At 35.2% G+C, this 72,089-nt stretch overlaps 3 protein-coding genes and 1 non-coding gene across 4 annotated transcripts; 2 read left to right on the top strand and 2 right to left on the bottom strand.

Annotated features, from left to right (window-relative positions):
* Nucleotides 1-20,349: 20,349 nt before the first annotated feature.
* Nucleotides 20,350-21,304, top strand: LOC146921530 (E3 ubiquitin-protein ligase MPSR1-like). Its single transcript, XM_085714920.1, has one exon. It carries the CDS (start codon nucleotides 20,429-20,431, stop codon nucleotides 21,110-21,112), a length of 684 nt encoding a protein of 227 aa, XP_085571046.1. The 5' UTR covers nucleotides 20,350-20,428; the 3' UTR covers nucleotides 21,113-21,304.
* Nucleotides 21,305-21,619: 315 nt separating this feature from the next.
* LOC146921531 (Glucose-methanol-choline (GMC) oxidoreductase family protein) lies at nucleotides 21,620-24,598 on the bottom strand. Its single transcript, XM_085714919.1, has 3 exons — nucleotides 24,418-24,598; nucleotides 23,379-24,029; nucleotides 21,620-22,695 (listed from the first exon to the last, which is right to left on the bottom strand). Exons 1-3 carry the CDS (start codon nucleotides 24,521-24,523, stop codon nucleotides 21,821-21,823), a joined length of 1,632 nt encoding a protein of 543 aa, XP_085571045.1. The 5' UTR covers nucleotides 24,524-24,598; the 3' UTR covers nucleotides 21,620-21,820.
* A 3,405-nt stretch (nucleotides 24,599-28,003) lies between these two features.
* Nucleotides 28,004-31,267, bottom strand: LOC146921532 (myb family transcription factor PHL8-like). Its single transcript, XM_085714921.1, has 6 exons — nucleotides 29,875-31,267; nucleotides 29,682-29,758; nucleotides 29,532-29,589; nucleotides 29,214-29,289; nucleotides 29,033-29,102; nucleotides 28,004-28,779 (listed from the first exon to the last, which is right to left on the bottom strand). The coding sequence occupies exons 1-6, from the start codon at nucleotides 29,990-29,992 to the stop codon at nucleotides 28,120-28,122; spliced, it is 1,059 nt and encodes a 352-aa protein (XP_085571047.1). The 5' UTR covers nucleotides 29,993-31,267; the 3' UTR covers nucleotides 28,004-28,119.
* A 5,125-nt stretch (nucleotides 31,268-36,392) lies between these two features.
* Nucleotides 36,393-36,466, top strand: TRNAN-GUU (transfer RNA asparagine (anticodon GUU)). The gene has a single exon. It is a non-coding gene; the product is annotated as a tRNA-Asn (tRNA).
* Nucleotides 36,467-72,089: the final 35,623 nt, after the last annotated feature.

Genomic DNA, 72,089 nt, shown 5'->3' on the forward strand with positions numbered 1-72,089 from the left:
TGAGTTCAATCTCTTCCTGGTGAGGCTGAATGGCTCTTCTTTCTTGCTCAAGCAGTCGAGTGATCTCATATGGTATCTCTTCATCATCATCCTCATCTTCAGCTTCATATACAGGGAATTCAAAATTTGGATGAACCATAGGGTCACTGTGTTCAACGGGTTTATTATGGTTCAATCTGCATAATATGATTGGGATGATTTTAGAAAAAGTTTTTCATGCAGATTTTTGAAATTAATAAGAAAAATACAGATGTTTTGGTTTTTTCTGGCATTACCATTATTTCCAAGAAAAAGGCACTAAAAAGTAAAAAGCAAAGAGTCGTGAGAAAGACGACAACTTTTATTGAAAACGGCAATGCCGAAACAAACAGCCCTTACAATGATATCACTTTCGCCTTGGGCAGAGCGAAAGGATTGTTATTTTGAAAACAAAAAACATGAGCAACAAGACACATTACATGGAAGCATGCATGACTAAGGGAACATCAATGGCTTCCCAATTTCTCACAGTGCCTCCTGGTATAACAAATGTAGGCACATAACTACTCTCAGCAGCATCTTCAGTAATAGCATTGATGAACCCAGCACTGTAGAAAGTTCCTTTTGAAACACCAGAGGTTGGGGAGAATCCAAGGCCCTCTTTACGCTTGTTTTCCAGAATCTGAATCACCTTGCCCCAGCCAGCAGCTTGCCCTGCTTGAACAGCCTTCTGGGCGTCTTTCAGTGAAGCCATGCTAGTACCAGCCCTCCGGGGCTCTGCTCCCTCAACAGTCAAGCCTTGAAATGACGTCCCTTCAGCGGAGCCTGCTTCAACACAAGAGAAAGATGATACTTGGCTAACCAGAAATGCTTCTTCACCATGCACAGTGACAATCTTACCGTTCCTTATGAATTTGAGCTTCTGATGCAAAGTAGAAGTAACTGCTCCAGCGTCATGAATCCATGGTCTTCCGAGGAGACAACTGTAAGAAGCGTTGATGTCCATGACTTGGAAAGTGATTTGGAACGTCTCTGGACCAATGGTAATTGGCAAGTCTACTTCCCCAAGAACATCCTTGCGGGACCCATCGAAAGCCTTAACCAGATAGCTGCTACCCCTTAGGGAAATTCCATGATGACTTAATTGCCTTAGTGTGGACTCAGGCATTACATTCAACGATGATCCAGTGTCCACCAACACGTTGGATACCATATCAGATCCATAGTGTACTGAGATATGTAGAGCCAAGTTGTGGTGCTTCCCTGCTTCGGGGAGTTCATCATCACCGAATCCCAAGTTGTTGCAGGCAGTAATATTACTCACTATCCCATCGAACTGATCCACAGAGACCTCGTGGTCAACATAAGCTTGCTCTAGTATCTTCATTAACACTTTCCTATGAGCCTCTGAGCTCATGAGCAGAGACAGGATGGATATCTTTGAAGGAGTTTGTAGCAGCTGGTCAACGATCTTGTAGTCACTTTTCTTGATAAGCCTCAGAATTTCGTCCAGATTGGACTCTTCAATAGATTGGCCTGCTGGACCGGTGTTCTTGTCAACAGGAGGAACAACTGGTGGAGTTACCGTGGCAATGGGTGTAACTACCTTCTTTTGAAACAAGGGTGGACGGACCTTTCCGCTTCTCAGAGTTGTAACTTCACTGGCAACATTGTCAACTGTAGCTGGGGATACCAGAGGCACTTCAACTCCATTCTCAATCATGGTTGCACTGTACTTGTAAGGAATTGCTCTGGTAGAGGTATAAGACACCGGACCAGGTAACCTGATCACCAAAGGCTCAACATTTCTCATCTGAGATACACTCTCAACAGGGGAGTCATGGAACACTGGCACAATCACACATACATCACTGGCAATCAAGTGCTTGTCATCCATCAGGCTCTGGATATCACCTTGCACCACACAACAGCCCATGGGATTTTGTAGACATTCTGAACAAGAATCATGATCATGTTTGAACAAAGAGGCCTGGCAGAGCTTGACATGTAATGGCACCAAGGGAGTAACGACATTGCGGACATCCAACATGGGATTCTCTTGAGGAACGGGAATCCTTTCAAAAGCCTCAATCATATTGACAGCAGCATGGTCTGGAAGTGGATTGCCGAGGACATGAGGAGCATTATTCTCAAAAGTCAATCGTCCCTTTTCTATTAAGTCTTTCACAATATACTTCAGAGCAAGGCAACCCTCAACATCATGGCCTTGAGCACCCTGATGAAATTCACAGGTTAGATCCTGTCGGAACCTGGGAGGCAATGGATTAGGCGGAGGCCTGCCTGGTCTAGTGACACAGTGTCCCTTGGCCAGTAGAGTTGGGAGCAGCTCACCATACCGCATTGGTATTGGTGGAAAGGAAGGTTTGGGTCGGGGACCCTGTTGTTGCTGCTGTTGAGCAGGAGGCTGTTGTTGCACTTGCTGGGCGATGGCATTGACAGGCACTGGTGGTTGGCCCGGTGGCAGAGGATATTGCTGGTAGAATGGCGGGAAGAAAGGATGCTGAGAGTACTGCATGTAATGATAAGGCATAGGTAATTGTGTGGCAGCTGCAGATGGGTTACCAGACACCATCCCCACATCAGATTCTTTCTTCTTATGATGACCATTACCATACTTCTTTGATGCACTGTTTGAAGATTCACCTTTCTCTAGGACAATAATACCATCTCGGACGGCCTCCTCTAGACGCGTTCCCATTGTAACCATATCAGAGAAGTTGTTTGGGGCAGAGACTATCATTCTCTCCTTATATTCCTTCTTCAGAGTCTTCAGGAATGTCTGTGTTAACTCTTCCTCATCAAGTCGAGGAGAAACCCGGGCAGCTGCCCCTCTCCACCTCTGAGCATATTCTCGGAAGGTTTCATCTGATTTCTGAGACAAGGCTTTAAGAGAGTCTCTATTTGGCCTCAGACGGGTATTGAATTCATATTGACTCTCAAAAGCAGCAGCCAGATCCTCAAAAGTATGGATGTTGTCTTTGCTCAAACTAGTGTACCAATCTGCTGCATCATCTGTCAAGCTACTCTGGAAGCAATGGATCATTAGTGCATCATTGTCGGCGTAGTTAGCCATCTTTCGGACATACCGGATAACATGGTTGTGTGGACAAGAAGTCCCATTGTATTTGTCAAATTCTGGCTCTTTGAATTTCTTAGGAACCTCAAATCGGGACACCAAGCATAGATCACGAGCTTTAGCAGGAGCACCATTGTTTCCTCGGCTAGCCTTGACCTCACGGAGTTCTCCAGCCAACTCCATCAACTGTCTTCTCATAGCTTCCATTGCGGGATCTTGTCCACGCGGAGTATCGACATCAATTACCTGTTGCACAGTGTGTACAACAGGGTCGGTAACAACAGTAGTCACCTGAGGCATAGCAGTAGATACAGGAATCTGTCCTTGTCCAGCAAAACCAGAGACACCAGCAGCAGTATTAGGAGAATAGTAAGCTGAGAGACCATAAGGACGCCCATTGGGCATAACAAAACGAGCATCAGTAGCCACAGTAGATAGTGGGATAGACGGAATTGCTTCAGTAGAAACTGGGACAGATGTGGCTGGTTGTTCTTGTGCAGCCAGCAAAGCAGACATAGTGTCATGAGCTTTAGCCAAGTCTTCTTTCATAGCAGCCAATTCGGCACGGAGCCGAGCATTTTCTTCTTCAAAGTTAGCCATAATCCTTCTCTTGTGAAATCTTGTTTGATGCACTCTATCTGGTTGGTAAATCTTGCGACCACGAGCCACTTTTCAGACTGCGGCGGACAAAACCAGGAGGCAATGAGCACGAGAGAAGCTTTTTGTGACCAATGAATGCATATGATGCATGAAATGTGCAAATGCATATGCAAAAAGATTCTTTTTACGTGTTATCGAAGGGTTTTTAGACAAATTAGAAACTTGTAAACATTACTAAACAATGATTAACATGAACGGGAAACAAATAACCAACATATAGTTTTTACAAGACGATTCCCTTTGAAATGCTAAGCCAAGGGATAGACTTTGAAATGTAAATCAACACAAAATGGAAATAACAACAGGAAATGGAGATCCTCAAGCATAGGAAGTGGAAGCATCATCCTCAGACTCAGACTCATAGCTGCAGTATCGTGCGTAGAAGTCACGGGCACCCCTAGCCCTCTTGGAGTCTCTCATAAGCAACCTATCTTTCTCTTCAATCTCCCTCTTAGCCTTAGCTAACTCTTGCTTCAGTGTCAAGACCTCATGAGTCTTCTGCTCATCCTTTCCATCCAAAGTCATGATCAAGTTCTCAGCCTCATAGTATCTAGCCCTCCACTGATGCTTCTCCCGACTCTCCATAGCTAGATGCTCCTGATACATCTCCTGGGTAGGTGGGAGTAGAGGCAAAGGCATGGTAGGAACAGATGCAGACACATATCTCATAGGGGGGTAAGGCATACCAATCTCCTCAGCTTGGTCTATCACCCACTGTGTATAGGCCTCATGAGCAATACCAGACCTCACACCCATATGCTTTACCTCTTTCTTTCGAAGTTTAGACCAAGCTTCTATGAAATCCTCTCTTATGCCTGTGGGAGCATTGGAATAGTGAAAGAAGTAAGGAGCTATAGCAAGATTGAGGGGCTTATCTTTCATCGGAAAACCAAATTGTCGCAAAGCAAGCTCCGGGTTATAGTTAATTCCACCCCGAGTACCAAGAAGAGGTACATTAAGAAACTTTCCACCACCAAAGATAATTTCCTTAACCCAAGAAGCGGGAGTGAGCCAAACCACTTCATTAGGAGTGAGAGCCATAATCCTCTGTGAAATAGACCAATTCTCCGGATTGTCGTGGAAAGACTCCGGAAGGTGCGAAATAAACCACCTATAGAGGAGAGGCACACAACAAAGGATATAGCCACGACCCTTGCCAGAACGATCATGGATAGCATGATATGTGTCAGCTAGCAAAGTAGGAACCGGATTCTTGGAGTGGAAGATCATAATAGCATTCATGTCCACGAAGCCATCAAGATTCGGAAAGAGAATAAGCCCATAGATGAGAAGTGCAAGAATAGCCTCGAGAGTGTCCTGGCAAGTGGTATTGAGATTGGCTTTCCCAAGAAGATACTCTGAAGTGAACCCTCGGATGCGTGCCTTAGTGACAAGATTCTTGGAGACATCGGTGGTCTTGAGATAGAGATCCTTAGCAATAACCAATGGAGTAAGAGGAGGCTCAAGTCCTGAGAAAGGTACCCCCTTAGCAATAGATAAACCCATCAAGGAAGAATAAGCCTCTAGAGTAGGCACCAACTGAAAGTCTGGAAAAGTAAAGCACCGATACTTCGGATCATAGAATTGCACTAGAGTGTGCACAAGCTTCTCATCCACATTAGTATGAAGAATAGGAAGTAAAGCCCCGTAACGATGTCGGAAACCGGTCGGATCCTTAACCTTGAGTGCCAAATCTCTCAAACTAGCCAAATCCACTTCCTTGAACTTGTAGGACTTAGTCATCTTCATCCCTACAATGTTTACAAATTCAACTTGTCTAACCCCTTCGATAACAATGCATGGAAAAAGTTTATGCATGTATGCATGTATGCATGAATGCATGATTATGTTCAAGTTCGGAGAAAACATGGTGGGTTTGAAGTTCAAAGTCGAGGAGTCATGGGTGGACACGGTGTCCGGTGAAACTAGGGCTTTAGGAAATAGTAACCGGGTTCTAAAAAGTTCCCAAGTTGCAACCTCTCCGACGTATATCACGGTGTCACGAGACAACACTCGCTCCATGATTATACGTGGAAGGTCTAACTTGAGTGTAGTGTCGCGTGACGACTAAAACTCGAGACAACACTCGGTTTAGCCTCCGCACTACATCCTAGAAAATGGCCATGGATGGGTTTGGTTATCTACGGTTCATAGCGTCATAGAACAATTAGAGGCAAAGTGCCTAAACGCGACAACACGCGCCGACAACATCACCCCCAAAATGCCTCAGCTATGTGGGATTGATCGCATAATCCAAAACACGAGGCAACCCCCGGAATGAATTGTCGATTATATCCCTCCTAAATCCTAAGTTCACTCAGCCCGGGTGCAGGACTTTTGATATTCTCACCCCACACGTTTGCAAGAATTTAAACATTTATTCACATAGGAAAGCAAGTAACAGAAACAAGTAAAAATACAAGCGCAAGCGTGGAAATAAAGACTAGGCGTAACTCTCGAATCTCCCCAGTGAAGTCGCCAGCTGTTTTATCTTGGTTTTCGGGTGTCAAACATTGATTATGTTTGAACCTTTTAAACCGGTGATATCTTATTTTTTCTTGGGAAGGGAAAAAGTAAGCAAAACCCTTGAGAATCGAGGTCCGGGAGTTGTTTTCGCTACGGGAAGGTGTTAGGCACCCGTAACGACTATAGTAACCTATAGGAACCGTCTTTAATTTCTACGCGCGCGCTTTATTTTTAAATGCTATTTTGAAAGATGTTATTTAACCTAAGAATATTCTAAGTGAAGAATTGGAGGGAGAAGGATGTTTTTGGATTTTTATTTTAGTTGAATTGAAGGAATTTTGTTCCCTGCCTACGTACCCGATTAAGGGATCAAATCCACCGTAGTTCTCTTCCAAAAATGTTTTTGTTTTTGTTGGTTGATTTTAAATTTGAAAATGGGATTTTGAAGAATAGAAAGAGGCCTTAAAGGCATGAGAATTTATGAAAAGAGTGAGGTGGAATTAGTCATTTGCAAAAAGGTCTAAGCATGGTTATGATTCATTAAAGTTTGATTAAGAAAATGAAATGGAAAATTACAATGGGATTTTGATCCCAAGGTTTATTATGAAAAAAGGTTTGAGTGAAGTTTGTTCAAGTTTTTTTGGAAAATGATTTTTCTAAGTATAAAGCCTAAACATTCATCTAAACATACAATCCTAAACATACATCTAAACATGCATATTCTAACTATATAGTGATGTGTGTGCATGTGTCGGTGCTTGTGTCGGTGTACATCTTTAGAGTCCATTGTCCTTTACATCATACCCTAGATACATTCTATGGCCTCTTTGCCAAGAAATTAAAAGCATGAAAGTAAAGTACAAGAATTCCTAGGTTTTTTTTTTTACATTCTAAGCTTTGGTAAAAATTAAATTGCAAGAAATGAAAGTGCAAGAAATAAGAGATGAAAATATGATATGAAATGCTATGGAAATGAGACATGAAACAAGAAAAGGTTAGTAGCATGAGTGAAATAGAACCAATATACTAAAGGCATAGTAAAGTAAATGTAACTTGAAAATGAAGTAACAAGCAACATTAACTAAAAGTGGTAAAAGAAACTTGACTTTTGATGCTATTCTAAGGTAAGGTTAAAGGCCTAAATCCTCATGGTATTAGAGAAATTTTAAATGACTTAGTTCAAGAGGATAAAACATGAGAATTAAGGTCATTAACTATACCAAAGAATATAGAGGTCGCAAGTTCTTTCTTTATCCGCTTCAATCCACAAGTATGCTTCACATTATTTAACAAACACAAAATTCATAAAAGACTATATCAAAACAGCATGCAAACCCTAATTTTCATGATGCAAATCATCACAAAAAATCACGTGCACAACATCACAATTATAGGCCCATTCGTCAAGTTCAAGATACGTCACAACTTCGCAAAATTTTAACAACAAAGTAGCAAAATAACAAAAGGAAACAAACACACATATTTGCGAACGCAGTTATTTTTCCAAAAGTCAAGCATCAAGTGTCAAAATTATCACAAGAAAGGAAAAAAACAATCACAACATTTTAAAGGTTCAAGATTTCTAGAAGTTTTAACAAGATTTTTTTTAGAAATGGAAAAAAATTGAATTGACAAAAGAACAAATTATTTCCTCATTTTTCGATCAATACTTAACATATAAATACGTCAAGATTTATCAAAAAATATCAAGAAAATAATTTGCACATTTTTTAGGGATTTCATCACGAATTTTGAAGCGAGCAGGGGGGTACAGAGACAACAACTGGAGGCTTAAATAGTGACCAAGGAACAAATATCAAGGAGCAGAAAGCATTGAGCAGATCAGGCCCAAGAGATGGGCCGGTTCAGGAGCAGATTGGCTCAACTGAACCGGTTCAAAATATATAAGCACCTGTTCGGTTTTTTCTTTCAATCATTCCGCCTATTTCCTTCTTCCTTTTGCTTGTCACTAACAAGCTCCTATGTTTCAAACACCAGTAACAATATAAGAACAACATTTTCCAGATTTCAGTGAGCTTCATAGCTCCGGCACGGCGGTTTCCGGCCAAAGGTGGCGGCGCCACCGTGCCGGAGAGCAAAAACATCTCCGTTTCCAAATCTTTTCGCATCTTTTACACATCTTTTCGAGGTAAACGCAGATCCGGCCTAGGATTTTACAGAAAATGATGAAGGCAGCATGTGTCTACGTTTGAGAAACAGAACTTACATCTACTTTCTTTCCAAAACAAACATATTCGAAACAGAACGAAAAGATCAAGTGTGAGCAAACGAGTAGGGAATGACGAAAATTACCTCAAATTAAATTGGAGAAAGTGCTGAATTGACGAAAAACTTCCAAGTCCAAGCTAATCCACGTCGTCACAGCTTCAGGTACGTATGAGTTTCAGTTCCTTCGCCGCTTGCGATTTGCGATTCCGGTGTTCGTTCCGCTTGCGATTCTGGTGCGTGATTCTTTTGCGATTTGCGATTCTTTGTTTGTTCTGCTTGCGTCTCTCTGCTTGCCGTTCTTGCCACAGCTTGCGTTTCAGTTCTGAATTTGGTTGAGAATTGGAGGTTTTTGTGATGAAGATGATGGTTGTATGATGATGATGATGACGGCCGTAGTTTATGGAGGTTTGTGGTGGAGTTGTGGTGATTAGAGGTGGTTAGAGGTGGTGAGAGGTAGTTAGTTAGGGAGGAGGAGTGGTGGAGAAAAGGTTGTTATGGTGGTGGAGTGGTGGTTGGAAAAGTTGGTTAGGGTAGTGAAAGAAAATAGCCACGTGAGGAAAAAGAAAAGAGGGAAAGAAAATGAATTTTTTTATGATTTTTTGTGTAAAATGATTGAATGTGTGAATGAATTGACCCTTTGACCAATTTATAGACTAAGTCATTAGCCTTGGACCAATAGGATAGAGACATGTGGCACTTGACTTGTAACAAACTTTTAAAGACCAATAACATTTGGACACGTGGCACTTGGACTCTAACAAACTTAAAAGGGATTAAAATGTAACTAACGAAAGTGCGCGGACTAAAATGAAAATTAAAACTAAAATTGAATTAAAAAAAGTAAAAATGAAAATTAACGTAAAGCGAGACGATTAAAAACAACAAAGCAGATTAAAACGAATCAGGAATATTATGTGAAATGACCAAAATGCCCCTAGGGACTAAAACGACTAAAAATGACTCAGATGCAATTTTAAAATGGATTTTTAACAGGGAATTAAAGCAAGAACTTATACAAGCAAAATAAAAGACTCAGAGACAATTTTTAGAATTTAAACAGGGTTTTAATACGTGAAAAGACTAAAATGCCCCTAGGGGCAACATTGACTCGAAATGACTTTAAATGCAATTTTTAAAATGGATTCTGACATAGAATTGAAATGAAGACTTATTCACACTATTTGAAAGGACTCAAACAAATTTTTAAAAGACTGAAAGAAATTTTAACATGGGAAATGACTAAAATGCCCCTAGGGGCTATACTGACTAAAAAATGACTTAACTGATATTTTTTCGAAATGAATTTTGACATGAGATTGAAACAAGGGCTTATACAGACCAATTTAAAAGACTCAAACAATTTCAAGGATTAAAATGAGTTGAATGCAAGAAATGACTAAAATACCCTTTTATGTGAATTTTGCAAGTAATATTGAAATAAAATGCAGAGAAAGATGCAATTGATCAGAGACATATCAAATGACTTATAATGCAAGAAAAGAAGAATTAAACAAGTATTTTTAGGTCCAAAATTAGGGTATAACAGCTGCCCCTATTTAAGTTTCTTTGTCCGGGGAGTCAAGAGACGAAGTCTTAGAGTTGACGGGACGAAGATACTTAAATATTAACATTTGCACTGCTTTTGGACATAAAAATACGTTTTCAGATTTTCAAAAACATGAATGCCATGCAACATTTCATTTATGAATGCAAGACAATCAAACCGGAATCTACGGGCTGTGTCACACAACCAAGGGATTTATAGACATCAAGGTAGAAAGAACGGGCAACAAATAGACAGGTACAAGCTGTTCTTTGGATCGAACTTGCCACTTGACCGAAAGATACAACAAATAGACAGGTACAAGCTGTTCTTTGGATCGAACTTGCCACTTGACCGAGAGATACAAACAAGAGACGGGTACAAGCTGTTCTTTGGATCGAACTTGCCACTTGACCGAGGAAATACAAACAAGACACAGGTACAAGCTGTTCTTTGGATCGAACTTGCCACTTGACCGAGGAAATACAAACAAGAAACGGGTACAAGCTGTTCTTTGGATCGAACTTGCCACTTGACCGGAAATATAGACAAAAGGTAGATACAAGCTGTTCTTTGGATCGAACTTGCCACTTGATCAATACCACAACATGTAAGTTGGTGCAAACTGTTCTTTGGATCGAACTTGCCGTTTGACCGATAACAAAACATAAGCAAAGGGTACAAACTGTTCTTTGGATCGAACTTGCCGTTTGACCGGAAACATAGACATATAAGCAGGTACAAGTGGTTCTTTTTGGATTGAACCTTGCACTTGACCAGTAACAAGATACAAATTGAAAGTCTGGTTTAACAAGATACCAATTGAGGGTAAATTGTCATTGACTTGATTTGAAAAATAGACATGACCATTTTTGTTGGCCCAAAAGTAAATTGACATTGATTTGAACTGAATTGACAGTTGAAATTGACATCAACATTGACATTGACATTGACATTGGCATTGACATTGACATTGACATTGACATTGGATATTGACATTGACATTTGACATTGACATTGGCATTTGACATTAACATTGACATTTGACATTTGACATTGGCATTGACATTGACATTGACATTGGCATTTGACATTGACATTGATATTTGACATTTGACATTGGCATTGACATTGACATTGACATTGGCATTTGACATTAACATTGACATTGACATTGGCATTTGACATTAACATTGACATTGGCATTTGACATTAACATTGACATTGACATTGGCATTTGACATTAACATTGACATTGACATTGGCATTTGACATTAACATTGACATTGGCATTTGACATTAACATTGACATTGACATTGGCATTTGACATTAACATTGACATTGGCATTTGACATTAACATTGACATTGACATTGAATTTGACAGTTGACAGTTGGATATGCAACATGTATGTATGGTATAGCAAGATTATTGGATGTATGAGCACATAAAATGCATGATTATGCATGTATGAATGCTTGAAATGCATGATTGGTTGACAATTTGGCAGAGAAATTTCACAAAGGCAGACAAGACATTGGAAGATTGGGCACGTAGTGGCTCGTGCTGCGACATATTCACAGGGGAAAAACCTCTTTGGGGAGACCGTCGTTGCGAGACGTATTAAAACCATGGCTGAGGGCAATAAAACTTGTAAAGGAGGACCCTTGGAAGGTTCTTGGATACAGGTCGCCGTTGCTAGGCGTGTCAGTGCTGGGTAAACATTGGATGTTCGCATCTGTGGTCAATGCTTCTTCAATATTTCATTCTTTCATTTTTCATTTTTAAACCCCATTTTTGCATGAACCGCCCTTTCGGGTTTTCGATTCACCGGGGAATAAAGATTCTTTTCATTGCCCCATTTTTGCCTGAATTGCCTTCATAGGTTGTCAATCAGCGGGGTGCTCATTTTTTGCCTAAGCCGCCCTTTCGGGTTTTCAACTTAGCGAGCTTTTCATTTTCATTTTTTTCAAAATTTTTTTCATTTTCATTCTGTTTTTTCATTCTTGCCATTGACCGCAGATCATCCTGGGGAGTAACCTGCTTGTAACATGTATTGAAATAGACATTGACATTCATTTATTCATGCATGTTTCATTGAAATGTACCCTATTGCTCAGGTTTGTTTTCAAAATAGACAGGAAAAGAGTTTTCAATTTTCAAAAATGTTTGTTTCAGACATTGATATTATCAATATAGAAAGAAAAGTATTTCGTACATAGCATTGAAAGTGGAAAGAAAAATAGAGTTTCAAACAATAGCACAGGCTCAAATTGATGTAAAGGAGTGAGAGTCAGCCAAAGGCATGACTTCACGGATTTACAAAGCTTGGAAAATGGTAATTTTATTGGTTGGTGATACATTGAACACGATGACCGCTACATTTCATAGAAATTTTGAATTCACAAGTATAGAAGCCTCTGATGAAGAAGATCATTGACAGTTGCAGATGCCCCAAGGGGTGATGGTGATTTGCCAGATATAGTTACTTGTCTTTTATCAACCTCATTTTTGCATGAACCGTCCTTTCGGGTTTTCGGCTCATCGAGGCGCTCATTCTTGCCTGAGTTGCGTACAATCTCAGCGAGCTTTTTCATATATTTGTTTTTTTTGTCCCTAACTTTTGCCTGGATCACCCTTTCGGGTTTTCGATCCACCGGGAAGCGCATTTTTGCCTAGGCCGCCCTTTCGGGTTTTCGACCTACCACGCTGTTCTTTTCTTTTTAGACAAAGTATTTCTTGACTATATCGGCATTAACAGGATTTGGGAGTTCAACACCATCCATGTGTGTAAGAATCAAAGCACCACCAGAGAAAGCCTTCTTGACAACATAAGGACCTTCGTAGTTAGGTGTCCACTTGCCCCTTGGGTCGGGTTGCTGACTTATCCTTCTTTTCAATACAAGTTCGCCTTCCTTGAATTCTCGAGGTCGGACTTTCTTGTCAAAAGCATTCTTCATTCGTACTTGATACAACTGTCCATGAGCCATAGCATCCATACGTTTCTCTTCAATTAGATTCAATTGATCGTACCGACTTTGACACCATTCAGCCTCAGTTAACTTTGCTTCCATAATCACTCGAAGAGATGGAATCTCCACTTCTAGAGGGAGAACTGCTTCCATACCGTACACAAGAGAGAAAGGAGTTGCCCCGGTTGAACTGCGCACTGTAGTACGGTAACCATGCAGGGCGAAAGGTAACATTTCATGCCAGTCTTTGTAAGTAGTGACCATCTTCTGAACAATCTTCTTGATGTTCTTGTTAGCGGCCTCAACTGCACCATTCATCTGAGGTCTATAAGGAGAAGAGTTGTGATGTTCAATTTTGAATTCTTCACATAAAGCTTGCATCATGCTATTGTTCAGATTGGAACCATTGTCAGTGATGATCTTGTTGGGAACACCATATCGACAGATGATGTTATTCTTGATAAACTTGACAACCACTTGCTTGGTCACATTTGCATAGGAAGCAGCTTCAACCCACTTGGTGAAATAGTCAATTGCCACTAGAATGAAACGATTTCCATTGGAAGCCTTCGGTTCAATTCTTCCGATCATGTCAATGCCCCACATAGAGAAGGGCCATGGGGAAGATATAACATTGAGAGCGTGTGGAGGCACATGAATCTTGTCAGCATAAATTTGACATTTGTGGCATCTCTTAGCATGTTTGTGGCAGTCACGCTCCATAGTTATCCAGTAATAGCCGGCTCTTAACAGTTTTCTTGACATGGCGTGACCCGAAGCATGGGTCCCAAAGGTACCGTCATGTACATCATGCATCAGTTTCTCAGCTTCTTATTTGTCAACACATCTCAACAAGACCATGTCATAGTTCCTCTTGTATAGGATTTCTCCGTCCAGAAGGAACTTGCTAGCCCATCGTCTCAAAGTCCTTTTATCCCTGTTGGAAGCACCAGGTGGATATTCACGATTCTGCAAGAATTGTTTGATGTTATAATACCAAGGCTTTTTACCATTCACATCTCCATCAGCTTGATCTGGCATATTTTCAATGGTAAACACATGAGCGGGTCTATCAAGACGCTGCACCTTGATCACAGGCACATCATTCCAGTGGTTCACACGAAACATGGAAGACAAAGTAGCGAGAGCATCAGCCATCTGGTTTTCATCTCGAGGGATGTGGTGCAGTTCAACCTTTGTAAAGTATGTCAACAGACGTCTTGCATAGTCACGGTATGGGATCAGCTTCTCATGATGAGTCTCCCATTCACCCTTTATCTGATTAATAACAAGTGCAGAATCTCCATAGATGTCAAGGTGTTTGATTCTCAGGTCAAGGGCTTCTTCAATGCCCAAGATGCATGCTTCATACTCAGCTATGTTATTCGTGCATTCAAAAGTTATTCGAGCGGTGAAAGGAATGTGGTGCCCCTGCGGAGTTACAATGATGGCCCCAATTCCTTTACCATAAACATTAACAGCACCATCAAACACCAATCCCCATTTGCTATTGGGATCTGGCCCTTCATTGATCAGTGGCTCTTCACAGTCTTTTGCTTTCAGATACATAACTTCTTCATCAGGGAAATCAAACTTAATCGGCTGATAATCATCAAGAGGTTGACAAGCAAGGTGCTCAGCAAGGACACTTCCTTTGATTGCTTTCTGAGCTTTGTACACAATATCATATTCGGACAATAACATTTGCCAACGTGCGATCTTTCCAGTAACAGCAGGCTTCTCAAAGATGTACTTGATTGGATCCATTCGGGATATCAACCAAGTGGTATGATTCACCATATAATGACGCAGGCGTTTGGCAGCCCAAGCTAAAGCACAACAAGTTTTTTCAAGCATTGTGTACCGAGTCTCACAGTCGGTGAACTTCTTGCTCAGATAGTAGATAGCATGCTCTTTCTTACCAGTCTCATCTTGTTGACCGAGAACACAACCCACTGAATCATCTAACACTGACAGATACATAATCAAAGGCCTTCCTTCCACTGGCGGGACAAGGATAGGTGGTTCCAACAGGTATTCTTTAATGCTACCAAAAGCTTTCTGACATTCATCATTCCATACAACAGGCTGATTCTTTCTGAGCAATTTGAAAATGGGACCACAAGTAGTAGTCATGTGAGATATGAATCTTGAAATATAATTCAGACGTCCGAGGAAACCTCTGACTTGCTTCTCAGTTTGAGGGGCCGGCATCTCTCTGATGGCTCGGACTTTGTCAGGATCAACTTCAATGCCTCTCTGGCTGACAATGAAGCCTAGCAACTTTCCAGATCTTACACCAAATGTGCACTTGTTAGGATTCAGCCGCAGCTTGTACTTTCTCAATCTTTCAAACATCTTTTTCAAATACACAACATGCTGCTCTTCATCACTTGACTTCACAATCATATCGTCAACATATACTTCAATCTCTTTGTGAATCATATCATGAAACAGAGTTGTCATTCCTCTTTGATAGGTAGCACCAGCATTTATCAAGCCAAACGGCATCACTTTATAACAGAACGTTCCCCACGGAGTGATGAAGGACGTCATTTCTCTATCTTCAGGAGACATTCGTATTTGATTATAGCCAGAGAAACCATCCATGAAGGAGAACACTTTGGATTGAGCAGTACTGTCAACAAGCACATCAATATGAGGCAATGGGAAGTTATCTTTTGGACTGGCTTTATTCAAATCTCTGTAATCAACACACATTCGAAGTTTCCCATCTTTCTTTGGTACTGGTACGATGTTGGTATCTCTTCATCATCATCCTCATCTTCAGCTTCATATACAGGGAATTCAAAATTTGGATGAACCATAGGGTCACTGTGTTCAGCGGGTTTATTATGGTTCAATCTGCATAATATGATTGGGATGATTTTAGAAAAAGTTTTTCATGCAGATTTTTGAAATTAATAAGAAAAATACAGATGTTTTGGTTTTTTCTGGCATTACCATTATTTCCAAGAAAAAGGCACTAAAAAGTAAAAAGCAAAGAGTCGTGAGAAAGACGACAACTTTTATTGAAAACGGCAATGCCGAAACAAACAGCCCTTACAATGATATCACTTTCGCCTTGGGCAGAGCGAAAGGATTGTTATTTTGAAAACAAAAAACATGAGCAACAAGACACATTACATGGAAGCATGCATGACTAAGGGAACATCAATGGCTTCCCAATTTCTCACAGTGCCTCCTGGTATAACAAATGTAGGCACATAACTACTCTCAGCAGCATCTTCAGTAATAGCATTGATGAACCCAGCACTGTAGAAAGTTCCTTTTGAAACACCAGAGGTTGGGGAGAATCCAAGGCCCTCTTTACGCTTGTTTTCCAGAATCTGAATCACCTTGCCCCAGCCAGCAGCTTGCCCTGCTTGAACAGCCTTCTGGGCGTCTTTCAGTGAAGCCATGTTAGTACCAGCCCTCCGGGGCTCTGCTCCCTCAACAGTCAAGCCTTGAAATGACGTCCCTTCAGCGGAGCCTGCTTCAACACAAGAGAAAGATGATACTTGGCTAACCAGAAATGCTTCTTCACCATGCACAGTGACAATCTTACCGTTCCTTATGAATTTGAGCTTCTGATGCAAAGTAGAAGTAACTGCTCCAGCGTCATGAATCCATGGTCTTCCGAGGAGACAACTGTAAGAAGCGTTGATGTCCATGACTTGGAAAGTGATTTGGAACGTCTCTGGACCAATGGTAATTGGCAAGTCTACTTCCCCAAGAACATCCTTGCGGGACCCATCGAAAGCCTTAACCAGATAGCTGCTACCCCTTAGGGAAATTCCATGATGACTTAATTGCCTTAGTGTGGACTCAGGCATTACATTCAACGATGATCCAGTGTCCACCAACACGTTGGATACCATATCAGATCCACAGTGTACTGAGATATGTAGAGCCAAGTTGTGGTGCTTCCCTGCTTCGGGGAGTTCATCATCACCGAATCCCAAGTTGTTGCAGGCAGTAATATTACTCACTATCCCATCGAACTGATCCACAGAGACCTCGTGGTCAACATAAGCTTGCTCTAGTATCTTCATTAACACTTTCCTATGAGCCTCTGAGCTCATGAGCAGAGACATGATGGATATCTTTGAAGGAGTTTGTAGCAGCTGGTCAACGATCTTGTAGTCACTTTTCTTGATAAGCCTCAGAATTTCGTCCAGATTGGACTCTTCAATAGATTGGCCTGCTGGACCGGTGTTCTTGTCAACAGGAGGAACAACTGGTGGAGTTACCGTGGCAATGGGTGTAACTACCTTCTTTTGAAACAAGGGTGGACGGACCTTTCCGCTTCTCAGAGTTGTAACTTCACTGGCAACATTGTCAACTGTAGCTGGGGATACCAGAGGCACTTCAACTCCATTCTCAATCATGGTTGCACTGTACTTGTAAGGAATTGCTCTGGTAGAGGTATAAGACACCGGACCAGGTAACCTGATCACCAAAGGCTCAACATTTCTCATCTGAGATACACTCTCAACAGGGGAGTCATGGAACACTGGCACAATCACACATACATCACTGGCAATCAAGTGCTTGTCATCCATCAGGCTCTGGATATCACTTTGCACCACACAACAGCCCATGGGATTTTGTAGACATTCTGAACAAGAATCATGATCATGTTTGAACAAAGAGGCCTGGCAGAGCTTGACATGTAATGGCACCAAGGGAGTAACGACATTGCGGACATCCAACATGGGATCCTCTTGAGGAACGGGAATCCTTTCAAAAGCCTCAATCATATTGACAGCAGCATGGTCTGGAAGTGGATTGCCGAGGACATGAGGAGCATTATTCTCAAAAGTCAATCGTCCCTTTTCTATTAAGTCTTTCACAATATACTTCAGAGCAAGGCAACCCTCAACATCATGGCCTTGAGCACCCTGATGAAATTCACAGGTTAGATCCTGTCGGAACCTGGGAGGCAATGGATTAGGCGGAGGCCTGCCTGGTCTAGTGACACAGTGTCCCTTGGCCAGTAGAGTTGGGAGCAGCTCACCATACCGCATTGGTATTGGTGGAAAGGAAGGTTTAGGTCGGGGACCCTGTTGTTGCTGCTGTTGAGCAGGAGGCTGTTGTTGCACTTGCTGGGCGATGGCATTGACAGGCACTGATGGTTGGCCCGGTGGCAGAGGATATTGCTGGTAGAATGGCGGGAAGAAAGGATGCTGAGAGTACTGCATGTAATGATAAGGCATAGGTAATTGTGTGGCAGCTGCAGATGGGTTACCAGACACCATCCCCACATCAGATTCTTTCTTCTTATGATGACCATTACCATACTTCTTTGATGCACTGTTTGAAGATTCACCTTTCTCTAGGACAATAATACCATCTCGGACGGCCTCCTCTAGACGCGTTCCCATTGTAACCATATCAGAGAAGTTGTTTGGGGCAGAGACTATCATTCTCTCCTTATACTTCGATTCTGCCCTTCGAAAAGGAACATCCGCTCTAACAATTCTGTCTCCATCGACTAAAACAACCAGAAATGTTTCAAAAAAAGCAGGCATACAACGCACAAAAAGTTCACGCCCCTTTTTGTCTTTAAAGATAGGATGTCCTAACCAACCAACAACTATTCCATCTCCATTGTCCATTGAACCCGCTCTAAACAATCCTTCTTTTCAGGAATTTTAGACCAAGTTTATGATAAACTTTGATTTTCGGCTAGCCCAGCACCAACTCTTCGATATATTTCTTGCTCGAAGCATCCCTGATCCCATTGATAACGAGTAGGACCAAATAATTCAATCGGAGTAGTTATTGAACCATACCATAGTATAATATAACATTTAATTTTTGGAGAAATTTAGCAACCAAGGCAAAATACTAATAACCATTAATTCGTTCAAACGATTAATTTCTTGCTTGCTTATCAAGTCATTCTTTATAAAGGATCATCACTCAAATGAAGATACACATCTTGACATATCAACAACTCTTTCGGTTAAAAAGCTAAACATTAGATCAATAGAAGGTTGAGAGATTAGTCACTTTAGTCCCTGAATAGGAAAGGAGTCGTCATTTTAGTCACTGAATGTAGATAAATTGCAAAATAGTCCCTAAACGTAGACTCTATTAGTAAATTTAGTCCCTGAATGCAGACTCCGTTAGTCAATTTAGTCCCTGAATATAGACTCCGTTAGTCACTTTAGTCCCTAAAATTGACCAACAAAGTCTACATTCAGGGTCTGTTTTGCAATTTCTCTGTATTCAGGGACTAAAGTGACTACTCATTTCCCATTCAGGGACTAAAGTGACTAATTCCCCATAGAAGATTAGAACACAAAAGACGAGGTTGTTTAAAAAAGATCAAATTGACATTAATACTTGAGATTCATTCTCATACATTAGATAGAGAAAGTGATTAAATTGATCATTGTTAGATCAAGATCACAAATATCGTTGTAAGTATTTCTTAGGATATCACTAATGCTCTTTAGGGCATTATCGGTATTGTGCAGTTGCAAGAGCCTGTCTATAACTTGTATGGTTAAGTAGAATAAGAAAGGAATAAAAAGGAGTATAGAAGTTGAGAGGGTATCTCAAAGCACCATATTGAGAAATCTCAATATTTGGGTGAATCAGGATAACCCTATTGTGCCATCTTCTCTATCTCTTATCTTCGTATTTGATAGTTCAGAAACAAACATACATTCATTCTCTTCTTGTATCAAATTTATTTTGATACTTAAAGTTGAAAATTAGCTAGAATATCAAAAAGGTTACAATTCAAACTCTACTTCCTTGTGATTGATATTTTTGAACGATTGATACTAAACTATAAACTATGAAAGTGAAACAAGTATCCTCTATACGACTAAGTTATTGTAAAATTTACACTGCTAGATAGATTGATCTTTATTTTTAAAATGTTCAGATATAAGAGAAAAAATATCATAATACTGCATGTACTTTTTTTTTGACAGTAATACTGCATGTACTTATTATAAGAAATAATTGCCTTTTAAGTTTATTGTATAAATGATATATCTGGTCTATGGTTATAACGAGATGAATCAATTATTCAACAAACTTAAAAAGTCAATTATAATTGGAAGGAGTAAGAAATATACAAGGAAAAAAATTATCCATTGTACCAAAAAAATAATGATATTGTCATATTGTACCAAAATAAAGAATGATATTATCCAATCCATGATAACGATCATCGCATTAAGAATAAAAAAAAAAAAAAAGATCATCGCATTAAAATATCTTGTTGTGATATTACGACGGGCGATTAGGAAATAAATGACACATTGACACAACAATTTCACATGCACCTAATACCAGGTTCCAGATCCTTCGACAGCCTTCTTTGGCCTGGTTTTCTTCTCTCATATATAAACCTTTCACTTCAACTTTTCCTCTTCATTTTCCAACACTTCTACTTTCTCTCTAATCACTCTTTCTCTCTCTGATTAAAATTCTTTTTCCTTTTTCATTAAGTTTACGATGGCTTCCGAACCAGAAATTTCAGAAATTTCTTCTCTATTCGAAAGAATGATTCGAAACAGAGACATGTCTCTGTTTTTACCTTTCATGTTAAACCTTTCACAGTCTTCTTCTTCAAGAAACAACTCCGACCCAGATCATGATTCCGATTCCGATGCCACCGAAGATTCCAGAATCATCTTGGTGAATCCATTCACACAAGGTATGGTTGTGATCGATGGAGCTTCAAGCCTTGAAGAGCTTTTCAACAACCTTGGAAGTGCTACAAAGACTGGTCAACCACCGGCAACAAAGGAGTCTATAGAAGCTATGGAGAAGGTTGAGATTGAAGAAGGTGATGGAGGAGAGTGTGTTGTTTGTTTGGAGGAGTTTGAAGTTGGTGGGGTTGTGAAGGAGATGCCTTGTAAGCATAGGTTTCATGGAAATTGTATTGAGAAGTGGTTGGGGATTCATGGGTCTTGTCCTGTTTGTAGGTATCAGATGCCTGTTGATGAGAAAGATGATGGGAAGAAAAGGGAGGAAGAAGAAGGTGGTGAGAGGAGAAGGGTTAGTGGTGGTGGTGGTGAAGTTTGGGTTAGTTTTTCTATCAATAGGAGTAGGAGAAATCAAGATCAAGCTTCTTCTGATGGTGATTCAAATGATTCTTCATCAAACCCTAGAGATGATGATGAGGTTGAAAATTAAGGTCAAAATCAAGATACTTCTTGTGGTGGTTCAAATGATTCTTTATCAAACCTTAGAGATGATGAATAAGTTGAGAGTTAATTTTGATTTTAGTTTTGTTAGGATTTTGGTTTTCAATTTGTTGATGAGTGTGTATAGCTTCAAATGCAGAAAATTGTTCTTACTTGTGGTAATAAATAATGATTTTTTTAATTTTATTTTGATTCTTTTGAATGTGATTTTATTATTTATCTGTGATCTGTCCATTGGTTTGAAGCATGGTTTAATATTGTTTTTGCGGTGGCGATCATGTCAATTATTTATATTGGGGTTGCGATTATATTTTAGAATTGCTGTTGAGCTATGAAGCACGACACGGACGGTGGACGACGCGACACAGACACTGATATGTCGACACGGATAATAATTTAAGAAAATGACATAAATCAGTGTAATCATAGGTGTTGTGTCAGTGTCGAACACAAATGTTGTTTGACACCGAGACACACTTAATCCGAGAAGTGTCCATGATTCATAACTGAAGGTGTTCTCATTACTTGTTTCAAACTTCAAAGTTAATTTTAACAAATTTGAAAATTAGAATGAAAAAAAATTAAATGTAAAAAGAGAGAGAATTTTGATTTTACAACACACTTTGTTAGGCTACTAAGTCCTAGATGCCTTATTTTTTCACACACTGATTTTGCACACATGTAACGAAGAGTCATATTATGAGTTTTCTTTGATGTTCAATTCAGATTCTGTTTCCCTTTGTTGGAGAATCTTGATACCTTGGTACCTTCCTAGCATCAAAAGTGTAGCCATAGGATTAGTACCTGGTGACTCAGAAAAAGTTGAGCCATCCAATACCTTTAATCCCTTTATACCATGAACTTTGTAGTCTTTATCAACCACTGTTCCAACACTGCAACCACCATGATAGTGATAGATAGTTCTTACATTTTTCTTGCAAAACTTTCTAAGGTCAAACTCAGTAGATACCAATTTGCTTTGCTGTGACTCACCAAGGAAAAATGCAATAGACTTGGACCTTGCAATTTTATTGAGTAATTTTGTCATCTTAATACATTCTTGCATATCATTTTCATTCTCTAGATAGTTGAATTTCACAGCAGGGTTAAGCCTTGGATCATTGTTGCTCAGTTCAAGGTACCCTTTTGAAAGAGGCATTGCTATCTTTGCAGCAATGTTAACCCTTGATTCATTGATGCTTAGTGGAAATATTGATGCTTCAACTATGATTTTCAAGTCTTCTGTTATGCCTGCAATTTGTGGTGGATCAGGAAGTCTATTTTCTGGCTTAGAATCAACTAAGATTGCTATGCAAGGGTTGTCTTGCATTCCTTGACCAACCTGTTTCATTTCATGAACTAGTGGAATGTTGAATTTTTTCAATTGTTCTTTTGGTCCAATGCCACTTAGAAGCAAAAGTTGAGAGCTACCTAATGCACCTGCTGATAATATGACATCACCCCTTGAAGTTGAATGGTTTGGTTTCTTGATGTAGGCTTCATATGTTTCATCTAAACTTCCATTACTCTTGATGAACTTGATACCCTTGGCCCTTGTTTCATTCTTGTCACCTGAGTGGTCAAATTTCAAGAATGAGTACTCAAAACTGTAAACTGAAATTTTTTATTGCTACTTATTCTAGGTTTTAAATCACAGTTATGTTTTAGTCATGATATCTCCTAATGTGGCCACGATTGCAATTGCAATACAATTAAATGGATATAAAAAATCTTGAATTGCGACTAAAATTGCAATCCTAGACCGTTTTTTGAAATCTTCAACTTATAGTTGCAATGTTCAAATTACGGCTGCATTGCACATGTGACAGGAACATCTAATTGTATGGTTATCAGTTACAAATGCATTGTATTGTGACAAGATTGTTGAAGTTGTGCAAGGTGAATGCCATAATTATGGCTGCAATAGCATTGCATTCACGCCGGGATATCTGAAATTGCATTTGCAACGGGACCCTTGCATCACAAGTAAAATTGCAGTCATATAGCTGCAATGTTTAAACTGCGGCCACCTCGCAATTGTGACAGGACCCTTTAAATTGTGGAAGATGATGCGACAATCAGGTCGCAATCGCACTGCATTTGCGACATGATCCTTGAAACTATGGAAGATGAATGCCACAATATGGTTGCGGTGCAGCCACAGAGACATAAAAAAATCATCGTCACAAAATAGGGCTAAAAACCTTGCACTTATTACATAAATTTCCAGAAATATCTTTATTTATTCTTCTTACCATTGTAATGAAAGATGATGCTCTTCACTGTGGCATTTACAAGAACTGTGAGGTTCTTTGGATTTCCAGCCTCAAGAAGATCAGCTGAGGTATGTCTTTTTCCAAATCCATCAAACACACTCCCAGAAATCTTGGTTCCCCTGATATGCTCCAAACTATAACCATTGTAGGGCAAAATTCCCGTTTCGAGAAGACTAAATTCAGCAACAGATTGCCATGGTGTGAGAAAAAAGGGAGGAAAAACAACTTTTGATTCCACCCATTCATAAGCTTCTTTAACAAGTTTCTTATCCCAACCAACTTTATCAACAAATTCATCACTTGCTCTACTATAAAATCCACCATTTATAGCTGATGAGCCACCAAGAACTCTTCCTCTCACATTGCTAACACCATCTTCTGAAGTGAATCTTTGTGCTACTGACATATGATTATTGTCTTTCTGAATCAGTGGAAAACCATAGTATCTTCTATCAATTACTAAGGGATTTCCATATGGTGAACCACCTCTTTCTATTAGTAGCACAGAGAATTTCTCTGATAGAGTAGCTGCTAAAGGACAACCACATGTACCTCCTCCAACTATAATGTAATCATATGATTTCCCTGCTACTTCCTTAACATCCGAAGTCATGTGCCATTGTCTCTTACCTACATTGTGGAAATGAAATTGAAAGTTAAAACCTTGTTTCAAGCTTAAAAGAAAGCAAACATCTACGAAGCGTAACTTCAGTCGTTCAGCCAAGACAATAGAAGGAGTTTGAGAAGAAGACTATGAAACATCGATACAATATGGACACCAAAATGACACTGACATCGATACATAGACATCTATAACATAAAATAAAATTAATTAAACGCAACTAAAAGTGTATGTGTCGTGTTGGTTTTGGACACTGACATGTATTGGATACAGAAACACCAATTTGAAGTGTCAATGCTACATAAGGAGGTCCAGAATTCAAACCCTGACTAACATAACAGACAAACTACTGTGCTAAAAAGAAGAAACGAAGCATAATGAGCTTTATAGGCATACCTTGAGGTTCTGAAGGGAAAGAGAAACCACAATTTGCAAGTACTATGAACAACAAAAATACAACAAAGAGAGGCTTATGAACATGTTTGATTTGTGGAAGTTCCATAACTAGTATTACAATTAGTTAATGCATTTGATTTGTGAAAAGAGGAAAGGATGATTTTATTGGTTAATGTGGGCTATGATAATTATTAGCATAACCCTTTTTATATCCTAGCTGGTGAGACTATATGATTAAAGTTTCATCATGAAGTATTTAGAAAATGCGCATGGTTTTACCAATTATTCCATTGTTCTCTTGTTGGAGACAACCACTTTCTGTTGATGTTATCATGTTTTCTTCTAACCTTGAATTTCATAGGTGGTTGTGATTAAAATAAATAATGTCTTGATTTTGAAGTTCGAGTCTTAATGATTCCACCAAATTAGTATATAACCTAAGTTTTTAATCTTCAAACTTTCACTATCTTGGTAAGTTCATTGATAACTTTATTTGATAAAAAAAAAGTGAAAATCATTACAATGTATGTGCCATGGTCAACAACATGCTATTGGCATAATAACTGCATGTAGGTGAGAATTGTTTTGCAATGGAATGATGAATGATGATCTGGGTAAAACTTCAGTCACATTTTAGGTAGGGACATGATCTTAAGGATACATTGTATTAAAAATATTCTTGGAAGAAAAAAGTGAGAAAATTTAACCTACTATTTTCAACTTATACCTCTTATCACCTAATTTCTAAATTTTCATCTGATATTTTTAAAAAATAAAATTTTGTCAAAATTTTTGGAGAATTCTACATTTATAAATTATATCCATCAAATTCAAAAGTTGTTATTTACCGAAACGATTTTTTCTTTTTAACTTTGTTAGGATGTCATTTTTAAATATTTAGGCGGGCTGAAGTATTTGTAAAAATGGAGCGCACATGAAATTCTTATCCAACCCACGAGATGAAGATCGATACTTAGGTCACTGGATGTTCTGAAGTACGGATGAATAGGAAAAAAACTTACATGTATGGAGTTGACTAACGGCTCCCCACTTATGGAATTGGGGATTAGGGTTTTTATTGTGAAACAACCCAAAGTCGGTTCAAATAAAATGACCAAACATAAGAAAACGTGTTCTCACAATGAACATGCTGTTATACCATTTATATTTAACACTTTTGACTTACTATCGTCACAGGTTGTCGACTTTTTACAATATTATAAAATCATATGTTATTTGAACAAATTTACATTCAACTTTGTTGAAATTTGAACCCACTTGGGTTGGCCTAGTGGTACGTGCACACTCATGAGTATATTTAAGTGATTGAGTTTAAGTGGTTAACGAAATGCTTATCTTAATTGTTTGAAACAATTCAAACTTTTACAGAATTTACCTACAAATTGGACTTCGAATTATTGAAATCTCTTCTCATGCGAACCAAAGGATAACACCAACAAATATTGCCATGTGCCTCATCACAAAATGATCATATTTGTAGTATGGGCATTCTTGACAATTAATGAATACGATAAAGGGAAGGATCCAAACGACTAATTTGGAGTCTTCACCAACATGTGATTGTGAAGAGCTAAAGTCAACGCTAGACTAACAAGTACTCCCTCCGGTCTCAAATATAAGAAAAAATTCCTTTTTTAGGTTCATTGAATAATTAATGTATTTGCTTTACAATGTAGACCAGATACATTAACTACTCAATGAACCTAAAAAAGGAATCTTTTCTTATATTTGAGACCGGAGGGAATACAAACTAGATTCAGACCTAAAATTGCACGGTTAAAATGTTGTTTTATGAATTATAAATTGATATGTTTGTAATTTACCGTTTAACATGTAAAAAGCTTACTCTATTAATGTATACGCCTTCGTATTATATTATTATTAATAAGAGAAAGATAGGTCAACAAAAGTTGATGTATCTGAACTTAATTTTTAACTAAATACGTCAACTTTTGTTGACTAAATTTTATCTTATAAATAGAACCAGAAGAGTGATTTTAAGGAAAATGAAATGTTATTTATAGCGACAATTTTTATCACGAGTTGATCACAAACTACAATTTGGGCAATTAAATTGTTTGCTGGCCGGAAATCAAGGAGGTAAGTGGTTCTACCTTATCATTTCAGCTTGTTTTTCATTTTCTCTTGGCAAAATTACTAGTCCTTTATGTTATTTATTTGTAAGAGTTTGGTCTATTACCTTTTTTGTCTCATTCAAATTCTTTATCTCATGAAATGTTTGGCCAACACACTTTGTAAATGTTGCTTTATTTAAATAATGTATATACGACTATCCGATTGAAATTTTTTCTTTTGAAAGAACTATCCGATTGAATTATTGTCGGGGACTACATAAGTGATTTAGACATAACATTTTAATAAAAAAAAAAATATAACATAGACCGTCTCATTTATATTTTGTTCAATATCCATTTTGTTATTGAATTTTTTATTTTTAACTCACACACACAACTCAACTCACACATAAACATATCTCCCCTTAAGATAAGTAAAAAAAAAAACCTTAAGTACTAGTCTATCCATTCGTTTAAATATACTCCTTCTCAAGATTTTTTTTATCCATATATATTTGCATAGGTCAGCCCAACACATATGAAAGTGTAAATAAATTTTCAAGATGAGATCCTTTTAACAAAATTTCTAAATAAAGTTTGACATGATCAAATATTTTTCAGTGCGCATGGTTGTACTCATCATTCATTCTTCTTTTATTGGTCATAGGTTTCTTTCCTCCCAAAAGATGGTCCAAGTAGGTTTATCTAATTTACACCAAAATAACTTTTCATAACATTGTTAACTAATATTCCTAATCCAACTAGTCGTGTAGTTACATTGAAGTAAAAATCGATTCAAAGTGGAATCATGATCATTGTTATAAGACGCTACCAAATCAAATTTTGGTAGGGCTTAACATTTAACAATGAGAACTAATTTAAATAGTGGATAACCCTCTTTTTGTTAGATAACCTTTACCAAATTATTCCAACAGAACATTGTTACTCTATGGCCCAATTTCAGCACCAAGATATGGAAACAAGAAAGGGATCAAGGTGGGAGAGTAGTTAGTTATTCCACACCATATAATATACCTATTTTAGTGACCATGTTATATTATAGAGTCAATTCTTGAAAGAAAAAACAATCTTAAAAGAAAAAAATAATTATAAAGTCAATTATTTCTTTTTATTATACTATTCTCATTTTAATTGTCGTTTTTAGGTTGTACACGATTCTTAATAATATGATTATTTAAGTGGATTTTATTAATTGTAGTTAATAGAATAATCAAGTAGGGTAAGTAGGGTATCCACAAGTCCTAGTTCAACTGGCAAAAATGCCGAAATTGTTAGACCGGATGCCATGACCGGAGTTTGAACCCCGGTACCTCCACTTATGTGTGTGAGTTTATAATGGTTTTGTCATTTCGTCTATCTACCAAAAAAAAAATTAAGTAGGGTGAAATTGAATAAATGTTGCATTTGTATTATAAAGTGATAATTATATTAAGACAGAAAATAAAAAAATGTAGAAGCGACAATTACAATGAGACAAAGAGATTAATAATATTTAGTACAAACTATATGAAATTTTTTCTTTTATAATTATGATATTGTGCTACATACTTTCATGAATTTGATCTAAAAATTATATAAACCATCTTCATGGTTCACAAAAGTTTAAACTGCAATTTAAGTCTAGTAACGTTTTTGAACTTGTTGAGTCCTTGTCATTCTGATATTGGCTATTCAAGTCAAACTTTTCTGACAACTTAGCTTTCTTCAACTTGTTGCCACCTCTTTTTCTTAATGAATAATTCTCAACATAGCTACCATCAAATTTAGTTTCTTCATTTCTCTTTCTCCCATTGACTTCATTACTTAAATTATCGCTACGAAGCACAGACACAGACATTGGACACGACAATGATTTCTCTTCTGAGTGCATGGCCATTAGTGGCAATTCAAGTGAAATAGCACTAGAATTTTTGAAGTCTCCTATTTCTTCTATTGAATGTTTATCTTCCCTTTCTGAGATTTCAGAAGATGTCAAAGAACTTTCCAATGAACACAAAGAAGTTCCATTGTCCTGTTTCCTCTCCTCATAGTTTAAACTTAACCCTCTTGATTCTGTTAGATCTGAGATTGGAGAACTTGGACATGCATTGTTGATCATAGTAACCAATTGAGACAGTTCGTCTTTTGTCAGTTTTATTCCAATTGGTGAAGAATTGTATCCAGAGAGGGCCTCCTGCGCCTTCATTAGTACCGATTGTAAATATTTTCCTTGAGCTTCGATTCGAAGCTGCAAATGTTTCTGCACCTGAAATGAACAACCAAATTGATTAACACGTCCTTATGCAACATTTAGTGCATATTTGGATACACAATGTATATGTGATGAAATCACGGTGGCAGCGTGATTTTGTTGCAGCTTAAAGTGTATTTTTTTTTTACCAAAATCACGGTAGCACACCATGATTCTACTGAACTCACCGCCAATCCAAAAATGTACTTGGAAGTTAGAATTATGATTGAAGCAAATTTTAATCATGATATTGCATTATTTATGTTACCTCAATTTGTTCATTAAGTTTCCTTTCTACTTCCACTTGCATTTCTAGAGCATGAGATATCTCCATGTTTCTGGCAAAAACAGAATTTGAAAATAAAATCTCTAGCTAATACCAGTTCAATCTAAAATTATTTTGTAGAAAAAATCATAATCAAATATTTGATAAAAGCTCTAATTATTACTCAGTGATTTGATTCTGGTCCCCAAGACTGATTTCTCTGCTGCATTGTTCATCACAGCTCTTGGTTTCTGTGTACACTGCACCAAAAGGACCATCAATGTTATGCCAAATAATCAATCATTTGGATTAACAAACACACACATTTACACGTTGTAAACAATTTGACCGATAATTTAAAAATCAGACGGCTCAAATTACACAATAACAAAATCAATTAGTCTATAAACAATCTCGACCACTATTTTGATACGAGATGGTCGAGATTGAAAACTGTGCGACGCAGTTACTGAAGTAAATATGTTTCCCTACAAGTCATCACCTTGTTCTTTGTTGTCAGAGTAGGTTTCTAGTTGTTGGCTTTTCCCAAGTCTATATTTCTACAACCAGTAAAAAAACATGAAAAGTCACAATTTCTTCAGTCAACAAAAATAACCAAAAAATTACAATATCATTACAAAAATGGGAATACCTGTAAATGGCTCTTGAGATGGTACAAAGTAAGTCCTGGAATTTCCATCACCCTCATAATACTCTTTGGTGTTGCTTCTGCCACATTAACATACACAATTTGAATGATACATTAAGTAACATTTATGCTCTAAAGTGTAATAAAAATATGAAAAAAAATAGTAAGGTCATTATTGAGTTTGTTTTGTACTTACTAGCTGCACCTCCAAGTTGATTAATTGCATCAATGAATCTTTGGTGAAGTTCAGGAGTCCATTTGAGCCTTGGTTTTGCATCAGTGGATAGAACAAAATGCATACTTTGATTCTGCATGTTTTGGTCCTTTTAGATTTGCATCAATATTATGGAAGGTATAGTAAGTTTCTCTTTATAAGTTGTGAATTTTTTATGCTCTATGATCTCACTTCATATCAGGAAACATTAGTGGGGTTATGTTGGAGGAATATATGCCATAAGCCATTTCATACCTACTTTTTTTTTTTTTCTTCTAAAAAAAATAAATTAAAAATATTCCTTCTACACTTTTTTCTTTGACTTAAATGGGGTGAAGAGAATCTATGATGGAGCAATAAGAGAGAAAGTATAACAGCTCAATTTTGAGTCTTAAAAGGAGAGAAAAGAAGGAAAGTGTGTAGTTTGTTTTTATTTTCTTGTTTTCCCACTTTACTCTATGTGTGGTTGATTCCATAATGAATTAGGTAGGCCCACCATATTTAATACAGGGTCCTACTTTCTTGATGCCTTGAGAAGCATATAGGAAAATAATGATGGAAATGCTGTTATGGATTTTTTTTTTATCTAGCGATTGAAACTGAAACTAATCGATCATTGTTGGAGAGTTCGGGGAGCACCTAGAACTATTTCAGATTAATCTTCTAAGTGTTTTTTTGGATTGACGTTTTCTCATCCAGACTTAGGTTTGAGAGCCTCTCCACCGTGAAAACCATAAGTTGTTATTTATAGCTTTTGCGTAAAGGTAGTTTTAACCGCGATTTTAATATTCTAAACGCCCATTCAAATATATGCTAAGTCGATAAAAGATCAGGATAGTATATTTTCACCTAAAATAGTAAGATATTACCTGAGCATTTTCAATGTATAGTCCATCAAAATTTGTTGAAGTAGACTTCAAAATGTTACATCAATTTGAATTAGTCTATTAATTTTTTACTCTAACAATAAAACTCTTAAGAATTCAAGATGAATTTCACACTCACCATATAGATCAATATTTCATTTTCATTTCATTTAATTTTTTATTTGAAATATTGAACTATCCAGTCCAAAAACAATGAAGGAGAATCACTTCTTGATGCAACTTTTAATCGACTTACCCATTTGGGGTTGGCGTAGTAGTTGGTTTGTGATCTTGGAGTTTGCTCTCTCAGGTTCGATTCCTCCTTATGCCAATTTTAGTGAGCAAGCCCATGCAAAGCCTTGCTCTGACTTTAAATGGAACCCTTGTAAGTGGACAGTGGGATTGGTCCCCTCAAAGTAGTCGATTCTTGGATCGAATACTTTTAAAAAAATTTAATCGACTTGTTTGTGAGTTAGATTGTTTACAATGATGAAACTATTGAAGTACACACTTTTGGTGCTAAGGACTTGGAAGATAAAAACACTCTCTAATAAGTGAGTCACGTGTCATATATGACCCCTTAACCTATTTTGGTCAATGTGAAACTGGATTCACTTACACTAGAAATTTCAACACAATTATTTCTTTCAAATGTGAATTTTGATTTTTTGTGAGGTATGTTTGTTTGTGTTGGAATTGGCAGATTCCTTTTGTTCCATACAGGGTTAAAGGAATCAAAGAATCTAGGACTAAATTTTTGGTCCCAGGGCCTTAATGTTTCAACAAAGAGAGTAATAGAGATGAACGAAAACTACCAAGCAGTATTTAATTTTTTGATTAAGATGGGAGTACCAATCAAAATGACACTAATAGAATATAGAATACGTGTATGTCAAGACATTAAATGTAATAATTTCTTTAGATTATCCATACAAAAGAATTGCAAACCCAAAGTTAATCAAGTGACCATCACCACCACAGAACAGTTTAGTGCTTGTCATGACATTACTAAGCACTAATTCAATCAATTTGTAGGGTCATGTATATTATTACCTAATGACAAATGTTAACTTGTGCCCTCAAGGGCACATGTTAAGGAATTTATTATAGAAATATACGTATCAAAAGTTGTGTAGTCAACTTCTAAAAAGTTAAAATATTATGTTTTCCAATACAAAGTTACTTTTTTTGGGTTCCTTAACATGTGTCCTTAGGACACAAGTTAACATAACCCTTACCTAATATAATCTAATCCATCAATGTAAAGCTGTATTCCATCAAGGATTTAGTTGGATTTGAACCAAAATATGCATAATGAGTCTGGCAAAAAAAAAAAAAGTTTTCTATTCTTATTGCAATTTGCAATCACTATTCTGTGTTTGTCCTCTTGCTGTTCAGCTGCAAAGGTAGCAAAGTATCTATTCTAATGGTGGTACTTTTGGATTTTAATTGACGCATTCACGCAGTCAACTCATCGATGTTTGTTATGTTGAGATTGATCCGTTGAGATTTTAATGTAGTTTTTTTTAATGCAACACTAGTTACAAACCCGTGCTTCGCACGGGGGTTCAGTAACGTATTTGACAAAATATTATATTGGAAGGATAGATTGTGAAATGACAGATAATTATAAACCATAATACAATATTTAGAGTACTCTTGCATTACGGATTACAAAATTAAATCTTTAAAATGGTTTGATCACAAGTAACAAATGAAAACATATTTTGTCAGCGGTAGAAACACTTTTCCAGTAATAATTGATATCTATCTATAAACCAATGAAAACCCTATTACCAAAGCTGCCTGATTTATATCATTTTGACTTTCAGCTTCAACATATATAAATCATTTCACATGATCTACAGCAAAGACAGTAACTGCAATTTAGTATCCAGTTCTTTCAGGCGAACAAACTTCTGCATCAGATAGATAGCTGAAAGCCTCTCTACCTAATATATATCATTTTGTGTTTTAGCTTCAACGTATATAAATCTTTTCACATTATCTACATCAAAGGCTAGGGATGTCAATGGATACCCATGGGTACGGATAATATGATACCCGTCCCCGCCCCGTTGGATAAGTATGATACCCGTGCCCGCCCCGTATCCTCGTGGGTACTCACTATACCGGTACCCGTGGGTATTGAGGTATACATGGGTACCTATGGAGTTTTGAATTTATTTATTTTTTGGTACAAATAATAACTTTTTTTAATTACCAAAAAACTTCAACTTTTAAACATCCATACATAATCCACTCAAATTTCATTAATCATACATAATTCATAGAAAATTCATGATTCTTATATAATCTATATGTTTTATGATGTGAATGAAGTAGAAATGGTGAACTTAATAAGATGAATTAAAAAAATTTAAAATAAAAATAGGTTATTATTGAGGATTTTTAGGTGGGGGATAAAATTTTCTTCAATAAGGTACCAACTTTAAGTAATAAGATATGATATATAAAGATATATTAGTAATTTACTTAATTTATTATCGGGTATGGGTACCCATAGGTATGGATACAATCCAATCCGTGTCTATGTCCATATAATAATGGGTAGTCAAATACCCGTTTATTATACCCGTGGATACCAGTTTAGCTACCCGCTCCATACCCGTGACAGATTTTACCCACGGGTACCCATGGGCATGGGTATTTTTGCCACCCCTAGCAAAGGCAGATATTAACTGCAATTTAGTACCACGTATATAAATCCCTTCACATGATCTACAACAAAGGTAGATAGTAACTGCAATTTAGTATCCATTCCTTTCAGGTGAACAAACTTCTGAATCAGACAGATAGTTGAATGTCTCTCTACTTGATTTATATCATTTTGCCTTTCAGTTTCAACGTATATAAATCATTTCACATGATCTACAGCAAAGGCAGATATTAACTGCAATTTAGTATCGAGTCATTTCATGTGAATTATACGCACTTTTAAAAACTTGTTTTAAAGGAGAGATGTTCAAATTACGGAATATTACCATTCTTAGTAAATTTGAGAATGAAGTTCGCATAATCCAAATATTTGTGATGCATGGTTTAAGGCATGGGGTTCAGTAACGTATTTTGTAAAAAAATTGTTCCGAAGGAAAAATGAACAAATTAATGAATATTGCACAAAAATTAAAAAACTTTATCAAAATATTTATGAAAGCTTTATCAAGAGCAGGAAAACAACATAAATTACATAATAGTTAAAATTATAAAAGTGAGCGCTACTGTCATAGAGTTACCAAAAAGGGATTAACACCAATATTTACATGACACAAAATGAACGAAAGAAACACATTAAACTCTTTAGCGTCTTGTGTAGGAACTTGGTTATTAATATTTTGACCGTTAAAAAATAAAAAATCTCTTTGACATCAAAAAAGTAATATCAACTGAGCAATATTCAGTCTCTTCACATATGCTTAGTAATATTCAGTCTGAAAGATTACATTGAAAGGATAGATGGTAAAATGACGGATAATTGTGAATCATTATAATATGTCAAAATATAAACCTTAAAAACCATGAACCATCAACTTAGTTTTAAATAGTTAAAAATAAAAAATTGTAAAATAGTTAAAAGTTTTTAAAAATATAAAAATTGGAATATAGTTAAAAAAATTGGTGAGGTAGCACTCAACCAAGCAACACTAAAAAAATTACATGCATTAGCGTAACAAAAAAACAGACAGACGGACATAAAATATTACTCTAAACGTTAATGTGTGTATATATTCGCGAGATTGAAGAAAGGAGATAAAAATATTTGGGATCATTAAATGACATCGTGAATAAAAATATTTGTGAGATTGTGATGATTAAACGATATTGAAATTAAATATATAAGTGATAAAAAGATAATAAAATTCCTTTGAAAAAAAGGTAATAAAATTAAATGGAATCTCCTTAAAAAATTAATGGAACGGTTAAAAAAAAGTTAAATGGAAGAAAAAAACATAATGAAATATAATATTAAAAAATAAAGAAAAAGTTCCCGGCGTGAGTTGAAAAGAGGTGCTTGTGAAATAAATTGTCGAGAAGTAGTTTTTTAAAGTAACATTCAACAGCTTCTGGTCAAAGCTCATTCCATTCAATTTTATGCGTTCAAAAAAAGTACTTTTTTTAGTAAGTAATTAATTGATATTGTATTCGGCCTAACTTCTCCTTAAAAATGTAGAGAAGTTTGAAAAAAGTCGGGTCAAACGATACCTTAATCTCCCACAAAGACAATGTAGAAGCAATTGAATTTGGGAGAAAAAATTGAAAAATAGTTAAAAATATAAAAATAAGAAAATAATTAAAAAAATTGGTTAGGGGCAAAAATGGAAATTCATAGGCCAAACCTTAAAAAAAAAAAAAAAACTTGTCGAGAAGTAGTTTTTTAAAGTAACATTCAACAGCTTCTGGTCAAAGCTCATTCCATTCAATTTTATGCGTTCAAAAAAAGTACTTTTTTTAGTAAGTACTTAATTGATATTGTATTCGGCCTAACTTCTCCTTAAAAATGTAGAGAAGTTTGAAAAAAGTTGGGTCAAACGATACATTAATCTCCCACAACGGCAATGTAGAAGAAACTGAATTTGGGAGGAAAAATTGAAAAATAGTTAAAAATATAAAAATTGGAAAATAATTAAATGTTATTAAAAATATAAAAATTAGAAAATAATTAAAAAAAATTGGTTAGGGGCAAAAATGGAAATTCATAGGCCAAACCTTAAAAAAAAAAAAAACCACTTCCAATAATTGAATTACCAAAATGCCCCTCATAGGGGCAAATTGGTAATTTCAAGGGGCATTTCCTTTCTTATATATAAGTAGATACCTACCTTAAATTTAAGATTGTTCGATCTCTATCCAACAACCTCAGAATTGCATGAATGCATCAAATTATTGATACTATATATCAATCTCGGTCGAAATAAATAATTTTGAGCTCGAACCCCAACCTACATATTGTATTGTCGCTACCAACTAAGTTATACTTTGGAGTACATCTTTATTGAAATTGTAGTTCGGTGAAATGTGATTTTAGTAAGAATATTAATGATTAGCTTCTAATTTATTAAAATTAATTTTTTTCTCAAAACTTCAATTTGACTGAAAGTGGTAAAAAAAGTACTATTTGCATTGGATTGAAAATTTCACAGCACTTTCTATATCAATTTTACTTGTAAAATCATGCAAACATAATATAATTAACTTCATTTCAAATTCATCGTAACTACCCATAAAAATCATAGTGAATTTGGCCAATTTAGAGATTTCATATAGTTGATATGTGCCTTCAAAAGCTAAAGATAAAATCCTTGATTGGATATGTTTAAAGATTGTGGTTCGTCATCCACTTATCATGTGTGGAAAAATTAGTTTAATTGTTATGATACGTTATTGGTTACATAATGCCCAATTGATTTCTAATTTCTTAAAGTGTATTTTTTTTTTTTTGAAAGAATAATTTCTTAAAGTGTATTGATGCCTAGATCTTTGGTCGATTAAATATCTGTGTTGTTTTTAAATTGTGAAACATTGTGTCTCACTACGTTATTGCCTTTTTGTATCATATCTTGTTTCATGTGAAACTTTAATTTATTTATAAATTAATCGAATATTTTGCAAACAGCTGGAATAGCTCAGTTGGTTAGAGCGTGTGGCTGTTAACCACAAGGTCGGAGGTTCAACCCCTCCTTCTAGCGTTTTTTTGGATTTAAATTTAAAACACAAATTATACTTTTTCTATTTACAAATTCTTCAAGCGTTTTTTTGGATTTAAATTTAAAACACAAATTATACTTTTTCTATTTACAAATTATACTTTTTCTATTTAAATTATTTAAAATTGTAATTAAAAAATTAAAAAAAAATTCTGATTTAAAACTACGACCGTCAGATCAACCCCTCCTTCTAGTGTTTTTGGATTTAAAACACAAATTATACTTTTTCTATTTAATTATTTAAAATTGTAATTAAAATTCTGATTTTGAAATAGTCGTTACGTTAAAACTACGACCGTCAGATCAAGCAATATGTGGTCGTGCACATTTCTTTATCATAACATTTTTTTAATAAATTATTTATTATAACATGAAGAAGGAAAAAAAAAATGTACCCAGAAAAACAAGAGTAATCCACAGTGCTTACGTCTTAGTACTCTTCATTAAAGTCCCATAAAGAAATTATTCTAAAGAAAATGCATACTTTAATGGTGTGATCTATATCCAAGCTAAAGACAAAAAAGTAAAAAAGGAAACTATCCACCAATTATAAATGGAAAGAAGGAAAAAGATAAAGGAGTGTAATGAGGTTTTTTTTGGACACCTTTTGCAATCTTAGAGTTTTATTGAGTTTTGGTATCTTAGTTTTATTGAGTATGATACCTCACTTTTTTTTTTCTTTCACAAGAACCTCTAATCACTTAATGGCATGTTTTTTAAATATGAAGAGTGTTAGGTTGTTAGCAACATGCTTTTATAACACATGTTTTTAAAAAAAAAAAATATTTTTTATTGATATTGAAATTTAAATGAGACTCACTAACTCATTTGAATGTGAACCATGGATAAAGAGTGTGTTAAAATTGTGTGTTGAAGAATGTGTTACTAACACTATTCATATATTATTTTGAAGTGAATTGAAATTTTGATCTAATTTTGCGTTGATAGTACCAAACAAAACTCTAGAATACCAATTAAAAAAAATTCTTTTTTCTTTTTTAGGCAAAACAATTAGGGTTGTTTATGAGTAGATTTAAGTTTTTATTTGTAAATTATTTTTTATTTTGTAGATAAAGAATTCTTGACATTTCCATTAACTTGATAAAAGAAAAAAGTGAGAACAAAAGAATAAAGTAGGTTGAATTGAAAGAGATTTTTCAAGAAATAACAACATTTTATATTGTGAACTAAGAAAATGTGTTAATTAATTGACGAATGTTTGTCTAATTGATAATAATACGGTATATATTTCACAATGCATGAGTTTATATTTTAATGCTAACGTAAGGACTTCATTGGAAGATAGTACTGCCCTTTAAACCTAAATATTGTTAAATCCCTTCTCCATACTATACGAGGTTAAAATGAGTTTGGATATTTACTTACTCATTGTTGGGATCTTATTTGTTAAAATGCTAGTTATCATCTAGCTTTTGATATGAGATAAGCAAATTGAGTCACCGATAATTTACCAAGAGCGTCCATATTAGAGTCTAACCATTCATGTCATGAATTCTTGTATTCTTCTCTCATTCATGATGAAATGAAATAAGTTGCTTTCACTTAGAAAAAATATAAAATTGAAATGCATCTGTTATTTGGTCAAGTGATCTAGTGACTAAAAATTCACTAGTTAAGTTAAATAAATGGGGAATCTAAGATTCGAAGCCACTGCATATCGCAATGTTGCTACAAACTGAGCTATATGGTCACCGAAAATAGATGCATCTATTTTATGTAATTGAATTCTTACCATTTCTTAATTATAGTATTTAATGTAGGGTCATATTTAGAAAAAAATATCAAAATGATAGCATTTAATAATTTCATTGGTCTTTTTGACTTTTTTTTTTCTTCATACACCCTCTGGTCACTGTTATAAGCAAAAATTTACATTTTACATTCATTCAATTAATGATGTATATGGTCTTTATTATAGACCAAATACATCATTTAATGAATGAATCTAAAATGTTAATTTTTGCTTATATTAGTGAACGGAGGGTGTATAAGACAAGAACTAGTACAATTTAACAAAATCCACCGTGTACGAACAATTGTGATAATTGTATAGTTAAGGAGAGATTATTATTTTTTTCCATCCTATGAGTTTCTTCTACACCATTTTCAGATTCTATAATCTAAAATGTTTAACGTGCTTTGGGGGATTTCATATGATATGTATGCCGTTTGGAGTTTATAATCCGAACAACATATGACGCGCGAGAAATTTTATAGGACGGAAAAAGATGTCTTTAACATATAGTACTCCATCTTATCTTATGTATAAATTATAACCAAAAGTAATCACATAAATAGGGTCTCAGCAATGATCCAATTGAATGGATATCTAGTTTAAGATCTGAATATCTAACTTGTGACATCAATATTGGTTGTTGTGGTGGTATAATGTAACCCAAATATTTGAAAGACAGGAAAGGAGAGAGTATTTAGAAGGTATTCCTCTTTCACCACAGCTGGTGTACTTGAAATTCTTTTTCTTGTGCTTTAATATATTCCAAAACAACTAAAGGAGATTCCATGATATGATGCAATTGCTAAAGCCAAAGGGACCCATGCATGTAGTATTTTTATTAACATCAGTTGGAGAAGGTCAAGTGAATATCAAAAGTCATTTAAGCAAAAGTTGTTTCATCAATTATTACTCTTTCAATTTCAAAGGACCCCAATCAAGGAAGATCTCACAAATCCAAAAGCGGTGAAAGTTAAGATGAGAAGAATCACCAAAAGGAACTTGTCAATATCCCACCATGGAATAATTGAAATTTTATTTACTCAAAAAAAAAAAATTGTAAAACTTGGTCACTTATTAGAGAAAATGACGTGAGCAATATGTCACTAGGTGAGTGAATAAATTTTATTTTTTTCAATAAGGGCTAAAGTAGGCATGAAGCTTTGTTTTTGCCCTAAAAGATTGTTACATGACTTTAATTTTTTTGATCGTCGCATGCTTAATTTGTGTCGGGCAATAATGAATGCTAGTGAAGACATAATCCGGATAATTAGGAAGCTTGAAAATTATGTATCAAAGACCTATGAGGTTTATAATGGTATAGGTTTCAATTGTTGAGGTCTTGAAAAGTTGAGTATTTAGCCTTCTCTAGGAGATCCAACTAGATCAGTGTTTAATAGTTATCAATTTTCATTGTGTTTCTTATCATATCAGAATATAGACAATATTAAATTTTGAGTTAAGTCTAAGACAAGACAATCGTTACAAAAATGGTTTTTAGGTGATAACTAACTACAATTTATAAACTCATTATCAAACTAGATTTATAATATTTACTATCAATATTACTTACACACATGAATAGAAGGCAAGCGGGTAATAAGCTGCGCCGTTAGACCTTTTTAAATGACAAAATCAATTATCGTAAACACAACATTCATGAAACCTTTTAATTAGCATTACTAATAGGAATATTTGTTCTTTTTGTAAAGTCCACCAAAATTACTCTTCGTCTACCCGCTCACACATTGGCCGACACCACACTTGCATTGTGTCACACCTCAAGATTGACAAAACAATTAAGATAGAAGGACATTGAAATTGTTTTGAGTTTTGGGAGGTTAATAACTTAATGAAGCACTTATTCAAATCCTCCCAAAACTTCAACTTCACTATCTTTGAAGATCAAAACCCATTGAAGAGGAATTGTGGGTCTAGCTTCTGATCGTAAACATAACATTAGTCATAAGTTCCTTAAAAAATCTTATTAGTCATAAACATGTACTACATCCGTTCCTTTTTAATTATCATTTTTTGACATTTTACACAAACCAAGACAATTAATAAATGTTACTACTTTTGATACAATTATTTTTACTTTTACTATAACGATTATTAATTTAATATTTCATTTCATATGTTTCTCTCTCCGTAATAAATATCTAACGGTAATATTGGTAAAACAACATTCAATGTTGCATTGAACTTTGAAAGTGACAGTTAAATAGGAAAAAAAAATTTCTCTAAAAGTGACAATTAAAAAGGAACGGAGGGAGTATCATCTATGTGAACATAACATTTCAATTCACATTACTCAAATTAATTCCGGTTGATAGTTATCAACTTTTAGGAAGAAGAAACCTAGTTTTTATTCGCTCTCGAGAATGTGAAAAACCTCGGTAAATCTATTCCTCTTCAAGAAAATTGAAAACCCACAATTTCAAGTCAAAGTTTTTATTTATTTTTTAGGTAAAATGACTCTCAACGTCCTTTAACTTAGGTTCAAGTAAGTTTGTATGGTTTTTTTTTCTTTTTCTATATCGTTTTCGTCCTTTTTATCTGTTTGCATATCAATTTTCAAACATCAAATATAAAATTAATAAGAGTACATGAATGAAAGACCATCAATTTGAACTCTAAGAACTTATAATGAAATAAAATCATGATTTGAAGCTTGAAAATTCAAATGCAAATTGACCAAAAGGACGAAAATGACATGAGAAAATGATAAATGACATTTTTTTCATCTAAAATTAAGTTAATAGACGACAAGAGTCAATTCACTCATTTTTAAAGTTTAATTTTAAGTTTAGATTATCGGAGGAATAAAAATTGTTTCTGGTTTTAAATTGCTATCATCTTCCTAATCAAATGCCCAAAACCCCAAATTTTCATAGCAATGATGTGCATTTTTCCTCAAATGACAAAACTCCAGTAAAGATGAACATGATTGAGCCACCCTTTCCGTGTGCTCCAGTCACTTTTTGTAACACCCTAAACTCTAAAAGCGATAAATTACACTAATGATATAATCATATAAAGAATTTAGATGTTACTTATTCGATAAATCACCAAGCATGCATTAATATTTTTTTTCCAAAACATTGTAGCGGAATAAAAACATTATTTACATCTACATTTAAATAAATCATCTCAACAATCATCCATAATAAAATAAGTCTCTAATTAGCCATGTCAACATACTACAAATGTCATCAACAATACATAGTCTCAAAAATCTCCAACTAACATAATAAAGGTAAAAATCCAAGACCAACCCCTAATCAGAGCCCTAGAGACTACGACACCAAAAATAATAAACGAGGTAGCGTCCAAGCTATCCTCAAGCAACTCATCAAGCAAAACAACTAGTTATGCACGTCGTCTACCCATCCATAAGGATAAGGTAGACGGTCAACCAAACGACTACTGTGGGTTAGTTTACAATTCACAGTTAAACATAATCAAATGAAAATAAATAACATCATTTAATTTCACATGATTAATAAATTCAACATCATCATAAGCCAACAAGTGTAAAAGTACACTTAAGCAAAGCATACAATTTACCTTGTTCAAGTGTACACAACAATCACCAAAGAATCCACTAATGCAAATATACACCGATTAACATATATTCAAGCACGACTCGACTCACCAATCAATAAATGCATGCAGTGTTCTAGATTCCTCTAGATGCATGTGGTACCATAGGATTTCGGAGATAATGTTAACGTTTGAATCCACACCCACGCAAGAGTACACCTCCTCCTATGTATTTCACCTATGTAAAAGTACACATCCTTTTACATTTCTCATATGACTCAATATGACTATGATGCATGGACTTCAAGTAAGATTATACAATGCGCCTAACACCAACTATATAATCACCAAAAATGTAAAAGACACCTCCAATTACATTTCCTCATAATCAACACGATAGGCATTATCAAGTTTTACAATCCACACAATCAACGAGTCAAAATTCAAACAAGAGTCATCACCATATTATTGAATCAAATTCACTAAAAGAATCATCTTTGAAATAAACATCTTTCACCTTAAAGAAACATCATCATTTCGAGTTCAAGTTTCTCAACAAAGATGGACAACTAAGCACCCCCATGATATTCATCATCTCAAACACTCAACCTACATTATTTCATTCCCATTCTACTTTATAAGCATGAATCCAAAGTTTCCTACAAGTTATCCGTCCAAAAATATCAATTTGACAAAGTTCGTCTATGTGTTATAAAACTAGCATTTTCCGATTATCTCACCAAAATAAAGTAATCAAGTTCAAACGCCTCAACCAAATACATACACAAGTTACATATGAGTGCAGTAGTATATACATATACGTTTCATAGGCCAATTTCGATTAATTCCAAAATTCACCTAAGTTCGTCTCATTTTATCACAAAACGTCGATTTTGCCAAAATTAAAGTTCCATGGTATTCCTATAACAAGCCTACATACTTCTTATAAGTCTGCCATTATAGTAGAGAAGTCAAAACATCACCATTGTTCTTAAGAAAGTTCATTGTTCGATTTTCTCAAAACAAGTTCGTCTCAAAAATCCAAGTTTCCTCTCATTTATGAAATCCAAAGCAAGTATATGCATATTATGTTCCAACAAGTATATTAGTTAAAACAGCAAAAGAATACCCTCCAAAGATCGCCTAGGAATCACACGTGTTTCCCGCAAGCACCCGACGCGAGACAACATTGATTGTTGTCCCTGACAGGGCGCCTAGCGCCAGGACTGCAGCGCCCATCGCTGGCTCTTTGTGACTGGGCGCCTAGCGCCCCGGTGCAGGCGGCAGCGTTGCGAAAGACGCTGTTTGGTGTGTTCTCGCCTCGGATTTTCGCCCAAAACGCCCCAAAAGTGCTTATTTTGATTCCCCCATTTCCCAAAACCATTAAAGTCATCATCCAAGACTTATACACGTCAAATAGGCTCATTTCACAACCCTCAAAATAGCTTAAAAATGAATTCAATTAATTTTCAAAGTAAAAAATAAATCAAGTTTCAACAACACGACACTTTGATTCTCCAAAATTCAACACAACAACAACAATCACTTGAATTATCATTACTCAATCCTTGAATTATCATTATTAACAACATTCATAACATGTAAGCATGAATTCACCAACAATCAACAACAACAACTTCATTATCATCAATTTCAGCAAAAGTCAGCAAAATAACTTATCAACAACAACAACAACTACGAGTTTTAAGCACATAACACATCAATTTCATGAAGTTTATCATACCCATAAATTCAAATGAATTAGGAGCACGAATTTCATCATTCAAAATCACAAATTATCACAAAAGCACTTAAATCCCAAGCTCTCCCCCTTTAGATTACTTTAGCTCCTAGCCTTCAATCTTAAGCTCTCTCCCTATAGCTCCTCTTTTCTCTTCTTGATCCACTTTCTCTCTCTACCTCTCTCTCAAAATGTTTGTAAAATGAGTGAATGAATGTGATGAACTAATTTTCTCACAAGGGTTGTGTTTATATAATCAACACATAAATGGGCTTAAGTCTCTAATTGTCTTAATGAGCTCAATATTCTTACCAACTAATTTACCAAAGTTACTACACACTTAACCGTCAAAATAACAAATAATTACCGTCTCTTAAATAATTACCCCAACTCAATAGTAACTTAGTAAAAAAACTATTCCCACTTAAAATACCAAAAATAACCTTCTAAATAAAATGACTAATTTACCCTTGCTCATCAAATGACCAAAATACCCCTGAGTCTAAATTGACTAAAATACCCTTCTTAAGGCAAAATCCACTAATCTCAAATAAAATACACACAAAGATAATTAATCACACATAAGCGCATATAAACACACATAATAAATAATTAAAATAAGTCTAGCGAAAAAAATGGTTGTTACACCCTTTCCCTGGCAACAGCGACGACATCAATGACGACAACAGTTTGGTTTCTTCAAAAAAATAATAATTTGTTTTACTAGTATACATTTTTCTTGTTTGGCATAAAACTTAGTACCTCATAAACATTGGTTGTGAAAGTTTGTGAAGGAAACTAAAAGGTCATTAAGAGAAGTTGACAATGGTTTGATGAACATTTTGTATTGTTTTCATTCAAAACATTGTAATTCAGTTTTATCCTAAATCATGCAACTCCATATGTGTTTTTAGTCTTTTTAGTGAGAAATCATGTAAATCGAAAAAAAACAAGACATCACATGAAGAATTGAGGATATATGAAGATTGAAGATCAATAGTTCTTAGAAGGACTTTGAAGACAATACAAGTTGAATAATATTCATCTCAAGTTCCAAGGCTTTCAAGACGGAAGAACGCTCGAAAAAGGGATGAAATTGAAAATTTTGCACATGAGCTACTAGCTCATCCAACCCTGCACCTAAACCATGCGCCCCTATGCATGAGGCGGCCTTGGCTACTTCCTCATGCATCCCTTTGTGTGTACCCATGCACCCCACACATGGCTTGCGGGCAAAATGTGTTGTTTGCTTGTTTTTTTAAGATAGATAGGTGGAAAAAGCCTTATTTTCTTCTCTTAACCCCTAAGTAATGATGCACTATAAATAGAGACCCTAGCACACTTTTTTATTCATTCATAAAGCTAACGGTACAAGGCAAGGGTCAAACTTCGGAGCTTAAAGGTGGATGATCTCCCTCCTTTTCTTGTTCTCTCTAGGTTATTTTTTTTTTGTGTTTTGTAATGATATCAGTTGTGATGTGCTACTAAACTTATTTGATTAGGATTCCAAGATGAAACTATGCTTATTTGTAGTATTAAATTAATAAAGTTTTTATTCAGTTTATGATTTGATTGTTTGATTTAATTTGGATATGTCCGTTTTTAATGCTTTTTTTGACCAACAAGAAACTGATATTTAGGTGGATTATAGGACTGACAACACTACTTCTGTCCGAACCAAACAATAGTAAATTGCTTAGTTTCTCAATAAATTCTTTTAATCGAAGCTAATGTATGAATTTAGGTTTTTGACTCATCTTAAGGGAACACCACAATTATAACTGGTTAAATTGAGACGATATAAAATCAAAACTTCCACTTCTATATCACAGGGTGTTACATTTTACTTTAGTGAATCAAAGACAAGTCATAAACTAATAATTAACGACATTAATTTCAACAAAGAAAGAAGATGTGATTCAAGGATTCTGTAATCACTGTTATACTTCTGAATCACAACAACTTAATCTCGCATTGGGAAGACAATTAAAATCATGCAAACCACTTCATCTCTTTTAATTCTTTTATATCTAATAAATTCTGCTATTTACCAAGTTGAAAGACAATGCATGTGGATACAGTAACTTACTACTTTATTACGTGTTTGTGATTTGATGCACTTGCCAATAAATGTATAATCATCAATCATCTAATTATACTAGTTTATGTGGGTCGTGGACCACATAAGCTATCGGTGCAATGTGGACTATAAAAAGAATCATGTACTTGACAAGTTTGTATTATAAAATTCGAATTGTACCTCACCTTACAAAGACCGTATCATAACACGTATAATTTAATTTAAGCGACATATATTAAATATAACAATTTTAAATACATTAAAAATCAAATGACATAACACAAGAGCATAAAACAAACAATAAAACAAAACATAAAATATCACAGATCAACTAAACTAACTTCTTCATCTCATTACTCCATGATATCCCTGATTTTTTCATAAGTTCTGGGCTGAATCAAATTTTTTCGAATACCTTCGAAAGATCTGGCCAATGAAGTGTCCAACTCGATTGATCCTTTAGTACTTTACTGTCTAAATATCGAGAAAATGATTTTGACGTTGTCGTTCCTGAATGTGCTTCCACCTTTGGCCTTTCACACCATTGGCCAACGAATTGTCCAACTCACATTATCTCTTTCTCTTTTCTTGTAGAATGTGCTTCCACCATTGGCCTTTCACACAAAAAGCTTACTATATTATTTTATGGATGGTAAAAGAACATGGTGCCACTCTTTAGGTTGACACCGTTTGTTTGAGTGTAAGGTTGATCATCAAAGTCTCTTTTACCCTAGACATGAAACAAACCTTTACTCATCCAACCCCCCCCCCCCCCCCCCCCCCCCCTCGTCTTCTTGTATCACATGTTTAGTATCAGGTGTTTAATAAATTAGCATTAGATGTTTAACAATTTTTTGTATAAGCTTCAATTTTAATATAAATGTATTATGAAAGTGTTTATATATTAATAAAATGATAATTTGTATCATGTTTTTCTCTTTACTTTTCTGTTTATTTATATTTTTTTGTCATTTTCAATTATGTCATCTTAATAACATACGCCACGGTTGTTATGAAATTATGGGCAATACAAAGATTCAGATTATATAACTGAAAAATTCCTATAAAGTGGTTTGGATTATAGAATCCGAACAAAGGATATTTAAGGAAAAAAATAGGGCGCGTGAGAAACAACTAGGGTGGAAAAAGTAATATTCGAAATAAATACTAATGAAGCCATTCCATGATCCTAAGATTGGGCCTAAGAGGGTCATTTAAGAGAATTTCTTTTTAGGCCCCCTGAATATCGCTTAGGCTCCCCAAAATTCCATTTTTATCCCATTATATATATATATAGGGTCGTGTTAACCAGTGCCCCCGGGGCACTGGTTAAGGAAACAAATATAGTAATATTTGCATTGATAGTTGTGTAATCAATGCATTAAAAGCTTAAAAAGTATCTTTTTTGACTTAAAATTTCTTCTTTTAGCATCCTTAACCAGTGCCCCGGGGGCACCGGTTAACATTTTCCATATATATATATATCCAGTAGAGACGTCCCGAAGGGTTAGACAATTATCTCTCGGAGGATTAGGGTGTTATCTCCCAGATGGTTAGAGAGTTATCTCCATATGATTTTTTTTTTTTGAGAAAATAGTGAGCAAATTGTCAGTTACGTTATTTGATGCTTCAAAATCTCCAAACGACCATATATGCTCTCTCAACCTACTTTTCACCCAATTCTTGACGTGAAGCTATGAGATTTGTTTGGTTGTGAACTTATGTATTTGGTTTAAGTAATTTATGACAAACATTTGTACTTTGTTTAAGTTCTTAATTGGTTAACATAATTTAAGTTTTTTTTTTCTTTTCCGGTTGCTATATAACATACAGCAATGTTTCAATCAAGAATTGAGTAAAAAGTAGGTTTGGAGAGAAAATGAGATGGTTTGGAAACTTATAAACCAAAATAATGTAACTGACAGTTTTGCTCATTGTTCTATCATATAAAACAGTCATCCGAAAGATAACTCTCTGGAAGATAACTCCTTAACCCTCTGGGATATATCTACCGAAGTGTATATTAGGAGTGAAAACAGAATTTTGAGGGGCCTAGAAGATATATTAGGGGGACTAAAAAGAAATTCTCGTCATTTAAAGATAATTCTTTGAAGTCCGGTGACTCCAGGGGCAGATCTACATCATGTCCATGTGTGGCTATAGCTACACATGATTTTTTTTTTAAAAATTAATTAATTTTTTAAGCGATCAAATTTTAGTCGCTAAGTCATGAAAATAGATCGCTAATTACTTTAGCGACATAAATAGTGACTGAAAATTCAGTTGCTAAGGTAAAAATCAGTCTCTAATTCGTATAGCGACAAAAATAGTGACTGAAAATTCAGTCGTTAAAGTATAAAATATTAAAAATCGATCGTTATTTCGGTTGCTACTTATTTAACCACACTTAAGATGTATTGGTAGATCCGTCCCTTCCCTGGGTGACTCGGGTCCAAACTTATAAGTTTTTGTGTAAGCACATGTTATATTTACATATGATATAAACTCCTTTGTGAAAAATGAATTCGGTAAAATATTATTGAGCTGGGTTGTATAATTTGATCTCTCATACACATTTATCTTTTTAAGGTGTTTTCGAATGTGTGGGTCAATTTTTTTTTTTTTGAACTGTTGTTTGTTGCCGTAAATGTTATAAAATTCTAGGTACTTGAAAGAAAATTACTCATGCCTACATTAATGATGTGAGTAAACCTTCTTAGTTGAATTTTCTGAAGTAACATTAGTTCGTTATAAAATTGTGTCCTGCAAAACATCTAAATATGATCATATGTACTTGTGTTAGCAAATAATTACGTTTTCATCTAATAGTGTTGTTTCTAAGAATATTGATATTTGGTCATTTTAAGTGGTGAATGCCTCCTCATGCAATAATAGTACCGTGAGAACTTTCACTTCAATCAACTTGTTCTATGGTGAGGTCTACAACAAATTACTAATCAATTGGAATTTGATTATAATTTCATTTTTACTTTCGTTATTATGATAGGCCTTGATAGTTTCATTGGTTTTAAAACTATATAATGCGAATGTAAATTTTTTAAAGAAGATTTGTAAATGCAGGATCATAAATTTTTATTAGCATAGTGTCCTTTGGGTTAGTCATTTAGCCTTAGAAACTGAGAAAACATACATTCCAAGGAAAACTATCACATGGGCATATAGTGTGTGAGCGGTAAAATCACATGCATCGACCACAATGTAACGGCATTTTCCACAACGTAATCTTGTTATTTCCCTCAACATATAAATCCAAAGTTATAAGAAATTTTAACGATATAAGAAAAATGAGTATACATAGGATTGCCATAAAATGACTAGACTAAAACGGGTTTTGAATAAAAAAAATATAACATGAAATAGTCGGCAATGAATCTTTGGTAGTGTCTGAGAGTGCGTAAACAAAATTGTAGGCAATGAGTTGAAATTTCAAAGCGAAATTCCATCATGGAATCATATATAAACAGGGAATCTAATTAAGGATTAGGGTTCTTCTGTAAATTGAAGACAATACCTCATTTTGTTTTTCATTGTTAAAGAGTCTCGTTAAGGATCAGTACAATTAAGTTTAGAAACTTAAGTGTTTAAGTTTCAATATATTGAGTAAAAAAACTCATTCTATAATATCATATAAAGTTCATAGAAAATAAATATAGAGCTAAAAAAAATATAATAGCATATTATTTTCAAAATTTTAAAAAATCTTTGCTATAACCATGTCTTCTGTTGATTCCCCTTCTATTGCAACTGTTGTAATTGAACCACATCATGAAAAAGGCGGGGACCATGACTCCACATTTATGAGGTGAACATCTGATGTCTTAAGAATTGTTTACATTTCACATCGCAATGACAAAAATTCTAATCACAACCGCATCCGAGGCCGAAATTTAAAACCATGCTAAGAACAGTAACATTGGATGGAGAGGTTTTCAGTAGTGGTGGCATAACAGAATTTGAAAGAATTCTAATCACAATTCCCTTGATAAAAATGATGAATTGAACTTATATAGCATAGTGAAAAAAAATGATGAATTGAACTTGTGTAAAAAAGAGAGGATTATAAAGAGAAGCTAAGAACATTAAAAGAACTAAATGGGAGTTTCAAAGATTTAATGCAGATGTAATTAGAAAGCAATGAGTTGTTGATATCATTTTTACTCTACTAAGTTGTTGGTGAGAGTTTAGAAATTGAGAATAGTCAGTGTCGTTTCTGAGATTTTGGTGGTCTGGGGCGAACCTACAATTTGGGTCTTAACTAATAAATCTATATAAACATCAAACTTGATACAAAAAACCAAGCAATTTTTTTTAGGGCCTAGTAGACCTCTAAAAAAAAAATTGGGGAGTTGTAGCAATACAGGTGAGGTTTAGTATGTGAATGGGGAGTTGTTTCCCTTGATGGGAAAGTTGAATCTTGACCATTGATATAATAGTTTTTTATTCCAATGGATGAGATCTTTTACCTGCAACTTGCTAAAACTTTTTGTTGGCACATGGTACAACTTTTATAGCGGCCCTACCTGCTTATTAATCAACATTATTTCATTTTGTTTGAATTTTAGGCCTTTTTGGAATTGTTTATGGAAAATTGTTGTATACACATAAAAGAAGGCTGAAACACACATATAAAAGACCGTAATATCCCTCGGTAGTAAACTGTCGCCGGTTTCAATTTCCTTGGAAGTTAACTGTCGAAGTTTTCCTCGGTAGTTAACTGTCGCCGGTTCCCTTTTTCCTCGACAGTTAACTGCCGATGTGTCCTGAAGCCATAAAATGGCAGAACCTGTTACATGTGTTTTTACACATTGTAAACACATTGTTTCAATGCCAAATCATGAAGTTAATAAACGAAGATTACCAACATAATTGAAATTCTAAAACATGATTTGAAAACAAACAATTGTCATAGAAATATGTCATTGAAATACAAACAAAGTAACAAATGTCATGAAAATACAATGGAACGAACAAATGTCATGAAAATATACACCAAGTCCTAAAAATCTATCATAAACAAAAAAATACTACTACTCCTGGTCCTGCTGATGCTGATGTTGCCGCCTCCTCGGCCTCTGGCCTCGCCTCCTAGCCAATATCGGCGCGATCTGCTCCCTAACATGGCTCATGGCCTGAAACCATTGCTGAGGGCTCTTGACCTCCGCCTGAGTCATCTGCACATCAGCGTAGGCAACATCGCCGCTAACCATGTCGTAGGTATTAGGCTAGCTTCTCGCCTCGTACCGCTCCCACTGCTGTGCAATAATGATCTGCTCTTCATTTGCTGGCCTCGGAAGATCTCCTGGAAGAGGTGGCAAAATCTGAGGGTGAGACACTGTAGTGTACCATAGCACATAGCCATCCCTCATACGCCATGTTTGCTCTCCTGCCTACTCACCTCAATCGGGCTCCTTAAGAGTGTGAGTTTGGAAGTCGATGAATGCCTGCACAATCTGAGAAGGTAGCAGCTCTACAACATCCGTCGGATGTCTAGGGACGCTCTGGACGTATCCGGACTGCCTCAAAACCCTCTCAGGCAAGTGACGGTGCACCCTACGAACACCGCACAAAATTCAGCTTGAATACCAGAAAACCTCCTCAAAACCCTGGTTGTAACGCCCCAGATTTTGATCCTAAACATCATGTCTGATTTTTTTCTTCTAAAAACACTACTTTTTTGTTTGCCATCATTAATAATAAATTCTTAATAAAAACCTATACAAAAATTCTTAACATAAATATCCATCAAATCACTTTTCAAATTACAATTTGATCAAGAACCCAATTTGTGTCCCCGTCGCGCTTCACGCAAAACACCAAAGCAAACACATCTCTTCATGTTCATGCATACCTAAAATGTTGGTGTAAGGGTCAATTTGCTTATCCAAATTGGTTCATACTCAAAGCATAAGAAACAATATTATAAAATAAATGATATCAAAACTTCTAAATCAAAAAGAATTAAGCAAAATACATTTAGGTCATATGCTTTAATAAAGTTCACACACATTTCCTTTGCCTTATAATAGTTTAATCAATTATCAATACACAATTGTATAATAACCCAATGCAATGCAATTACCTGTGAAATGCATGCTTTTAAATACTACATGATCCGGATATAACCCGCCACATAGGCACCACACAAAAATAACCCGCCACACAGGCATCACACAGAAATAACCCACCACACAGGCACTACAAAGATGCATATGCCATGCATGATCATGAAAATGAATGCAATATGATATTAACCCGCCACTAAGGCACCACACAAAATATAATTGTAACCCGCCACTAAGACACCACACAGAATATAATAGTAACCCGTCACTTAGGCACAACAATGCAATATGATATTTACCCGCCGCCAAAGGCACCACACAGAAAATAATTATATATCACATCACCATGAACATGATCAAAAACAATCTTTTCAATAAAACTCACATTTTCATCTCTTTTCATTTTCCTTAATTAATCAAAATCTAACATGTCTTTCTCAGCATCACAAAAACATATAAACATAATAAAATAAAATACAATTATCATTCCACATCACATCATACACAACTATCATATAAAACTCAATTAAATAATCACTCTTATAAAATATTAGATTTTACCACGTAAGGAAATATTTTAATTGTTTTTCTTTTCAAGAGACAAAAATTGTTACCACTATTTAATAACACAGTCCTAGCACGTAGTAAGACCGTATGGGGAAAAAACCCTACCTTGAACGTTTTTCCTTCCTAAGTCACGACTCTAAGCTTTGGTTCTCAGTTACGGTGCAGACGCAATTTCTCACGATCCAGGAACTATTTTGACGATCAGACCGTTGAAAACGAAGAACCACATGTTGTGAACACGCTATCCAAAAATTAGCCCAATCGGACGGTGAACGAAGGCGTAGTCACAATTCTACGATGACAGGTTTGAGAAAAACGAAAATAACTTCAATTAAAGAACAACTCTAGAATTAGAGATTGGAGTATGGAAGTAAACAAGATAAATAGGACATAGAGTACCTTAGGCTCCGATGAATTTTGAGAACGTGGTTACTAGATGGATACTCAAAATAAATCGTGATAAACAAGAGATATGATGATGAAGCACATACTATACAGGCACTGATGGCATGAGAACTTAAAATTAGGGTATGGAAAGAACGGTTCACATGTTTGTTTTCATGGGAGACAGAATATCGTTTTAGATTAGCAAAGAATGAATTTGTAGTCTTTAAGGGTCATCATGATGATTGAATGACAATAATTTATGGAAGTTGGAAGAATTGATAGTGGTCTTGGGTGTTTGACTAAGGAAAGTAAATTCATGCATAGAAATATATCTAAGATGGCCAGTATAACTTGTGTGGTTTAAATAACAAAACCGATGCAATGAAATTAGAGAGGAACATGACTCAGTGGAAAGAAAACTGATTGTGAGAGGATTGGAATAGGTGAATAACGTGGCTAGTTTTTAGGAACCAAAATAACACATGATGAAGGTGAGAATTTGACTATTGGCTCCACAATTTAAGGCAACAAAGTGGAATATAGAGAAGAAGAAATCTGCACGTTGACTGCTAGTGCCTCTCAAACTAAGATCACTAACTACCAGCATTATACCCACGATAACAGAACGTTGGTGGTTTCTATTATTTCTCTCAAGCAAGGCCACTAAACCAAGTAATTAGGAGATGAATTGAAACATGTTTAATTGGGTTAGGCAAGGAAAAAGATGTGTATAGATTCCATCAAAAAGACGTGTACTATTTATATATATCACAATGTCTAAATTAAAGACTAATAATTATTATAATACAAAATTAACTTTAAAATAAATCACAAATAAAATTGCAGTAATAGAAGGATTAGAATAAAAAAAATAACATTTAAGAAATAATTATCTTCTTTTTTTTTCACACCAAATCGATTTATAAAAATGAAGTGGTTTGAATAATAGATGGAATCAAATTCTAAATAACTAACCAAAGTAGAAAATGTCAAGTTTTTCTTAAATTTTTCACACATAAAATAAATTGTCGAACAACTTAAATAACAAATTGAGAAAACTATTCAAAATAACATGTATAAAATATTTGGATGTTACACTGGATCTCCCTCTGCTCTTCGTACGGCCTCCAGCATACGTCATCAAACTGAATACGATCAAGCAATGAGCGATACGTCACCCCCTCTCCATGACCCTTCTGTAGCTTCCACCTCGCCGCAACAGGATAGTTTTCAATATAGTCGGTGTTGGGATCAACACTGAAAAAGCCAGGAAAATGCGCCAAAAACCATGCCTGCACAAACCAATCACATTTATAAATTTTTACGCACGAAAAATATAACAAAAAAATAAAAGTTAAGGTTCACATTTATAAGTTTCTTACAGTGAGCAGTGTCACGCTTCCCCCAAGAGCTCTTCTCCAGGCAAACAAGCATATCAGCTAACTCACCGTATAGGTATGCCATTGTCATCCCTCCCCAGGAATAATTACGCATCCTCGCGTAGCCGTTGTCCATGGTCGTCAGATAGACCAACTCTATGCGTTTGTTGCTTCTATCACAAAAATACAAGCATCCTACAAGATATAGAAGATAACAACTCACACAAAATTTCCTAACCCTCTCCAACTCCTCCAGCTCCTCTGTATCCGCCAATCTGTTAGCCCTATCAAGGTACCTCGTATATAATTCCCTCAGCTTTGGATAACTAATGTACCCACCATACTCTGTACCGCAAATTTTCTCTGACTCCGTCTGCAACACACCCAAGTGCCTCACCATTAGTGCCGCTCCCTCATGTCTCAACATCTTCTTTGGATGGCTCAACATCCGCCCTTCAATCTGAAGATGCATAAGACATGCGACATCATCCAAAGTCACAGTCATCTCCCCCAAGGGCATGTGAAAAGTGCTGGTCTCGGGATGCCACCTCTCGCATTGAGTCATCAGCAAAGCATGAGAGGCACAGTGGCATAGCCCAGGTAAACCAAATCATGTAACCCGCTCTCCCTAAGCGTATCCCAAAACCATCTCTGATGCTCGTTTGGACGTCCGAGACTCAAAATCTTAACCCCATGATTAATCGATTTTACAACACGCATCTTACGAACATGAAATAATAGAAAAATAAACATAGTTTAAACAATGTAAACATTTAACTAAACAAAATAAAACTTAACAAATGCAAAAATAAAAATAAAAAAATTTAAATTGCCGCACGTATTTTTAATTTAAGACATAACACATGTAAAATTTAAAACTTAAAAAAACACATAACAAAAACAATTTAAATCATAATTAAACCTAAAGAAAACAATAAAAGTTGAAATAAAGAAAATATAAAGAAAATAATTAAACATAAAGAAAAGAATTAAACAAAAACACATATAAAAGTTGATATAATAATCAAACAAACACACATATTAAAAAAATTAAAACATTAATTTGTGTTGCATATGATAATTTAAGATAATTAAAAATAACACTTACGTTATCTGAATTATACCAAAGCCGCAATGCCACATGCTTAGCATAAGAGTGCAGCAGAGATATATTTTTCGGTCCTTCAGGAAAGGGAGGCTCCAAAGGTAACACTGCTGGGGCAGCCGCTGCTGCAATGTCATCAAGGTCTGGTATATGTTGCTGCTCTGGTATATGATCCTGGTCATACCCACCATCAGTGATATCGTGGTGTACCTGATCCTGGTAATTCAGGTACTCCACCTGGGACGAGTCAACAACATGTGACTCTTCAGGCTGTGTAGCATGAGAAGTCTGAGAAGTCCCTGAACCATCCCCCCTCCGACCTCTTCCCCTCTTCGGTATATGTGCGTTTCTCCTCTACATCTCCTTTCGGTAGCTTTGTGTCTGAGCACGCCTACCACCAATCATCTTAGATGGATTAATCAGGTCCTGATCAGACATATCTACACAAAAAATTAACATCATTCAACTTATACATTCAACCACTTTATCAGACACATTTGTTATACCTTAATTTTGGACCTAAAAATACTAGCTAGCTCAATCCTTCTTTTCTTGCATTTTAAGTCATTTGAATTTGCCTTTGATCAATTGCACCTTCCTCTGCATCTTATTTCAATGTTACTTGCAAAATCCATAAAAAAGGGTATTTTAGTCATTTTCTGCATCCAAACTCATTTTAGTCCTTAAAAATTGTTTGAGTCTTTTCAAATGGTTTGAATAAGTCTTTATTTCAATACCATGTCAAAATCCATTCCAAAAATTGCATTTAAAGTCATTTTGAGTCAGTTTAGCCCCTAGGGGCATTTTAGTCCTTTCATGTGTTAAAGCTCTGATTAATTTCTAAAAAATTGTCCCTGAGTCTTTTCAATGTGCTTGTATAAGTTTTTGCTTAAATTCCTTGTTAAAAGCCATCTTAAAACTGCATCTGAGTCATTTTGAGTCGTTTTAGTCCCTAGGGGCATTTTGGTCATTTCACACAAAATTTCTACAGAGAGAGGTTACTTTAAAGTACCTCATTTAAGTAGTTGGTTCATTTTAGTCCTTTTTGTGTTTTTTTTATTTTTGTTTCACTTTAAGTTTTTTTTCCAATTATCAAATTTTAATTCATTTTTAATATTAGTCCTCAAATTTCTAAATTTTTGCATTCAAGTCCTTTTTGTTTCGAATTTATTTTTAAGTTTTTTTGCAGAGTAGTCCTATTTTTGTCCAGTTTATTTTTTAGTCCTTTTTTGGTTATTTGCAGAATGGCCCTTGTAACTTTCATAATTGCAGAAAGGCCCATGTCCAAATTTCAGTCCAAGTCATCAGTCCAGAACACGTGGCAAGCTCCTATTGGCTATCAGGAACACATGTCAAGCTATAAAAGGTCCCAATCATCACAATCCCATTCAGATTGCGCCAACACATCAAAATCACAGAAACATATCATAACTTTCTCTCTCTTGACAGTTAGATCAAAAATTCAACAAAGCCAAAGAACATTGTTGAAGTTCATCAAGAACTTCATCAATATTCATCATCACCGAACCCTAACCAATTCAATCCTTCACCAAATTCGTCACAAATTACACAAAATCAACACCAAAATCTAAAGATCGAAGCAAAAACACTATCAATTCAGCAAAATCTTTTCGAAATTAGCGAAGTTCTCAGTGATTACTTACGTAATCATCATCATTGAACTGCTTCCTTGCTTCTTGCAATTCAAACCCTAGGGCGATCACAAGAAGAAGGTTGAGAGAGAGAAGACGAAGAAATCGAAGTTTGAATTCGATCAGTGAAGAAGAAAAGGATCAGGAACTGATTTATTTTCAGTTTCTTTGCAAAATTTACCAGAAGCATCAAGAACACATCCAGGATTCAAGTTTTCCGAAGAATCTCATCTGAAACACTCATTCAAATCCAGGTAAACATACAAATCCTTCTCGTTTTCACTCTAAATCATCATCGAAGGCTTGGAATTGAAAATAAACGGTGAATCGAAGCGAAAACTTCGAAAGGTTTTGAAAAAGATTGAAAACCGAAACCCTAAAATGTAAATTCTCCAAGATTCACCGTTTATTTCACGAATCCAGGTTTATAATCATCATCAGTGTAGAAAATAGGTCAAGTTAGGGTTTAGTTTCGAAGAGATTAGAAAAAGATTTGAAACCCTAGGACGTAAGATTCAAAGTGTAGATCTGTTCGAATCCAAGTCTTGTTTCAAAAAACGAGTTTCAAAATCATGAAGAGGAGTCAAAGACGAACACAACGACATAAGATTTTCCAGAAAAGAGTTCAGGTGCGGCGGCGCCACCGGCGAGCCACCGCACCTCCTCCGCTGTGTTCGTCGGAGAAGACGACCAGAGGAGAAGAGAGAAGTGAGAGTTTCTCTCACTAGGATGAGAGAAGAGAGAGACGTGAACGTAAGAAATGAATTGGACCGGCAGGTTTGGGGTTTTATAGGCCCCTGAACCGGTCCGGTTCATTCTTGGTTCACCTGGCTTTCTTTCGTAGCCACAGGATCTAGGGTTTGATCCGTTTGGATCAATCCAACGCTCCATAGTCTCCCTTGTGATCCAGGATCTATACAGGATTGGGTTTGGGCTTGGTTTCTTCGTCTGTGTTGGATTTTTTGCTATGTACACCTGCTGTGTTGCTTCCTGCACCCCTATTCACTCAAAAATTCTTACAAAAATTCCATAAAATTTTCCATATGTGTTTGATATTTTTCCTGACCTTTTTGTGATATTTTTATGTGTTAAATCTTGATAAAAATATGTGTAGCTTTTTTTAATTTGTTTACTATTCTTGTTAAAATTTGTGATTTTCTTGTACATTTTTAAGTCCAAAAATCCTTTAAAAATTCTAAAAATTTTCATACATACTTCTTGATAATTTTGTAGTGTTTTTGTGATGATTTTTTGCATATTAAAAATTGATAAAAAATAATGTGTTGATTTTCTTACTATTTTGTGATGTTTTGAATTAAAGGCTTGTGAAAATTGCTTGATTCTAATTCCAATTTCTTGATAAATGTTTGTGACCTATACCATGTGATTTTGTGAAGTTTTAGCTACTGTTTATATGTGCTTTTGCTGCATGTGTGTGAATTTTGCTTAATTGCTTGGTTTGCAAGTTATGTTTGTGAATAAATAATGCATATATGTCTAAATTCACTTTAAAAATGTCAAGTTCATCATGTTGTCTTGATTCTCATTCTAAAATTTGAGTTTATGCCTTTAAAAAATGTGATGAATCATGAGAATCATAGGCCATAGGATCCTTGTATTTTTGAAGTGGGTTTTTAGCCATATTTTGCATTATCTTGTGTTGATTTCTATGTTCTTGGTATAGTGTTTCCCTTGCTTTACTTTTACCATATGCTACTAACAATTTCATTGTGTTCCATTCATTTCATAAACATTTCATACTCCCTCTCACATTCTTAGTCCTTATTTTCCTGCATTTTACAATTCATGCAATACTTAGAATGTAAAGACTTAGGAATTTTGTATTTTACTTCATGCAATTTTAAATTCTTGCAAGACCATAGAATGTAAATTAGGGCATGATGTAAAGGACAATGGACTCTAATGATGTACACCGACACAAGCACCGACACATGCACACACATCACATAGATATTTTTAGATGTATGTTTAGGATATGTATGTTTAGATGAATGCCTAGGATTTACACTTAGCAAAAAATCATTTTCCAAATAAATATGAACAATGTCACTCAAATCATTTTCTAAATAAACATTGGGATCAAAATCCCATTGATTTTCCTTTTATTTTCTTAAACAAAACACTTTAATGAATTTTAATCATACTTTGACTTTCTTTTGCAAAATAACTAATTCCACCTCACTTTTTTCCAATCTTATGTCTATGAGGCCTCTTCTCTCTCATTCTTCAAATTCCAATTTTCAAACTTAAAATCAACCAACAAAAACAAAAACATTTTTGGAAGAGAACTACGGTGGATTTGATCCCTTAAAAGGGTACGTAGGCAAGGAATCAAAATTCCTTCAATTCAAATAAAATAAAAATTCAAACATCTTCTTCTCTCTCCAATTCTTCACTTAGAAAACTCTTAGGTTTAAATATCATTTTCCAAATAGCATTTAAAAATAAAGCGCGCGCGTAGAAAGTAAAGACGGTTCCTATAGGATACTATAGTCGTTATGGGTGCCTAACACCTTTCCGTAGCGAAAACAACTCCCGGACCTCGGTTCTCAAGGGTTTTGCTTATTTTTTCCCTTCCCAAGAAAAAATGAGATATCAAAGGTTAAAAAGTTTCAAACGTAATCAATGTTTGACACCCGAAAACCAAGATAAAACAACATTAAACCTAAACATAACCTAAACTTTCACACAACCACTTTATCAAACATTCACAATCGACCTAAACATTATCAACACACTATCATTCACCTTCAAACGTAAATAATCAAACGCAGTATCATACACATTAAACCTAAACATAACCTAAACTAAACATAAACGTTCACATTCGTTGAAAATCAAAAGCACATTCAACCTAATTCAATATGCACTTTATCATACTACAATTAACATCATTTCCATAACCTAAACTAACTCAATAATCAATATAATTCTCATTGGGGTATTTTATCAAACACTTTGTGTACAAAGTATCAAACATACTCAATGTAACACCCCGTTTTCCCAACATAAAAATTTCATATTAAATCAGAGTATTTAAATCATAAACGGAGTGTCACATACTACTTTAAAGTCATAAAATAGATATTAATAAATATCCTTCCAGGTTCAACATCATAAAAGTTTGGAAATACACAGCGGAAATAGTTCGACATGAATAAAGTCTTGGCACGCAGGCCTTATCAGAAAATCTCATAATTTGGTTCAATACTTATTCATAAAAAGTTCATAAAAGACACGTAAGGAATAAATATGAAAGTAAGTCCCATCCCGTTACGTATCAGAGCACCTAGACACAAGTGAGGAGTCCACTCACGAACACTTCTAGTCTTTAAGACCTGCAAGTTACCCATACGAAGGGCAACATTTTCAAGCAGAAGGGGTGAGATTTCTCAAACAATAATATTAAACATATAAATCATATAAAGTACATTCAACAACTTAAACATCATTAACATATCTTATACTCCATTAACTAGCATCATTAATCTCCTACATTAGTTATACACTTCATCTTATATCATCTTAATTATAGACGTAAACATCATCATATAACATCAATTACTAATTCATAAACATCAGCATACATCATCAAATATTAATTACAAACGTCAACACATATATTAATCACAAACATCAACACATATAATGATCATAAGCATCAACATCTAACACCAAATATAATCATAACCATCATCATGTATTTCACATAAGTATCATTATCAAAGCATATCATTTATCAAAAACAACTTCATAATTAAGTTCGTAATCAACTTCTTAAACAAACATCATCATTAAATCATCATCAAATATAAGTTATGACGACTCTACAATGCAACAACATCTTCAACAACAACTTAGACAACTTCAACAACAACTTAGACAACTTCAATATGCATGTGGTACCACCAGGGCATTAAGCCCCCTTTGCTAAGGTCATATTTGGACCTGTCGGGCATTAAGCCCCCATCGCTAAGGTCATAAAGAACCTGTCGGGCATTAAGCCCCCATCACTGACTATGCAACGACACAATCTTCCTACAAATTGGACAACAACGTGAACATCTTATACAATTCCATTAAAATGGACAACTTCTTAAATCATGACAACTTAGACCGACTTATACATCTTCAATAAGATTCAGCAGCAACAAACAGCAACAATTGCAGCATATAACAATGCTAGAATATCATATCATCAATAAGAAATGAATCATATCAACTTAACATCATAGAACATCATAATATTATGTATCATACAATACTCACATAATGTATTCCAACATATCAACAACAATAACCACATATACATTAATCAATTACATTCATATCAAAGTCCAAAACATTCTTCAAAAGCAAATCAAGTTTGATCAATGAGACATAAGTCAAATACTCATAAAACACCTCAACTAAATCCCTAATACTTAAGTTGAAGTTGGGAAACAAACCATAAGTTTTTGGACTAACTTGGGATTAGTTATGCTAAGTTTTCTTAAAGTTTTCTGAAGACCCACTTGGACTATTTTCATCAAAATTCAAAATCTACACATAATTTTCTGGTCACTCCAAAGCCATTAGAAAGATAACTCAATTATCCACAACTTTCATGTTTACACCGAGAGCTAATTCAACACGGAAACAGGTGAAAAAGACACAAGAACTCAACAATCGAAGTTCTGACAGCACGCAACGAAAACACAACAAGCAGTCACCCATGAGGGGCTGCCTTGCTGCGCTCAGGCATGGAAAACTGCGCCCAGGCGTGGGAAGGCAGTAGCCCACCTGCGACGCAGCTCTGTGCAGTCCCATTTTTTTTCGGTTTCACCGTTTCGTCTGTAAAAACCTAACCGTTACTCCGAATCCGATTCCGTTTTCGCCTACGCGTTCTATTCGACAAATCCTATCATATTTTACTGAAAAATCATATTTTTATATCTCCAAAACAGCTTATCCTATAATCACTTATTTCTCAAAAACACTTAAAATCACTTTTTCTTAGAATCTCAACTTTTCATCCATTCTCATGTTTCTAACCATCAAACTACCTCTAATAACATTCATATAGGATATCTAAGGTTTGTTCATGATTCTCTCATCGATTCTATGGTTCTTCATCATCTAATCATCAAAATCACTCATAAACCCTAATTCTTAAACTCACCGACTTCTCATCTAATCATATGTTTTAAACCTCAAAACTATTCCAATAATCATTCTACGGATTATCTAAGGACTGTTCACAGTTTCTACATCAATCTAACAATTTTCATCCATTAATCCTCAATTCTTCACTCAAACCCTAATCCTCTTAATCTCACAAACTCTCCCCAACTTTGTTAGATGTAATCTAATGATTTACAACTTAATATTAAAGCAAGATAGTCTCACCCTTACCTTAATTTTGCAGAAATCGCAGCTCTCTCTTCTTCTCTTCTTCTCTTGGGTTTTCTCCTCTTTTCTCCAAAACTTGAACGTACGTTGTCAACAATTCTCTCAACCTAGCTTCCTCTATTTATAACCTTTCTATTCTTTCTAAATCTATTTGGGCCCAACAACTTAATCTCCTTTCTATTCTAACCCCCAATTCTACTTACACTAATAATTCTCATATTCTAATAAATAATAGAAATATGCCACGTAAGAAAATACTAACACCTCTTATAAATAATTAAATCACATAAATAAATTCTAACTTACTAAAAATAATTAAATAAAAGGGAGGGCGTTACAACTCTCCCCAACTTAAAAGAATTTCGTCCTCGAAATTCAAAGAACAAGAGAAAATAAATTTAGTTATTTCTTCTTCAAACAAAAGACAAAACCACATCAAAGTTAGTCAGTTAAAACCCCGTAACTACTAACTAGAAAACATGACGACACGACACAACGACTCATCTACTTGGCCGGACGGACCGACCTGCTCTGATACCAATTGTAACACCCCGTTTTCCCAACATAAAAATTTCATATTAAATCAGAGTATTTAAATCATAAACGGAGTGTCACATACTACTTTAAAGTCATAAAATAGATATTAATAAATATCCTTCCAGGTTCAACATCATAAAAGTCTGGAAATACGCAGCGGAAATAGTTCGACATGAATAAAGTCTTGGCACGCTGGCCTTATCAGAAAATCTCATAATTTGGTTCAATACTTATTCATAAAAGTTCATATAATACACGTAAGGAATAGATATGAATGTAAGTCCCATCCCGTTACGTATCAGAGCACCTAGACACAAGTGAGGAGTCCACTCACGAACACTTCTAGTCTTTAATACCTGCAAGTTACCCATACGAAGGGCAACATTTTCAAGCAGAAGGGGTGAGATTTCTCAAACAATAATATTAAACATATAAATCATATAAAGTACATTCAACAACTTAAACATCATTAACATATCTTATACTCCATTAACTAGCATCATTAATCTCCTACATTAGTTATACACTTCATCTTATATCATCTTAATTATAGACGTAAACATCATCATATAACATCAATTACTAATTCATAAACATCAGCATACATCATCAAATATTAATTACAAACGTCAACACATATATTAATCACAAACATCAACACATATAATGATCATAAGCATCAATATCTAACACCAAATATAATCATAACCATCATCATGTATTTCACATAAGTATCATTATCAAAGCATATCATTTATCAAAAACAACTTCATAATTAAGTTCGTAATCAACTTCTTAAACAAACATCATCATTAAATCATCATCAAATATAAGTTATGACGACTCTACAATGCAACAACATCTTCAACAACAACTTAGACAACTTCAACAACAACTTAGACAACTTCAATATGCATGTGGTACCACCAGGGCATTAAGCCCCCTTTGCTAAGGTCATATTTGGACCTGTCGGGCATTAAGCCCCCATCGCTAAGGTCATAAAGAACCTGTCGGGCATTAAGCCCCCATCATTGACTATGCAACGACACAATCTTCCTACAACTTGGACAACAACGTGAACATCTTATACAATTCCATTAAAATGGACAACTTCTTAAATCATGACAACTTAGACCGACTTATACATCTTCAATAAGATTCAGCAGCAACAAACAGCAACAATTGCAGCATATAACAATGCTAGAATATCATATCATCAATAAGAAATGAATCATATCAACTTAACATCATAGAACATCATAATATTATGTATCATACAATACTCACATAATGTATTCCAACATATCAACAACAATAACCACATATACATTAATCAATTACATTCATATCAAAGTCCAAAACATTCTTCAAAAGCAAATCAAGTTTGATCAATGAGACATAAGTCAAATACTCATAAAACACCTCAACTAAATCCCTAATACTTAAGTTGAAGTTGGGAAACCAACCATAAGTTTTTGGACTAACTTGGGATTAGTTATGCTAAGTTTTCTTAAAGTTTTCTGAAGACCCACTTGGACTATTTTCATCAAAACTCAAAATCTACACATAATTTTCTAGTCACTCCAAAGCCATTAGAAAACTAACTCAATTATCTACAACTTTCATGTTTACACCGAGAGCTAATTCAACACGGAAACGGGTGAAAAAGACACAAGAACGCAATAATCGAAGTTCTGACAGCACGCAATGAAAACACAACAAGCAGTCACCCATGAGGGGCTGCCTTGCTGCGCTCAGGCATGGAAAACTGCACCCAGGCGTGGGAAGGCAGTAGCCCACCTGCGACGCAGCTCTGTGCAGTCCCATTTTTTTTCGGTTTCACCGTTTCGTCCGTAAAAACCTAACCGTTACTCCGAATCCGATTCCGTTTTCGCCTACGCGTTCTATTCGACAAATCCTATCATATTTTACTGAAAAATCATATTTTTATATCTCCAAAACAGCTTATCCTAGAATCACTTATTTCTCAAAAACACTTAAAATCACTTTTTCTCAAAATCTCAACTTTTCATCCATTCTCATGTTTCTAACCATCAAACTACCTCTAATAACATTCATATAGGATATCTAAGGTTTGTTCATGATTCTCTCATCGATTCTATGGTTCTTCATCATCTAATCATCAAAATCGCTCATAAACTCTAATTCTTAAACTCACCGACTTCTCATCTAATCCTATGTTTTAGGTACTATTTTTTACACTAAAAACTGTACAACATACCACACGTGCAAGAGATATTTGTTATATTATAATAGTAAAACTTATCTTAAGGGGCTATAACCTCACTTTAACCAAAGCAAGCTTCATTCACGGTTTCACCATCCTTCTTTCCATTCATCAGCTGCAACATGGATGTGTTCATGGACGATGGAATACAAGGTGGCAACAATGAGTAAGTTTCTTTCCATAACTATCACTGTTTTACTATGTAGATTTATATAATAATATTTGATGTTTAATAAATGGATTTATTTTTTTCCAGGAATCGTGAACTTGAGCGGAAAGAATCCTTCTCATGAACATGGTGCAAATGCTTGTGACAATGAGATTAGCTTGGAGATGGTAATGAAAGAACTACAAACCATGAAGACACTGCTGAACATGGCTATCGAAAATCAACATGTTGTTGCTTTTTAGTTGATACTTTGAATCACACCTTATCATTACTATTACTCCCTCCATCCTATATTAGATGACATAGTTGACTCTGACACACATACCAATATATATTTTTTTATCTTTAATATTTTTAATTATCTATTTGAAAAAACTTATGAAAATGTTAATCGAGATGAATCCAACAACATCTTATATGATATTATTTATTTTTGTATATTAGTAGAAAAATATGGTCAAAATATGTGAGGTTAAAATTGCATATTGTCAAACATGTCATTTAATATGGGACGGAGGGGGTATCATGCATGTTTTTTTTCGTTTTTCTGTTGATACAAATTTTTTTCATTTTATTTACTTTGATTCAAACTTAATATTGGAATCTTGGTGTTATTTAGTATCATGGGTTTTTGTTTTCTCATAGTTGATACTAAAAGTATACGTGCTCACCAAGTGTAATCTTGGTTATATCTTTTCGTCAGTTTTTTTTCTTCATAGTTGGTACTTTAAATCACACCTAATCATATATTTGTTTATTTCATTTATATAATCAACCGTTATATTTTCATTGAATTTTATTATCATTTTTTTCAAACTTAATATTAGAATCTTGGTGTTATTTAAAACCATGGTTGATGTTTATATTATTTCATGTTATGTCTATGTGATTCAACCTTTATGTATATTATCTTCAATAATTCACTAACAGTGTTTATTAACAGTGTTTATTTATTATAATGTAGATGACATCAAATGTGCTCACTGAGTTGAAAGTAACATGCAACACCATTGAAAAATATGTTAAGAAACTTGAAGACAAAGAACAAGGTGTTGGAGTGTCTACAACACCTACTCAAAGTGAACCACGTACTACAAAGACTCCCAAATTGACTCCTAAACCGTTGTTTGGCACAAATGTTACGAACTTTGATGATGAAGTTGTAAACCGGTCCAAAGAGTTACCTTTTGTAGATGTCGTGGTTGACGTTGATATGCTAAATGACGACGGAAGTTGGTCGCAGACTACGATGATGGGTGATGAACCACTAACACCTTTTCTGCCTTCTGTATGGTTGCCTGAAAGTGTGAATGTTGGTGCAACTGCTGGAGAGCCAACTGAAAAACTAACGATTCCTCGTAGCGATTTCAGGAGAACACATGCTGAAATGGTATGAACAATATGTAATTTCCAATTTATTTTGCTTGCACACGCAATAATTTAAATTCATAAATTTGGTTCAGTAGCATATTACTTGTTGTAACAAGTATATATTTTTTTAAAAACGAAATAAAAAGGCTAAAAAATAACTCATACTGTGAAAGATTATACCAAGTATGTTAATATTACACATCCTTTTTTTACTATATGTATTATGTAGATCTCACCAAGTGCAGCTAGACCCACCATTCCTAAGAGGCTATTCCCATCTCTTTCACCTAGCTCTAGTGGTAAAGGGAGGTCTTCAAACAGCAAAGGAAAAAAAAAAGTAGTTGATAGTGGCTCTAAGAAACAAATTTTTTTTCAATGCAATTGTTTTCATGATCAACATTATTGACTTGATTAAAACCAATTGTTGTAGGGCAAAAACCTTATTTTTTGTCCCACAAATGGAATGGACTTTGTCCCACTTGAAGTGAAAGTTTGTGCACTCCTCTTCCAAAGAACAAAAGACACCAACGTTTTGGAGGAGAGGTTAGTGAAGGCCGGTGAATTGTCCACTAATAGGAAGGACTTGATGTGTCTAGTTCCTGGAAACAAAGTGACTGACTTGGTAATATGCTTGACATAATAACACATTATTTTACAAGATAAAAAAAATGTTATATGAATCATTAATAATTTATTCAAATATAATTTGATCTTAGGTGATAACACTTATGGCAAAGAGTATCCGACGAGCTCAAAGCCATAGAAATTCACAAGCTTTATGGTGTCTACCACCGTCTTTTGAGGTACACATTTATGCCTACATAGCTTGATTATTGCCTTTTTTGTATTTTTAACAAAATAACAAGTTGATTTACCTTACAAATAATTTTTTATCATTTGGAAAATTAGGCCGATTTTAATTTTGGGATGCAACTACCAGTGATCTCACAGAAGTATAGTGCACGATGGATGCCACCATATTCCAGCTTGAAGTTTTTAAGTGTACACTATCCTACAATTATTTTCATCCAAAACCATAAATATGACATTGTGTGTGTCATTGGATTATAATTCTATTATGGACATTAATATTGTACAGGTCTATGTTTACTAAATTGAGATATATTACACCTATTTTCAATGTTTTTATATTTATGTCATTAATTCCAATTCCATGTATTAGCCTTACTGTTGTTACTAAACATTATTGTGAGTGATTCTAACTTCCGCCTCTCGTTTCCTAACCAAAGGACTGATTTCCATAACTTTAAAATTATGGATGGCAAAGGCCTACCTTGCACCGGAAACAGGTTGAATTTACATTTACAATTTATGACTACTACTTGAATTATTTTATTTTGTAATTAAATTTATTAAGATAGTATACATTGCTAATGAATTCTTATAACTATTAAATTAAAAAATGGTTGTAGTGACAACTCTGGTGTTTGGGTATTCAATTTGTTAAGCATGGAGCATTTTTTTGTCCCTGACCACATCCTTGGAAGGGTGAGAATAAATTCAAAATCAATTTCAATTTTGTTGAATTAAAAATCCCATTGTTCTTTGGCTTATTTAACCAATTGATATTATGTATACATTCAGCTTGATGAGGCTGAATTCCGCATGAAGAGCGTAACAACTTTACTTGGGTTTACACAATGAGTTGATGGCTCTTGTTGAAAAGAATGCCAAAGCATTTGTGAATGACGTACCAGCCGACAAAGCAGCAACCCTAGATGAGTGATGAATCAATGTGGTGATTGGATGCTCATATTTTTTGGTGTGCACTACTCATGATCATGTTACCACCACACTTGGATCTATGTTTTTTTGGGTTTACACTCTCGAAACTGTCTTGTAAATTATAATCCCCTAAGGGTGCCTACAACATTACTCAAACTTGCTTTTCATTTCATTCACGGTCCTGCTTATTTACTATAAGTTATGTAATATTTGGTATGAACAAGGTACACATGCTCGTACTTTTTGGATGTGCCTACTGTTTTTCTTATCAATTTAAGATGTCTGCAAAACGATTTAGCTTGTTGTTTCAAAATATGATGTCTGCAAAATGATTTATGTTTCCTATTTTTTCAGTATGTCTTGGATCATCAGCTATATAAGACACTGCCTTTAGTATTACTTAACAGTTTGGAAATTATGGGTTAAATTATTTTTGATACATAACCCTTTAAAACCCAATGTATAATCCTTCTTCTTTTTATACACATAACCGGTAGTACCTAAAGCTTAATAACACATTATAGTACCAGAGACAAGGACTCCTAAGATGAGATTTTAAAAAATATATCCCACAATGAGAGCAGTGTACGTATCAGTATCTATAATGTGATTATGTTGCTTTGCATTGAATACTTATTTTCTTTTGTGTACAAGCATAAGCATTGGTTAAGAAGCTATAGCCGGATATGAATGTTTTTTTTTCTTCATGTTAAATGCAAGAGATATGAATGTTTTAGGGACCAACAATGGCTAACATAAAAATCAACACATGGATCAACCCCACCAAGAGAATTAAACACTGATAAAAAATTTATAATAAAAAGGTAACGACCGTCTGTCCATTTCAGTCGGAGAAATAATGGTCTCAAAGAAAAAAATGCTTCTAACAAATTCATTTCTCCCTAATCTTCATCACTATAGCACAAACATTAAGGAAGATGATATCAAATCCTCCGTGCAAAATGGCTGACATTGAAACATCACCGTTTTTAAACACAACACCATAAGGGAAAGGGAAAAAGACAAAGAAGGAAAGATGAGGTAGATAAAACAATCAAACCTGTATACACCATTGTCTGGGGAATTAACAAAAGTGTTTCGAAACAATTAGACAAAAGAAACGCCAACGACGGATTAAAATCATGCTTTACCAAGCTGAAAAAACAACTCAATAAATAAACAATTCCACATTCCCCAAGCAACGACAAAACCCCACCAAGCTGAGTGGGATTTCAGGATAAAAGAGAATTTACACAAAATATAAGAAACTCACTTAAATTACCTAATAATTCTCTTTGATCCTCCACAACCACGCATCAAATGGAATGAACGAAAAGATTTGGGTAGAAAGTAAACACAATGGTCCGAATGAGTCAACAAGGTGGTACATTTAACGGGGAGGGTACATAGAATGAATCTGGTATTAACATACACTACCATTAAACGGGCGAGTCAAATAATAAATAATATTGGATCGTTTAACATGCATGGGGGCAAGTCCATTAACATATCCAAGACATAAACACACCCCAGTTTCATCAAGTGCACCCCAATGATACCAAAACTTCTTATAGTTTTAGCAAAAAGGCTTTCCGTGACTTCCCACATAATTGGATTTCACCACAAATGTTGATTACTTTCATTCGATAAATTTGAACAATCATTTCCTTCATAATTTAAATACTTGGAAGATACGCCGGCTGTTAACTGCCGCTAGGTGCCAGCGGTTGTTAACAACCGCTGGTGTCTTTCCCCCCAAAACCAGAAACCCCTACCTCACCTATTCATTCATCACCTTTTTTCACCAAAACCATACCCAAAAGAAAATCCCATTTCAAAATTTTTGTGTTAAAATCATGCCTCCAAATCATTGCTGATCGATTGCTAAGACGTTTCTACACACAAAATGCATCAAAGAACAGGTATTACAACGTTAAAATCCATTGCATTTGATTGATTTTTTTGGTTTTTTTTTTGCACTGACACGCGTTGTAGCGGCAGTTAACTACCGCTGGGGGGTGAGCGGCTGTTAACTGCCGCTGGAGACTTAGAAAATTTTGAAAATTTTTCTAAGTGCAGCCACTGTGAAAACAATGTTTTTTCCAATTTTTTTTTCTTTTTTTTTTGTTTGTTTATGTTAATATATGATATTAGATAAATGTTTATTAATTAGTTTAGTCATTGTATGTTGTTTATTTATAGATAATGTTGAGAAAAAGCAACTTTCTTATTCCTTGTCAAATAAGCAACTTTTTTGTTGTTTATTTATAGATAATGTCGATTCCATTAAGGTTGAAGCTCCCGCTAAGGTCGAAGTCAATTCCGATGTGGACACGGCTCATTTCCTTTCAACCCAAGACACATGGAAAGATAAAAACGAATTGCTCGGTTAGGTCCGTCGACAAGCAAATAGGGCTGGATTTACAGTTATCATTAGGAGATCTTGTGAAGGAAGAAATGCTATGTTGGAGTTGGTTTGTGAACGGAGCGGCGAGCACAAAGTATCGAAGACAAAAGTGAAGAATGAAACAATTGGATCAAGAAAGTGTGGGTGTTTGTTCAAGGTGCGGGATATGTCGTTAGGGAAGACAATGCTTGGAAATTGGCCATTCTTAATGGCGTTCACAACCATGAGATGGTTCCGTATGTAGCAGGGCACCTTCTTTCCGGAAGATTAACGGAGGACGACAAGAAGCTTGTACATGACTTGACCGATTCTTCGGTGAAACCAAAAAATATTTTGACAAACTTGAGGAATAAAAGGAAAGTCCATGACAAATATCAAGCAAGTCTACAATGAACGTCATAAATTCAAACAGGCAAAAAGGGGGATCTTGACGGAGATGCAATATCTAATCACAAAGTTGGAAGAGAATGAATATGTTTATTACGTAAGAGAAAAAAAGGAGAGTCAAACCGTTCAAGACATATTTTGGACTCATCCAACTTCGGTAAAGTTGTTTAACACTTTTCCTACTATTTTGATAATGGATTCCACGTACAAAACCAACTTGTATAGGATGCCATTGTTTGAAATAGTTGGAGTCACCTCAACCTATTTGACATATTCGGTTGGTTTTGCATTTATGACTAGGGAGAAGGAGGATAACTTTACTTGAGCTTTGCAAATGTTGCTTAAACTTCTTGGACCAAATAGCGATATGCCTAAGGTGGTAGTGACCGACAGGGACACGGGTATGCCGTAAACAATGTTCTCCCCGGTAGTAGTGCAATACTTTGTTATTTTCATGTTGGCAAAAATGTTAGATCAAGAATCATCACCGATTGCAAAGTTAAACAAAACATTGTTGTGGTGGATGGCCAAAAGAAGATTGTCGACGAGGAGAAGCATAGTAAGTTGGTTGATACCATATTTGATGCATGGGAAAATTGGTTGAATCTCCTTCTCAAGAGTTATATGCGGGTAATCTAGTGGAATTCCAAGATGCTTGTAAGGATCATCCAAACTTTCTTCAATATGTTCAAGAAACCATTTTGAAGCCTTTCAAGGACAAGCTAGTGAGGGCATGGACGGACCTTGTGTTACATCTTGGGTGTAGGACCACGAATAGAGTTGAAGGAGCTCATGGTGTGGTGAAGGAATATTTGTCCACCTTCAAGGGTGATTTGGGTACTTGTTGGCATAAAATAGATGAGATGTTGGCAAACCAATTTGGGGAGATACAATCATCGTTTGGTAGGAGCGTTACGGTCTTGGAACATCGATAAAAAGATGTCACTTTGTACTCCGGGTTGGGTGGTCACGTGTCTAGACAAGCCATGAATTTTATTTTTGTGGAAGAAGAACGTGCTAGGAGAACCTTGTGCA

The sequence above is a fragment of the Medicago sativa genome, chromosome 5 (genome assembly GCF_051527215.1).
Source record: "Medicago sativa cultivar Bolivia chromosome 5, Bolivia_mono, whole genome shotgun sequence".
Lineage (NCBI taxonomy): Eukaryota > Viridiplantae > Streptophyta > Magnoliopsida > Fabales > Fabaceae > Medicago > Medicago sativa.

Excerpts from the sequence above, each read along its gene's own strand:
- LOC146921530 (XM_085714920.1), top strand. The coding sequence starts at position 20,429 with ATGGCTTCCGAACCAGAAATTTCAGAAATTTCTTCTCTATTCGAAAGA.
- LOC146921531 (XM_085714919.1), bottom strand. The coding sequence starts at position 24,523 with ATGGAACTTCCACAAATCAAACATGTTCATAAGCCTCTCTTTGTTGTA. Across the intron at positions 24,030-24,417 it reads TTTCCCTTCAGAACCTCAAG|GTAAGAGACAATGGCACATG; the intron begins GTATGCCTATAA and ends TCCACAATGTAG. Across the intron at positions 22,696-23,378 it reads CATCATCTTTCATTACAATG|GTGACAAGAATGAAACAAGG; the intron begins GTAAGAAGAATA and ends TTGACCACTCAG.
- LOC146921532 (XM_085714921.1), bottom strand. The coding sequence starts at position 29,992 with ATGCAGAATCAAAGTATGCATTTTGTTCTATCCACTGATGCAAAACCA. Across the intron at positions 29,759-29,874 it reads TCAACTTGGAGGTGCAGCTA|AAGCAACACCAAAGAGTATT; the intron begins GTAAGTACAAAA and ends TTAATGTGGCAG. Across the intron at positions 29,290-29,531 it reads CTCTGACAACAAAGAACAAG|TGTACACAGAAACCAAGAGC; the intron begins GTGATGACTTGT and ends CTTTTGGTGCAG.